The 72,089-nt window shown below is 44.3% G+C and overlaps 1 protein-coding gene and 1 non-coding gene across 2 annotated transcripts; both read left to right on the top strand.

Annotated features, from left to right (window-relative positions):
• The first annotated feature begins 1,309 nt into the window (after nucleotides 1-1,309).
• On the top strand, nucleotides 1,310-1,416 carry LOC111759429 (U6 spliceosomal RNA). Its single transcript, XR_002793415.1, has one exon. It is a non-coding gene; the product is annotated as a U6 spliceosomal RNA (small nuclear RNA).
• Nucleotides 1,417-12,591: 11,175 nt separating this feature from the next.
• LOC139438060 (matrix-remodeling-associated protein 5-like) lies at nucleotides 12,592-43,346 on the top strand. The gene is made up of 6 exons (XM_071213195.1): nucleotides 12,592-12,780; nucleotides 20,973-21,102; nucleotides 21,321-21,711; nucleotides 25,698-30,635; nucleotides 33,433-34,333; nucleotides 40,258-43,346. The coding sequence occupies exons 1-6, from the start codon at nucleotides 12,593-12,595 to the stop codon at nucleotides 42,164-42,166; spliced, it is 8,457 nt and encodes a 2,818-aa protein (XP_071069296.1). The 5' UTR covers nucleotide 12,592; the 3' UTR covers nucleotides 42,167-43,346.
• The last annotated feature ends 28,743 nt before the right edge of the window (nucleotides 43,347-72,089 follow it).

Genomic DNA, 72,089 nt, shown 5'->3' with positions numbered 1-72,089 from the left:
AGCCACATCTGCTTTCCTGATTACAGTTTTGTAATAGCAAAAAGGGTACCCCTAGAAAAAGACTCATAGAGTGAGTTCTGGGAAGGGCCCCCAACACAAATCTCCCGGGTGCATCTCCTTGCAGGTCTAGCTATGTGTTTGGCCAACCAGGGAATCTCTCCTGAGCTTCAAGGTCCAGTGATTATACTGGGGCTCCAATACGTAGGCACCATTGATTGACTGAAAGTCTATGTGGTTAACCTCCAGTTCCTCCCGTTCCCCAAATCTGTAATCACACTTTGGATATTTCTGGGACTGCCAGACCCCCACCCAGATACTACTGGAGAGCCCACCCATGTCCTGTGTCTTCTCATTAGGTTCTACCCTTAACCATTGGGTGTGGTCTGGGACTCATAAAAAACAGACAATCCGATCACGGGGAACTCAAAGGCTTAGAGGACGTCTCCAGGGCACCTGGGACAATGGCCAGCTAAATTCTTTATTATACGATAGTGGGTTAACAAGGAGTAAGATTAGAGGGGCAGCTTGCCCTTTCCAGAAGACCCTCAAGTAGGGGTCTTACTACATCCCCTTTAGATGAAGATTGACATATAGAAGACATTTTCCAATTGTCACACTGAAGCTTGTGCTTCAAGAGTTGAAGGGATTAAGCTCTCAGGCTGCTGTAAGAAATCTCCCCAAAGCTGATGGCTGAAAACAACAGAAACGTATCATCTCACCCTTTTGGAGGTACCTACCCAGCACGGTCTTACTGGGCTGAAGTTCAGGACTCTGGAGAGAATCTTGGCTCCACCAGTTTCTAGAGGTCACCTGCACTCCTGGGCTCATGGACCCTTCCTCTGTCTTCAAAGCCAGCAATGTCCACTTGGGTCCAGCTCATCCTTTTCCATTTTTAAGGAGACCCACAATTTGTTTGAGCCCACATAGATAATCCACAATAATCTCCTGGTTTAAAACTCAGATGATAACTAGCCACCGAACTTCCAACCTCTACCTTCACTCCCCTTGGCATATGAGGAAACATGTTCACAGGTTCTAGGGATGAGGGCATCTCAGCGGGAATGTGGGGTGGATTATTCTGTCAAACTCTAAGCCCGTTGAGTGAAAACTCATGAAGGGTTCTCCATGTCCTGGGGAGAAAGGATACGTGTTGAAAGAGCTCATCTTGCCAGAAACAAAAATAGAGCTGATATTTATCCCATCCCAAGAATCCTATGCCCAGCTGGCCCATCTGAGCCTTTGTCTCAAAGATTCTTCCTTAGCACCCCTCTTCTCCTACACCCCTGGGCAGTACATCTTCTGCCCTAGCATGCTCACTTCGGCAGCACGTCTACTGAAATCGGGATGACACAGGGAAGGTTAGCATGGCCCTTGCGCAAAGATGACCCGCAAATTCGTGACGTGTTCTGTATTTTTCATCAGAGTTAAGATGCAGTTTATGTATTGCGGTCTAAACGTGGTCTAAGTCTCTAAAATGTCTGTTATTGGCCAGCTTTTACCAAGAATACTTTTGCCCAGGGGTCAGCAAGCTATGCCTGCAGCCTGTTTTTGTTATGTTCCTTGGGCCGGCCATAGTTTTGAAATGTTTAAATGCTTAAAAAATATGGAAAGAAATGATGTGGGGGCATTTTCGGGACTTGGAGTTGCCCTGAATGATATTGCAGGGACAGGTGCAGGACATTGTATATCATGCCATAACCCACTGAATGGACTGGGGGAGAGTGTGAACTACAATGTAAACTCTAATTCGTGTGGTGCAGCAGTGCTCCAAAATGTATTCACCAAATGCAGTGAATGTGCCACGATGATGAAAGAGGTTGTTGATGTGGGAGGAGTGGGATGGGGTGTGGAGTACATGGGAACCTCTTATACTTTTTAATGTAACATTTTTTTGTGTGTGATCTATGTATCTTTAAAAAAAAGACAAATGAAAAATAAGAAAACAAAAATAATTTAAAAAACATCAAAAGAAGAACATTTCTATGATGTGAAAATGATAGGAAATTAAAGTTCAGTGTCCATAAGTTTTATTAGAACACACACTACAGGAGCTGCCTGCGGAAAGCCCACTACCCTTCGAAAGGAACAAGGACTCTGTGCCCCAGCTCCCATTTTTGTATCTCTGACTGTTGACCTCTTTATTGTAAATAGGCTTCTCCCAAATGACAAGAAAGATGGCGGCGCCCAGTGGTCCTCAGACCTCCTGACTCAGTTTCTCTCAAGGCGATGGAACTCCCTCTTCAGTTTAGCCATGGGTCATGACTGGCCTGTTGTGCACCACGGACCGAGCATTTGGATTGACCCATTAGATTCTGGTTTCTCATCTTTGTGCCAAAATTGTGGCCAGGCAATATGGGTCTGTAAGAACCAGGCACTTTCCATTTGAACCACATTTTTTGGAGTAAAAGAAGGGTAATTCCAAGAAAGTTTGTGTTTCTGCTCATATAAAGGATTAGGGATGTGAATCTCACAAGGAGAGAAAGAAAAAAAATAAAACACATCCATGATACATCGATTTACAATAAATCCAGCTAAAAAGAGAGTTATGCTTCCATTTCCTCTCTTGCAATACTTCCATCGCACTTACATTACTGGTGTATAAACATGGCATTTTAAGTTTGTTACAAGATTACTTACTGCTTCTATGGCAGATGTCAAAGTAACAAATGGAACTGCCTTAATGGACAGGTGGGGTGGGTGGAAGTTTGCAGGCTAATAAGAAATCATGGCCACACCACAGTTTTTCTTCAAGCTAAATATTTTCTTTGCCTTTTCCTTTGTAAGTGATTCAAAGCCGTGTTTACAAGCTTCATTTTCTCATGCATGCTTTCTATTGAGTTCGATGATTTTTGTCCTTCCACTTTGTTCATTCGTGAGTTCTGTTTACGTGTTTAAATGCCACGTTCCAAAGCATTTTGAGGTGACGCTACTCGAAGTTTAGTTTGGGTCTAGGGCAATCTCTCAACTCGGCTGCTTACAAATACTCACCTGTGTTTACAATCAGGTCAGTTTCAGAATAATGTACTCCCATGATATGCAGAAAAAGTTTGAGAACTTCTCCCCTTGTCTGTTTCTAGGATGACTTAAACATACTCCAAAAGTCACCTCTTGTTCACTAACTGAGCCCACTCTTTCCAACTCATGAAAGCAATTTCTTCCCAAGAAGTATCTCAGTGTCCTCAAAGTGTAGACAGTTTAGAAAACTACACGATATTTCCTCACCAAGAGTGGAGGATAAGATCTCCCTCAGCTTTCCGAGTGCATAAAAATAACATTTTAATGACATGCTTTTACTCTTTCTCACAAGGTTTTAGGTCAGCTTCTATACGACATCCCCTATAAACCACTTGGTTTCTATTCCAAGAGGCAGCTTGCCTACATAAAATGGAATTGGTCAGTGCAGCCCAAAAGGGATTGGAAAAAAAAAGTCTTGACAATTTAACCATATAATTTTGAACATCGTGTATAGCACTCCCCTCTAAAGTGAATATTTTCGTGTTGAAATAAGGCTCATTTGCACTTTTTATTTTGAAAAGTGAGAGGAGCCTTGGCTTTTTGTGGACTTGTCTCCCAGAGCACAGGTCTTTGAAGGCATCGACCCGCTACTGGCAGGCTCCTCTCTGCCTGCCCCTCTTTGCGTTGTGGTATGGGGGTGGGAGAGAGAGTAGAATTCCATGATCTCACCCCTCAGTTTCCTAGGACTGCCCTAACAAATTAATACAAACATGGAGACTTAAACAACAGACATTTATGCCTCTGGTTCAGGGGACCAGAATTCTGATATCAAGAATTTGGCAGGACTGTATTTCCCCCGAGGTCTATAGAAAAGATTCCTTTCTTGGCTCTTCCAGCTTCGTTTGTGGCAAACATTGGTGCTCTTTGTCTCGTGGCTGCATCACTCCAATTGCTGCCTCCTCCATGTGCATTTGGCTTCTTCTCCTGCATCTGTGTGTGCTTCTGTTCAAATTTCCTCTCCTTATACGGACACTGGACATATTGGATTAGGGTCCACCCTCATGCAGTTTGTCCTCATCTTTTTTTTTTTTTAAATACAAGCTCTTATTTATTTATTTATTTATTTATTTCTCTCCCCTTCCCCACCCCCCACCCCGGTTGTCTGTTCTCTGTGTCTATTTTCTGCGTCTTCTTTGTCCACTTCCTTTGTTGTCAGCGGCACGGGAATCTGTGTTTCTTTTTGTTGTGTCATCTTGCTGTGTCAGCTCTCCATGTGTGCAGCGCCGTTCTTGGGCAGGCTGCACTTTCTTTCGCACTGGGCGGCTCTCCTTATGGGGTGCACTCCTTGCGCATGGGGCTCCTCTACACAGGGGACACCCCTGCGTGGCAGGGCACTCCTTGTGCACATCAGCACTGCTTGTGGGTCAGCTCCACATGGGTCAAGGAGGCCCGGGGTTTGAACCACGGACCTTCCATGTGGTAGAAGGATGCTGTAACCACTGGGCCAAGTCCGCTTCCCTGTCCTTATCTTAATTAACTATATCTTCAAAGACCCTACCTCCAAACAAGTTTAAGAGACCAAAAGTCGGGCTTGCACATATGTTTGCCCCATTACGGTTGGTCTTCTGGCAAGCAGAATTTGGGGTAGAAACAATGAATGAATGCCTTCCATTTCACCCAGAAATTCCATGATGACTCTAAGCTTTTACTTTGGGTTGCTACCTGGAGCAGTTTGATATAGTTATGGATTCCAAAAATAGACACTGGATTATGTTTGTAAACTCACCTGTGCCTGGGTATGATTCAATTATGATTAGGGCTTTGATTGGGCCACGTCAGTAAGGCATTGAGTCCCTGCCCCTTGGTGGGTGGGGACTCACAGACGAAAGACGTGGCAAAGGACAGAGTTGGAGCTTTAATGTTGGAGTCTTGAGCTAGAGTCCCAGGAAGGAAGCACACAGAGGAGCTTGGTCATGAGGAAACAGAGAAGGCCCTAGGAAGAGAATCAAGCTGCTCACCTAATAATCTACAGCTGGCTTTGTGGAGAAAACAGAGTTGCTGAGCCTGGAGAGAAATGAACCCCAAGAAGAGAGGAACCCAGAAAGCCTGAACCCGGGCAGATGTCAGCAGCCATCTTGCTCCAACTTGTGGCCGCAGACTTTGGTGAGGGAAGTAACTTACACTTTTTGGCCTGGTAACTGTAAGCTCCCACCCCAAATAAATACCCTTTATAAAAATGAACCAATTTCTGGTATTTTGCATCAGCACCCTTTTGGCTGGCTAATATACTACCAAACTAGTTGGGCAGAACTTTCTCCAGACTATTTCTCAGACACAATTCAACTGAGCTGGAAAGATCTCAGTTGCTTCTCTGGCCTTCCATATTTTATTTTAAAATACATGCTGTTCTTTTTCTTCTGTTTCTTTTTAAATGCCATTGAGGGAATCTGGAAGCCTTTTAGCAAATGCAATAACACAGGAGATTTCTAATGATTATGTTGTGCATGAAAAAAAGCAAAACAAAAACATCCCTCAAATCCAGCTAGATGGCCAGTAGCCTGTCCTGGGAGTGGATTTTACATGGAACATTCTTGAAAGGCTGCTTCTGCTCAAATAAAGATACATCCTCAAGCTATTGGTGTACCCCTGGGATTTTCCGGCTATGCAAGTCCAAGAGCACTGAGAGATTTCCTGTGTAGACATTCCCCCTCCCCCCCAATCATCTCAGAGAGTCCAGGATCAGAATTTCCCCTGATTATGAAGGCTGTGAAGCAGTGGAGTATACAGGCACGTGACTCAGAAATTACTTTTACAAACCCTACTAAACAAAGAACCGTGAAACCACGTGGCATTCCACAGACGCGCTGAAAACATTAAACCCTCGCGTTGACATCTGAAGCTTTAAGAGCTTCGTCCTGCAAGAGAAAGAGCTACAAGCCTCTCCAGACATGCTGCCTTGGGCTAAAGAGTTGCCTAACAGCGTGAAACCCAAGGAGGAGAGTTACGAGAAATGGCCTTATGGCTTTCCAAATGATATTGATGAGCTTCAGATGCGGAGCAGGTGCAAGGCTCAGCTCTCTCTAGTCATGGCTGTATTCAGTTGTCCCAAGAGCTCCAAGAGGTGGGTGAACCTGTCCTCATTTCACCTAGGAGAAAGCTGATCCTTCCAGGCCACCCAGCTGGGAAATTGCAGGATGGGGGTGGCGCATTGAGCACAGCCATCTGACTCAATTACCTCTTGCTCTGTGGACAGTCAAAGTAGCTCCAAGACTCCGAGGAAGGAGAGCAGATTTGAGGGGACCTGGGATGGGACCAATAAGTTCCTTCCACAGCAAGAAGCTGCAGGGACTTTGGAGTCTCTGCCATCCCCGCAGTTTTAAGGGAATAGGAGCCCATCTTGTAAACCCGTAAAAGCGAGCAGAGGAGCCTGGGGAGCTCAATTTAAAAAGCAGACCCTTAAAGCAATGCCTTTTCCAACTACAGCCTTTTAAGAACTGCTACCCTTAGGGGCATTTGTACAGTCAGGATTTGCGGCAAAAGTGAATAGGACGATTGGGGTTGTAAAAAAAAAACCAAAAAAAACCGTTTCCAAATTCACAGATGTCTTTTTTTTTTCCTTTTGCCAAGGGTCCTTTTTTTAAAAGATGTTTTTATGTTTATTTTTTTATTCAATTGTCTTTTTAAAGGATACATAAATCACTAAAAATGTTGCATGAAAAAATATAAGAGGTTCCCATATCCCCCACGCCCCACCCCACTCCTCCCACATCAATCACCTCCTTCATCATCGTGGCATATTGATTGCATTTGGTGAATACATTTTGGAGCACTGCTGCATGCATGGATTATAACTCACATTGTAGTTCACATGCATGGATTATAGTTGCCCCAGTCCATTCAGTGGATTATGGCAGGATGTATAATGTCCAGTATCTGTCTCTGCAATATCATCACAGATGTCTTTTGTAGCTCAAAGAACACAATGGGCAAACGTTGATGATGAAGTACATATTGTTAAAATTCTGGCACAAGGAGCTGCGTTAAAGGGAAGAGTGGAGAAAGTAACAGTTAATAAAGTCACTCTGTGCATCAGGCAACAAGCTTCTTGGAATCCATCAAATTAGGTGACCTCTAGCTACTACTGTGACCCCAGACTCTTGTGAATCGTTCAGCTCCATACTATTCTTTGGCGCAACAGATGTTCCTAGGTAGAACCGTGGACCAAGGTTTCACTCATGCCTTGCCACCCTCTGCATAGTGGAATTTTTAGGGAGCAGGTGAATTTAATTTAACCAACATGTCTTAAAAAACAGTCTTTAGTCAAGGGGCTGTGTTGGCACTTTCAGAGATTCAAAAATTAATAAAACCTGGTTCCACTCATGGCGCTAACCAGCCGGAAAGCAGGCAGTGCTGGCAGGAGAAACGCCAAAACAAAAGGACTAAATACATCAAAATATTGATTTTTAGAAGTTACTGGGGAAGTGGGTGTGGCTCAAGTAATAAGTCCTCTGCCTACCATAAGGGAGGACCTGGGTTTGATCCCTGGAGCCTCCTAGTGAAAAAAGAAGAAAAGAAAGTGGGCCCACGTGGTGAGCCAGTGCCCACGTGGTGAGCCGAGTGCCCATGTGGTGAGCTAAGGGCCCAGACAAGTGCCCACATGGCGAGCTGAGTGCCCGTGTGACAAGCCGAGCCGAGTGCCCACATGGCGAGCTGAGTGCCCGTGTGGCAAACCGAGCCAAGTGCCCACAGGTGAGTGCCCATGTGGTGAGCCACTGCCTGCTGGTGAGCCAGTGCCTGCGCACGTGAGTCACGCAGCAAGATGATGACGCAACAAAAGAGAGATGAAGGAGACAGTCAAAGTGAAGCACGGCAGAAACCAGGAACTGAGGTGGTACAATTGACAGGGAACCTCTCTCCACATCAGAGATCCCCAGGATGGAATTCCATTAAATCTTAGAAGAGAAAGACGAGAAGGGATGACAAAAAAAAAGAGAAATAGATGCAGAAGAATAGACACAGCAGAGTGGGGGCAAAAAAAAAAAAGTTACTGAACCACGTTTGAGAATCGGTGATGATTTTTTTCATGCACTGGTTTTACAAAGGATGGTCTGTAACTTTTCTAATCTACACATTTATTTAAAGAATTCAAGCTCATTCATTCCTTTAGTCATCCATTAATTGAGCACCTGTTGTATACTAAACTCTGTGCTAGTTTCCAGGTCTCCAGAAACTACCTTGCAACAAGAAGAGGGTCAGAGAGTGACAACAAATGGCCATGATTGGCCACGGCTGCTACTGTTGGGAAACGCGATGAAACGTAGTGAACATTTGAGGAGATCCCCAAGCAACAGTGCCAAGAAGGAAAAGAGTGCCCCCAAACAAGGACCTGGAGATGAGAAAAGCATGGGCATTCAGCATGGAGAAAGGAAAGCCATCTGCCACCAGGTCTGGCAAGCCAGGTGCATCAGTAGATGTGACACACCTGGGATGGGCCAGGAAGAACATGGCTTGTCACACATCACCCATGGAAAGAGTTAAACTGTATCAAAGATTATGGCAGCTGTCTGGATTTTAATGAAGGAAAGAAGGAATTGTTGGAGAAAGAGGCTGAGGGAAGCTAATGCCCATACCAAGGCAGTGGAGAGAAAAAAACACCAGCCTAAAAGGGTCTTGGTTCAAATCCCCTAGTCCCCGTGACTCATTGAATAAGAGTCTGTAACAGACAGGCAGATGGCTTGAGTTTCTAGCTGGCCAGGTGGATGACACTCCATTAATGAAGATAAGGAGAAGTTCTGCAGTTTTGTTTTTTATTTTAATCAGTGGGTTTTGGACATGCTGAGAAACTGGGTACCTGAAAGCATTATTTGATGCGCACCGTTCTTAAAAAGTAAGGTTACAGAAGAAGTGACTCAACCGTTTTAAGAACCCGTGTCCATTATGATCTCTGTGGAGGCCCACCTGGACAGGTGCAGGGGGAATTTCCAGATGCAGCATTTCCTAGGTGAAACTAAGATGCCCAGACTCCATGCTTCTGAAGCAATTGATCTTGGACTCATTTCTGTTTTTTTTTTTTTCCTCTCCCTTTATTTTTTTTTAAATGTTACTTTCAAAAAATATGAGGTCCCCATATACCCCCCACTCGAATTTTCTTTTCTTAAGCCATTTTTTTCTTCTTAAATCACTGGTTTTTTCCTTTTTTATTTTTTTAAAATGTTACATTCAAAAAATATGAGGTTCCCACATACCCCCCCACCCCCCTCACCCCACTCCTCCCACATCCACAACCTCTTTCATCATCATGGCACATTCATTGCATTTGGTGAATACACTTTGGAACACTGCTGCACCACATGCATAACGGTTTACATCGTGGTTTACCCTCTCCCCCAGTCCACCCAGTGGGCCGTGGGAGGACACACAACGTCCAGCATCTGTCCCTGCAGCACCACCCACGACAACTCCAAGTCCTGAAAATGAAGAGACGTGGTGTGGGGGCATTTTCAGGACTCATTTCTTGCTGCCACTCAACAGCGCCTGGGGGAGTGTCGAGCTCTGGGCAGCTACCAAAAGGACAGCTGGAAGGGTTCCTTCCCTGAAACAGGCAGACCCTGGAGGTACTTCTCTTCACAGCAGGGATTCTCCTTTTGTCGTAGACTCCGCGCTTTTGCCCCAGGAGACCTCGGCTGGTGACCCTCTCCCCTTAATCCCTTGTTATCTTTCCCAGATCTGACTCCTTCTGGAAGACAGAGGACCTCCTCCTCCCTCCCCACCCCTGCGCAAGAGACACACTGTCTTCTTCAGCCCCCTTCCTTGCGCCCTCCCCGGGCCATCCCCACGCCTCCGGTCCACCAGGCTCCCCAAACTTCCCAGTCTGCCCTGCCCCTAGGCTCCCCCAGCAGAGGATGGAGAGCTGCTCCAACCTTCCTGGCAGTTGGATGCTGGCGGGGGAGGGAGGCGGGCTGCGGGGAACCGCAGGAGCGGCGGGAAGGCGTGGCCGCGAGTCTCAGGTTGCAGCGCGGCCCGGAGCGCGCGGGGAGCCGGCGGGGCGCAGCCGCTGCAGCCTGCACTCGGGCTCCCAGGCGCTGCCAGAGAAAAACCCTGCCTCGCAGGGAGGAGCGCAAGCCCTGTGCCTTCCCTCTGCCCTCAAAGGAAAGAAAACGTTTCCAACTCTGCTGGGAGCGGACTTTGGGCAGCCCCGACCCGCTTCTGCGTCTCCGCCGCGGGAAACCCGGGGTTTCTCAGGCGCGAAGACTTCTCCACGCCCCCAGCCGCGCGTCTGCCTTCGCTCCCCCGCACTCCTTCCAGCGCCCGTGGGAGAGAGATGCCCCGCCGGGGCGAGGCGCAATGAGGAGGCGAGACGAGGGCTGAGCGCACAGCGGCCGCGGCCAGGGTCCCTGGGCTCGGCCCGGCGCCCGTCTCCCCGGGGTGGGGCCGGGTGGGGGTGGACCGAGGCGTGGACTCGCGGAAGCCTCCGCGGCGACGGCAATAAAAGGACTCGCCGCGTCTCGCTGGGAAGCCGCGCCGCCCTGCCCCTGGCCCCGGCAAGGCATGGCCCCCGAGGATCCCCGGCGGTGACTCGCTCGCCCGGCCCTGTGGATGCTCCGGGCGCGCCGCCCCCGCTCGTCGCGGCTTCCCCAGGCCAGGTGAGAACCGGCGGCGGCCCGGGCGCGCGGGAGCCGCGGGCTCTACCTCTGCAGGGGGAGGTGGAAGGGCATTGGGGGCGCTCTAGGGAAGGACTGGGGGCGGGCGCAAGGGCAAAGAGGCACGCTGAAGTGTTTCCAGGCGCTGTTTTAAACCGCAGAGTTAAGATCCGGGAGAGAAGCTGGAGAAGGCTTGAGGGAGGGAGGCAGGAGGCTTTGAATCGGATTGAGTATTTGCAGACACCTTCCTTCTCGCCCTCGCTCGCTCTCCCCTTCCCCACGTACGTCCAGCCACCGCCTCCATCCATCTCTGGATTCTGGGGAGCTGCCAATGGGATTCCCAAGTGGAGCCGCTGCTGTCAGCGCTTGGGAAAGGCGAAAGAACAGTTGGAGCTCCTCGGCTCCCGGTTCTAAGCCGCCGCCTTCTCCTCCTGAGGCTTTCCTTGCAGAGCGGGCTGCAGGCGCGCGGAAGCTGGGAAACTCATCACGAGGAGAGACGGGGACTGGTGCCGGCCGCGGGCGGAGGGGACCGGTGGGCTACCCGAGCCGCGTTGGGGGACGCGCCTCCTTTTCCTGCGCCGCGGGTCCGGCGCGTCGGAGCGGGCCTTGGAAAGCGGCCAGGGGCGCGGGGGCCCCCAGCGGGAGAGAAGGCGGGCTGCTTCCCGGGGTTCGCGGGCTGTCCCTGGGGAATCCTTGCAGGCGCAGGCCGAGTGGCCTGGCCGGGGCGGCCTCGGGGCTGGCGTTCCCGGACGCGCATTCGCACGACCTCTGGGGACGCAGGAGGGCGAGCGAAACCCGGCTCCGGAGCAGCTGGGAAGCCTCGGCAAGGTCCACCCGTGGGCTCAGGGCCTGGAAGCCGCCCGGTTCCCCGGGTGAAGCGCGCGGGCAGGGGCGCGGAAGGCCCGGGGCCGGTGGAGAAACTCCTTGCCAACCTGCGCTCCAGGAGTGGCGCGTGAACTCGCTTTTTTGCCAAGCTGCCTGCACCGCTAGCTCTCTGTGGCCGACGGAAAGGAGAGACGCGCGCGAGTTTAAGGAAATATGTATCTCGAGGATGGAGAAGCAATGGGCGCTGGAGTCCTTCCTTTCCCAGGCTGGGCCAGCGTAGTGTTTGCCATCAGCAGTCAGCGCTTGGCCAGACCAGGGAGGAAAGAAGCGGCATGCGTCTCCGCTGTGGCGTTTGCACTTAAAATTCATTCAAGAGAGGAAAAAGTTGACCAAGGCATGGCCAATGCATGAAAACAAAACAAAAAAACACTCTAATGGATATAACCGGTGTAACCGGACGTTTATCTGAGCTTTTTGCAATCTGCCTCAACATCTTTCTTCAAACATTCCTTTAACGGTTATTTAATTAGTTAATGGCAGAGTTGACGGAAATCCCCCAAATTTGACTCCCCAATAAGCACTGATGCTGCTTCACCTTGATCCTTCGATTCCTTGCAGGTGAAAGAGAAGCCAGTAAACGAACCCACAACTAATGGAATGGATTTCTCCCTAGCGAATGTTTCTTCAAATACTTGAAGACGTTATCAGTAAATCTTCGAGGAACTCCATTACAGGAAGGAAATATTTCTAAAAATGACTTCCCCGGGAAGGGTTTAATTCAAATATATCCAATAAGTAATGGCCCAGGCTTATGGTTGAGAGAGAAACGCAACTGACTATGGGCTGTCATTGGAATCGAATCTCTTTCTCTCTCTGTGCGTGTATGTGCGCGTATGCGCCTGTGTTTAATCCACGGCTACAGCACGATAATATCAGAGGCAGCAGTTAAGGAGTCCGTCCTCTAGAAATGATTAAAGTGAATGAAGAAAGGTTAAAAAAAAAAAAAAGGTTCATATCTTTACGCAACTATTTGAAGTGTCTCCAGAATGTATCATTTGAAGCTCGACACCATAACACATACTTTCTAGGAGTTACTAAAAAGTAGTCGGTGCCACCCAGGGTAACGGCCTCACCTGTTGCGTTCTCCTTCCCCAGGTGAACCGAGCGCCAAGATGCCGGCGCAGGCGCGCTGCGGGCTTCTCTCCGTGGTGCTGATTCTGCTTTGGCGATGTCCATCAGCTGTTTTCGGCTGCCCTCACCCCTGCGCCTGCTACGTCCCCAGCGAAGTCCACTGCACCTTTCGCTCCCTGATTTCCGTTCCCGCTGGGATTTCCAAACATGTGGAAAGAATCAATTTGGGGTTTGTACCACATTCTCGCGGAACCCTTCCAATGTCCTTGCGCTTGGATGTATTGGTTTGCGTACACGTGTGTGTTCTTGTCACTTCTTATGTCTATCCTCTTTGTTGATCCATCTAGTCTAATCTGCCTCGATAAAGTCACAGTTTGCCACTGTCCTAATTACAATCCTTTGAGCTGGTTGTATCCATTAGCTGCAATCACTGTGGTTGCGTTTACTAGCAAAGACTTACGGAGGAATCAGTTGGACAAGAGGTTTTCCTGGGTGACAGGGCTCTCTAATTTGTAGATACAAATGCAGAGGACACACACACACGAGAAGATTATTTCAATGGAAACTTCAGAAAATGTTTAAGAATAATAAAAGGAATAAGTAGAGCATCCGTGATCTTTAGTCATCTAGATAATGCGATTGTGACTTTGGAGAAATACAAGTTACATCAAGTTTTGCTTATTTAAAATAATAATGTATATAAGGGTTTGGGGGGGCATTTCAGAAAAATTTTTATATTTTAATTGACTTTATGCATACATATTTTCTATACATAAATTTTCATTGATATGAATTACAGGTACTAATGGATAGTCTCAAGTGTAAACAATTACTTGTATTTCTTCAACAAACTATTTTAGCTATTATCTAACATTGCAAAATCAGCAAAATAATATATAGTTTTATGAATATCTACTGCTGGGAGGTTTTAATAAATTGAAATAACCCAAACTTTAGTCAATGAACAAATAATTGTAAGTGTGTCAAGATATTTTAGAGTCTGGATTTTTTTTTTTAAGCCTTGCACTTCTAGGATATAGTAAGATCCAGTAGTAGAATAAGACTGGATGGAAAGTTAAGACAATAAGATGAAAATCCTTCCTCACCCAAGGAAACAGACCACCACTAAATCGTTTTCTCAATAAAATCTTGAGAAGACTTACCATATGAATGCCTGGAAATCTGGCCATGAGGATGATAACTCAGTAGGGAAAACAATCTGGCTTTGCTGGAAGGGTTTCCCGTTTTACAATCGTACAGTCTGTTAGGATACCTAATTTGTCAAACGCGAGTGAAAGAATAGGAAGGCGCTAAAGCCAAGTTGGAACAAAGCTGCATGAGCTGTGCATGTCTGCACGGGGGTGGCGGAATTGAGCTTTATCTATGAATTCCCTTCTTTATTTCACTTCCTCTTATGCAAAACGGTTACTTTCAGGAATTGTCTGCACATGAACCATTTTTAACTCATTGTTCAGAAAGAGAACAGATCAGGGACATGCTGGGAATGACCAATTAATCCCTACATCCTAGCCCTTTGGCAGAGTACTCATTTGAGGGTTCTGTCAAACAGGGATTGGAAGGAAGAGGATAACTATGTCCCAGGAGTCAGCTGTGTCTGTGTTGGGTGTTGAAACAGGGGTGTCAGTTTGGAAATGGGTGCAGGGAAGTTATTGCATGCACCCTCCCAAGAGGATGCTAATTGCCTGATGGGTTTAGACTTGCAGAGAGCAAGACTATCAACTGAAGGGTTGTTTGCATTTTTATTTAATCTCTGAGATGTGTTTCTTCTTGCCCCTCTTTCAACTCAAGTGGTTTGTGGGCAGAACACCTTACTAACCTTTAAATTAGGACATAGATTCTGGTGATTTCCTTTTAAACAATTAACGACAAACACAATGATTCAAGGTACCCAAAGGCTTCACCGCTAGAATAAAAGAAAGATAACAAAAATGTGTCCTTTCTGTACTACCGTCAAAGTAGATATACTGAGATATTATAATAGTAAAGATTTAAAACTTAAGGGAATGTTCCCTATATATTTGTTCCATTTGCCTAACCTGGTAGACTGTGTTAATGAATGACTTTTTATCATTCTTATAATATCACAGTAGTATTTCTGAAAATCAGTCTCAAAGTAGATAATGAAGCTAGTATGATATATTTTGATGGGGTGTGAGAGAGAAGCAAGAGGAATATCTAAAATATAGAACTCAGAGTCTGAGCTGTTTTCTAGCACTTTGGAGAGACTATAAAACTCTCACGGAATAAGGATTTGTTGGCAGAGTCCTCATAAAACTTGCATTTGCACACAGCTGTCATTAGATTCTAGGTCAGCATTGAAAGAAAGGTCTGCTTTTCCCTATTTGGACAGTCTCAATGATTTTCCATAAATTACTTCCCAAATACTTTTGAGTAAACAGAAAAAAAATTATCTACCTGGCACCTAATTTACAGATTTTTAATAATTTTTTGGTCTTAATTAAAATACTCATTTTGATGGCATCATTGTGAAACTTCCCAAATGCCCCGATTTGTCTTTTCTATTTTAAATGCTGCTTTGTAGCTAGCATCCATGTACCTTTCTAACAGAGGTCATCTGATAGAAACATTTCTCTTAGTGTGCTAGATAGTTGGTTACTGGCAATCAACAGGCAACAAAGATGATCTGAAAAGGAGGCTGCATGACTAGTAAATTGTAGAGCTCCTTCCAAAGGTCATCTAAGTCTCTAGCCAGGCTCCCTTTCCATAGCAGCATACTAGTATCCACCATGTCTCTGCCAAATTTTAGGAGTATACAGAGAGTTCGCATCCACACCTACAGGGCTGGCAGGGAAAACAATTCCTCCCCCACTTGATTCCCAGGTGATTCTCTTGGCTTTTGTCTGTCCCAGAGAATTTTCCCTATCCTAACTCTGGTGCCAGCAGATTCTGCAGCTTTGTGATCCCTCTTAAAAAGAGGTACCAGGAAGATGGTATAGGAAGGCAGGTTCCTGAACAGATCTTCTCCCCTCCTGGACCTTTGGGAGCCCCCTGGCCGGGGGAATTTATTCAGACATGAGGAAATTTCAACCATGACATTGCTCTGTACTAGACCATCTTCCCTTCTCCAACTTTATGGAATGTAAGAGAGACTTTCAATACAGTTGGACATCAAGTCAGATCTGAGGGTCTTGCTCACGAAGGCTGCAGAAACACTTGTCACCACACTATTGCTCTCAAATAGGTTGAGGAAATCAAGCTCTTTCTGACTCATTTTAGAGAATGAGACCTACCTCCTCCTTCTGGGCCCTCCACTTTTCTCTACCTGCAGGCTCTCCTTAGGTGACATCATCCTCTTCTTGGGTTTTAAAGCATCACTCATTCTGCCTGATGTGCATCTTGAGTTTCCCTCTCAATCTCAAGCTCCAGCCTCGTCTACCTCCACCAAAATTCTTGCAAATGGAACACGGCAAAACAAAATTCTGGATCGTTTTCCCCAAGCCTATCTTTCCCATCTCAACAATCAGCACCAAAATCCACTCATTTGCTCAAATCTAAGGAGAAGTCATTCTTTCTGATCTGGTCTTCTTTCCCAAATCCACCAATTAGTAATGCCTGTTGGCTCTTCCTCTAAGCATGTCTGGGAACTTCCCATTTGCCTTCATCTCTAATGCAAAAGATCAGCATCCTCCATGGCATTCCTTTAACCATCTCTTTCCTAGTCTCCTGCTTTCTCTAGCACCCCACTCATGCCATGGTTGGAGTTGTCACTTCAGCACCTAATTCCATTTGTGTCATTCCATTCCTTAAAACCTCCCCGGGGTCTTCTCATTGCATCTGGAATAAAGAAAATAAACACCTCAATCTCTCCTCCAAGGTTCTCGATTACCTGGTCTCTGCCAAACCACACCCGTCTCACCTGGTGCCACTCTTCCTCTTCTTTGCTCTGTTTCCAGACGAAACACAGGATCAAAGAAATGGAAAATGGTTTAGAGGTTGATATCCATTCCCTTTTGTGTGCTTTCCAGTCCAGACAGATTTGTGGTAGAATTCTGAGTGAAGGCAGTCAGTTGAGGTGGCACATCTGTATAGGCTCTCTAGGGTTGGAGCATTTCTCAAACTCAGCACCATTGACGTGTGGGGCTGAATTGTTCTTTCTTATGGGGGCCATCCTGTGCATTGTAGGGTACTCAAGAACATCCCCGGATTCCACTCACTTGATGTCAAGCAGCTGCTCCCTCCCAACAGGACAACCAAAAGTATCTCCTGACATTGCCAGATGTCCCCTTACAGGCACGGTTGTCCTCCATAGAGCACCTGTAGGCTAGAGAATACAGGTAGAGAAGAGAGTCTGATGCAAAGTGTGAGCAAGCTGAACAGTTTCAAGGAACAGAAAGATAATTCCTAACCCTGAGGCAAACAGCAAAATAAGAGCATCAAACGATCACCTGCCATCGCCATTCTGCTAAAATTACATGGCCAAGCTCAAGGCGATGAGAATCAGTCATTGTAAATAAAAATGGGTATCTTGGAGCATAGATTTCAGCAACAGACTGGACTTAGCCTCATGACTGTAAAACCTAGTGGCAGACTAAAGTGCAATGGGAAATTGACACAGTACCAAAAAATATCCTTACTCTGGGGCCAAAGAGTGATGCAATGAGCTTTCCAGTGAAACGCTGCAAGTCTTTGGTTTGAATTCTCCACTGGGAGGGCTCCGTCCCAAGATGGATGGACACAGCTGCACCTTTTCTATTCTTTTTTTTTTTTAATCACTTAAGTCCTAGTTCAAATATCAGCTCCCCAGAGAATCCAGTAGGTCCATCCGTGCTCTCCATCCTGCCTCTTGTGGTTTTTCCTCACGAAATATACAACTATCTGAAATTATCTTTTCTTATTATTTCTGCTGTGTTCGGCCTTTTTGTTTTTTCTTATTTTTACTAAAAGAACTGTGAGCATGCTGTTTTTGTTGACTGCTGAATCCTCTCTGCCTAGAACTGTGTCTGGCACTGAAAACACACTCCAAGTGTGGTTGTTGACCAATTGATAGAATGACATTTAAATGGATTCCCCAGTACCATGCATCATTTAGTTCAGTTCAGGATACTTAAAACAAACAAACAAAAAACACCACCAAAGTTCTTGTTCCTTCTCTTTGTCTTGAAAATCACTGGAATTAGTTTACAGATATATATATATATTCTGCATGCTATCAAGCCTCTAGACAGCTCATCTATAAGAGGCAGTAGGCAGATGTGGAACTGGGACCCCCACTCCCCATCCAAGTGAGGCCAGCTACACTCTCTCTCCCTTCACTGGACTCTGTATACAAATACTGAGGCAGTCATTGGGCAGAATGCACCTTGTCCCTTCTTTGTCTTTTAAACTTACTCAGGGAGTAGGGAGGTCACTATCACTAATGTCATGAAGGAAGCCTCATAGTGCTAAATTTCTCACGTCTTTGTGACACGATCTTTTGGGAAGTTATCATCCCGAGGTCTTCTGCCACATCGAATACGTCTCTGTTCACATTTGCACCATGATTCCATAAATTTGAACTCATGGAGTGAGTAAAATTCAGTGGCAAGTAGGTATTTATAGCTTTTCCCCTCTCAACTCATGTCTGAACACACAGCCATGTTTTGACATCAGGAGATCTGATTTTATCCTGAGTGATGATGAATGAGATCCAGCGCCTTCTCTGAGTTTCCTCTTCTCTAAAATGTGGATGGTGCTTTTGTGGCTGTGATGGATTGAAGAACTTGTCAGCTCCCACCTTGTTTCCACAGGCCCAAAGTTCGCATGATGTAATGGAAAGAGCATAATCTTGAATATTGGATGCAGTGTCATTCAACTCCTGACTTGCCTGCTATGTAGTCTTGGAAAAGAATCTCAGTTCCTGCTCTGTAAGCTTAGTGGAACATGCCTGTCTCACAGGGTTTAGCTGATAAAGTGCAAAACCTGGTCTGCAAAGGAGCATGTTCAATTCTGGATACTCTCAGGAATTCCAATGCACAATCATAAATTACACAGTTGGTATCAGTTCTTTTTATGGTTTATCTCTCACCACTGTTGAATAGGACAAAGCTCATCTAACAAGAAGAGCAGTAGGCAGTCCATTTAATCCAGAAGAGGGAATCTTATTGCACAAGTAAAAATGCCTAGCAGGACCTATAATTGCCTTATGCAACATTTTCCCCCGTGTGCCATTTTGAATCCATGCAACATTATCTTAATAGGATGGAATGCATTGATTCCATCTGAATTTTCCTTTGCATAAAGTGGTCTTTGTTTTGGTTTCCTAGCTGCTAAAACAAATACCGTACAATGGCCTTTCACTTAACAACAGTGATTTATTGGCTCACAGTATCTGAGGCTACAAGGTTTGCCACATCCAGAGTTGGCATCATCTGGTTGACAGGCAATTATTGGTGTTTTCTGTGGTTTCTCTATCACGTGGCAATGCACAGGGTGACAGCTTTCAATCTTGGGTTTCACTGACTTCTAGCTTCTGGCTGCTCCCCATGGCTTCTCTCTCCATCTGACTTCCGCTCTACTTAGAAAAGACTCTGTTAACCTGGGATCAAAGCCCAAACTGACTCATAGTACCACACCTTAATTAAAGTAACATCTGGAAGAGATCCTATTTACACACCCACAGATCCACACCCACAGATCCAGGAGTTGGGCCCTGAACCTGCTTTTAGTGGAGGGCACTATTCAATCCCCAATAGCTTTCTATAGCAAGGCAATTATTAAAGTAATTGTTTGGGGAATTTAGGGGCATGACTTTGGTTATATTTTCAGTACTCAAGACTTTGTAGCTGAAAGGTGCTTTCTTTCTTTCTTTTTTTTTTTTTTTTGCATTTTTTTGTCTTTATTTTTTTAATATTACATTAAAAAAATATGAGGTCCCATATACCCCCCACCCCCCTCATCCCACTCCTCCCCCCATAGCAACAACCTCCTCTATCATCATTAGACACTCATTGCATTTGGTTAATACATCTCTGAGCACTGCTGCACCTTATGGTCAATGGTCCACATCATAGCCCACACTCGCCCATGTTCCACACAGTGGGCCATGGGAGGACATACAATGTCCGGTAACTGTCCCTGCAGCATCACCCAGGACAACTCCAAGTCCTGAAAACGCCTCCACATCTCGTCTCTTCTTCCCATTCCCCACCCCCAGCAGCCACCATGGCCACTTTCTCCACACCAATGCCACCTTTTCTTCGATTACTAATCACAATAGTTCCAGAATAGAATATCAGTAAGTCCACTCTAATCCATATTCTATTCCTCCATCATGTGGACCTTGGACCACTCCACATCTATATCAAGAGGGGGCTTAGATTCCAGATGGATGCTGGATGCAATCCTCCTGCTTTCAGTTGTAGGCACTCTTGGCTCCATGGTGTGGTGGTTGACCTTCTTCAACTTCATGTTAGCTGAGTGGGGTAAGTCCAATAAACCAGAGTGTAGGAGATGAAGTCTGTTGAGGCTTTCTAAGGCTGACTTGCAGGTAAATAAATACCTGGCTGGTTGTTTCTATTGACTTTGAAATTGGGGTTTGGGATTTAGGTACAAGAGAATTGGCTCTGGCAAGCATCTGCTGCACTTTGCTATCATCTGTTCACCTGCCTCCTCTACAAGTCTATTTTCTTTTATTTGGGTGATAAGGAGAAGCAATAAATAATGTCAGGCTAGATTTGTTATATCTCAGCAGAAACGTCGACCCGGGGTTACAGCTCTCAGTAAGTGTAGGATTTTCCATTCATTGTAAAATCAGTTCTCCAGGGTTTGAGTTTGAAGATTCCCATGTGCCATAACGAGTATAGCAACTAATCAACACAGCAGTATTACCAACGTTTATGCAAAAAAGGAAAGCAAACCCCAGAATGTTTACAAGTGACTTTGGTAATCCCTCGGCTATGGCAACTTGTCTCTGTGAAATAAGATGGCCAATGTTTGCATGCGATGCTCAGCCCACAGCGCTCTCATTCCTTTATGAGCTGCAAGGCTATTTCCACCGCCCTCTGCTCCTTTCTCACTCTTGGCAGCCATGTGCCATTCATGATCCCGTCTTCAGAGAGGCATTCCAACAAGGAGTTAGTTACACCAGCTGCACCTAGAGTCCTAAGTCCTATTTAGTGCCCGAAATAACCTCCCACTGCATTAGCGTATTCCATGTCAAAATTCCCAAAGAATATTCCTTAATACATTGAAGATGAATAAAAATGTATCATTTTCCTCTTTCCCGGAGAAGCAAACAAGGGCACAAGGAGGTGGACATTCTTTGGGAATATCCCAATACGACCTCAGAATTACCACTTTGCCTACTTGCTCTTGGCAGGCTGGGGCATCTTTCCCATGTGGGATTGAACAATTCATCATTTCTTCCTCTCACTCTGTGACTCTCTCTGATTGTTTTTAAAGGTTTAATAGTATACAGGCCCTCTCGGAAACCTCGTTTGTAGGACTGACTAAATTGGAGCTTCTCATGATTCACGGCAACAACATCCCAAGCATCCCCGACGGGGCTTTACGAGACCTAAGTTCTCTCCAGGTAAACTTCAGGCATTTACAAGCATCCCTAATTGCTTTATTTCCCTACAGTCAGTAAGAAAGAATGGAAACTTTCTGATGATAAAAAAAAAAATGTCTACTTTTCTACATAAAACACAAGCTTAAGGCCATCATTTTCCTGCGCTTTGTGCTGGCTTCTGATCTGGACTGGGATATTTAAAACTGTGAACACTTCATTCTTTTTCCTTGTCTTTGTAGGTTTTCAAGTTCAGTTACAATAAGTTGAGAGTGATAACAGGCCAAACCTTCCAGGGACTCTCCAACTTATTGAGGTTGCACATTGACCACAACAAAATTGAGTTTATCCACCCTCAAGCTTTCAACGGCTTAACATCCCTAAGGCTACTCCATTTAGAAGGAAACTTGCTTCAACAGCTGCACCCCAGCACCTTCTCCACGTTCACATTCCTGGACTTCTTCAGACTCTCTACCATCCGTCACCTCTATTTAGCTGAGAACATGATCAGAACTCTTCCTAATGGGATGCTTCAGAACATGCCCCTTCTAGAAAATCTTTTCCTGCACGGGAATCCATGGGCCTGTGACTGTGAGATAAAATGGCTTCTTGAATGGGATGCAAAGTCCAGAGGTAAGAAGACATGCGAGCAAACTCCCAGCTGCACACTCTCACTTCCCTTTGAGTAGTTACTCCAGTGCTGCTGTGTTGCTTAATTCATGCTCTCCTGGATGAAATCTGATGTAAGGCAGGAAACTGAGGTGTTAACATGTATACACACCATAATTCAAATGTATGCATTCCTTAGTAAAACTGTAAGATATGATCATTTATTGGTTATATATAGTTGTCAGTAGTTGTCAGAGCATGCATGGATACTTGGACTGTGATGTTCAGTCATTGGCTACGGCTAGATGTGGGAAGGGTCTGCATATCCATGTCTTATTAGTCAGCCAAAGGGGTGCTGATGCAAAGTACCAGAACTCTGTTGGCTTTTATAAGGGATATTTATTTAGGGTAGAAGTTTACAGTCACAAGGCCCTAAAGAGTCCAACTCAAGGTACCGTAAGAGGTACTTCCTCACCCAGAGTCATTGGCCACGTGTTGGCACAAGATGGCAGGTGATGTCTGCAAGGGTTCAGCCTTCCTTCTTCCACTTAAGGCTCCAAGGTCCCAGCCTCTTCCAGTATCAGTTGTAGGTTGGTATAAGTCTCGTCTTTCTCCCAAGGCTCTTTTCTCTCTGTGCTTAGCTGCTCAGTCCTCTGGTCTCTGCAGCTGCAAACTAACAGGTGAATGGCTCTTCTCACTTCCTGGGGCTGCAGGATCCTGTCTAGTGAACTGTGTCTCTTTCTCTGTTTTTCTTCTCCATGCATTTACTTCCTGGGGCTCTGGCATCGAAACTCCAACTCTTTCCTCTGCCATGTTGTTTTCTTTCAATGTCCTACTGACGCGGCTCAAGCAAAAGTGAAACCTCTGAATCTCATACAATCTAATATGCCCAGAGAAACAGGCAAGTTCACAAACATAACCCAATATCTATTTTTGGAATTCATAAATAATACCAAACTGCTACAATGTATTATGAGGAAGTATTATGGGATGCTTGGAGAAGAGAAGCTGGGAAAGTGGGTAATGAGATTATTCTTTTATAAATGAGGAAGAATGTTCTGTGTTCATCAAGTTGCAAGGAAGTGGATTTTTAATTCAAAATTGGATAGATTTTTTCCCCTTCTGTATTAGTCAGTTTTCAAAAGATAAAGAACCAATAGGAATAGATTTATTTTCAGGAATTGGCTCATGCAACTGTGGGACCTGGTAAGTCTGAAGTATGTAGAGCAGGCCGGCAGACTGGAAATTCAAACAGGAGTTGATGTTGTGTAGTCTTGAGTTCAGAATCGAAAAAAACTGAGCCTGGATTTTTGTGCTGCTGTCTTGAGGCAGAATCTCTTTTTCTCCAGGAAACCTTGTCTTTTGCTCAGAAGGCCTCCAACTGATTGGATAAGGCCCATCCACATTATCGAGAGGCATCTCCTTTACTTCAAGTGCACAGATTGTGGATGTGAATCACATCTACAAAAGACCTTCTTAGCAACACCCAAATGTGTGTTTGACCAAACAGCTGGGCACCATAGCCTGGCCAAGTTGACACAAGAAACTAATCATTACACTTTCTTTCATCCTCATCCCCAGACCCTATCTCATAATTCACCACCATCGTGTATCATATCCTGGGTTCTGTTTGCTCATCTCTGTTCTCAGTGTCAGTGGTCTTCTCCAAGACTCCTTTTGTCTTCTCTTTGGGAGGACAGTGGGCAATTCCAAGCAGGACCCCCACAGCTTTGCTTGCCTTACTTCAGTTCACCTTCTACAGAGCAGCAGCCAGAGCTATCTTTCACCCAGCAGTGCCACACCCCTGCACAAATCCTTCACAAGTCTCCCATTGCTCTTATACAAAGGGCACCCTCCTTCTCAGAAGCTCCTACACAATACTTCCTCTACCTCCTCCAGCCCCACTCCCAGTCCTTCTGCTACTCCTTTTTACCCAGGTCCAGTCACACAACTTTCCTTCCTGTTCTTTGCACCTTCAAACTAGTTTCTGAGTCAAGGCTATTGGATTTTCTTACCTTCCTGTGGGGAAATCTTTTCTGCTGATGGTATAAGGGGCCAACTTCTTTTCATCATTCAGATCCTCACTGAAACAATGAAAAATAGCCTCCACTGAGATGCCACCACTTCCCCAGGATTCTCTTTACCTTCTTCCGCCTATCCCCACCAAGACACTTTCCATCACATCCACCTTCTCTCACAATTTAATCTGAGCGTCTTTAGTTGCTAGGAGAATTTCCTCCATGGGTTGATTCAAGGACTCATGTACTTCCACCCTGTTTTAGCCTGTTAGACTGCTGAAAGCAATATAACAGAAGTGGGTTAGCTTTTACAATGGGGTCTTATCGACATGCAAGGTTAGAGTTCTGAGGCTGAGAAAAATGTCCAAATCAAGGCATCATCAGGTGATGCTTTCTCCCCAAAGACTACCTGTTGGTGATCCTGAGCGCCTCTGCCACATGGCAACACACATGGTGGCAGGTACTAGCCTCTCCTTTCTCTGGGATTCCTTGCCTTTTAGCTCCCTGCTTCTGTGGCTTTCTCTTCCTTCATCTGAATTCCATTCTTTTATTGAGGACTCTAGTAAGAGGATTCAGACCCACTCTGGGCCCTGTTTTTACTGAAGTAACCTAATCAAAGTCCCTTAACCAAAGTAACCTTATCAAAAGGTCCCACCTAAAATAGATCCACACCCACAGGAAAGGATTAACTTTAAGAACATGGCTTTCTGGGTTCCACTGAGCATCAAACCATCACACACCCTGTTGCTCCACCTTATATCATGGCATCAGTGTTGCTTATTTCAGCCAATGGATGGGGAAAGATAGAGTCTTAACATTGCCTGTGTTCCTTATAAAGTCTTTATTTTAAATTGTCCTTCTTAACAGTCTTAACCAGAAAATACACATCACCTCCACTCATGTTCCATCAGCAGAAGGTAGTCTTAGGACCCACCCTTGGGTGCAAGGGCAGTGAAAAATGCAAATAGCCAGTCCCCAGCTGCAATGCTACACTTACAAAAGTGGAACCATGACCCAACCTTTGTGGGGCAGTGTATCCATAGCCGGGAGACATGAGTGTATGTGTGTGTGTATATATTTGCATGTGTCTGTGTATAAGTGCATGCACATGTGCATCCATTTTTGTGTGTCGGTTGCATTTTGAGATGGTTACTCTGAAAGTCACGAAGAAAACCAAGAGTGTGTTTAAGGGGGAGAGCAAAAGTAAACATGATGAAACTTGTAAAGAAACTCTAAGTCAAAGATGGTGATAGTTTGTTGTGTCTACATTGGGAAAGAAAAGAAGTGGATGAATTCCAAGAAGATTGTCAATGAGGATTCCACATTTTCCCTCTTCCTCAACTGGAGAGATTGTGGCATCCTTTACTGAAATTAAAAACAGTGTGAGAAGTCTAAGTATGGTGCAGGGAGAGAACATAATTTGGGTTTGTAGAAGTCAGTTTTAGGGGCTGTTGTGTCATGCAAATAGAGATGTCAAGGGGCAAGTGGGTGTGGAATGCAATGTGTTTGGACTGGAAAGGCACATATGGGAGTCATCATTGGCTAAAAGATGATAATTGAAACCACAGATGTGGGTGAGACCATCCAGGATGAGGCAGAGAAGGAAGGAGAAGGTCTTAAGACCAAGTCAGGGAGTTCCCCATCATTAAAGAGTTAAGCAGATGAGGAAGAGGAACCAGTGGAAGAGACTAGCATTAGCCAGAGAGAAAGGAGAAAATTCAAGAGGGTTTGATATCTAATTGTGTCGTGTGTGCAAGACAAGTCTTTATTTTAAATACAAATCTTAACCAAACATTAGTACTTACTAATCATTCTTGAGTACTTCTGAAACACCGATCTGTTAGCAGGCACTGTGCAAGAACTCTGATTATGGAAATATGCTTGGGTCAGAAAGATGCAAACAAAAGCTTTATCATGTGGTCATGTGATGGTGTGCACGGCATATCATTCTTTGGTTCATGAACTTATTGTGTGTTTGCTTATTTGCTTTAGGGATTCTGAAGTGCAAAAAGGACAAGGCTTATGAAGGTGGGCAGCTGTGTGCTATGTGTTCCAGCCCCAAGAAGTTGCTTGGACAAGAGATTCACAAGCTGAAAGACATTGCCTGTGTGAAGCCCTTCATAAGGTCTCCTCTGAGACACAACACAAGTGGGATTAGTGAGGAGGAGCAAGACCCAGAAGAAGAGGGTGATACCGAGCTCACCCTGGAGGGCTTCCAATCCCCCCCTTGGAACATCTCTTTGAACATGACCGACGAGCATGGGAACACTGTAAACTTGGTCTGTGACATCAAGAAGCCCATGGATGTTTACAAAGTTCACCTGAACCAAACAGATCCTCAGGAGATTGACATAAATGCAACAGTCGCCTTGGACTTTGAGTGTCCAATGACTAGGGAAAACTATGAAAAGCTGTGGAAGTTGATAGCATATTATAGTGAAGTCCCAGTGACACTGCACCGAGAACTCATGCTTAGCAAAGACCCCAGAGCTAGCTACCAGTACAGGCAATATCTGGATGAAGATGCCCTTTACTACACAGGCGTCAGAGCCCATATCATCGCACACCCAGAATGGATCATGCAACCGTCCATCGACATCCAATTGAACCGGCGCCAGAGTATGGCAAAAAAAGTCCTGCTCTCTTATTACACACGGTATTCTCAAACAGTGTCTACCAAAGATATGAGGCGAGCTCGGAGCAGAAGCTGGGTAATGATTGAGCCGAGTGAAGCTGTACAAAAGGCTCAGACTGTCCTGGAAGGGGGACACTGCCAGCTGAGCTGCAATGTGAAGGCTTCCCAGAGTCCAGCCATCCTCTGGCTGCTTCCAGATGGTTCTGTTTTGAAAGCACCAGTGGATGAGAAAAACAGCAGGTTCTCCATCCTTAGTGGTGGCCAACTGAGGATCAACCCAGTGGAGCATGGCGACTCGGGTTTGTACCAGTGTGTTGCCCAGGTGAAGGATGAAATGGATCGAATGGTGTACAGGATCCTTGTGCAGACACCTGTCACTCAGCAACCTGATAGACACGTGGTGGTGATTGACAAGAACCCTGGTGAGACAATGTTGCTGCCTTGCACTGCATTGGCAGTACCAGAAGCCCAGCTTAGCTGGATTCTTCCAAATAAAAGGCTAATTAATGATTTGACCAATGCATCACGTGCATACATGTTTGAAAATGGAACACTTTACATCCCCAAGGTCCAAGTCAGTGACAGTGGTTACTATAGATGTGTGGCTGTCAATCAACAAGGGACAGACCATTTTACTGTGGGGGTCACAGTGAAGAAGAAAACATCCAGCAGGTCATCAAAAAGAGGCAGGCACCCAGAGGCAAAGGCTTTCTCTAGACTAAGAGGAGATGTCGTGGAGGATGAGGGGGGCTCAGGCATAGAAGATGAATATAACACTTTGAGGAAAGCTCCACATCCAAAGGACCAAGAAGTGCTGATTAAAACAAAGGACAATGTCAGCTTCGGAGGTAAAAAGCACAAGAAGGGTCGAAGAAAATTGAAACTCTGGAAGAACTCCGAGAAAGAACCAGAGACTAACATTGCAGAAGGTCGCAGAGTGTTTGAGTCCAGAAGAAGGATAAACATGACAAACAAGCAGATAAATCCACAGCACTGGGCAGATATTTTAGCCAGAGTACGGGGGAGAAGTCCCCCAAAGGGCACAGAACTACCTGAGGTCCTAGAAACCACGACTCCTTCATCTGTGAGTTTAGAAGCTACACCCCTTTTGCCTGCAGTTCCTCCACCCTCAGTGCCTCCTGCACAGGTAGCAGCCAGTGCAGAAGAATCCTCAGCAGACGTGTCTCTATTCAGTGAGGAAGAGCAGGCTTTGAGTACTGGTTCCTCAACGAAGATCACACAAGAACAGGGCCATAACAGAGCGAGTTTTGCTGCACCCAAAGTAACAAGTGAGCAACTGGATGAAGTTATTGATCATGAGTTTTCTGAGATAACTGAGGCTACAACTCCCACAGGAGCTGATCTGAAGTGGGCTGCAGACACAACTGTGACATCTTTGCCTTATGAGTCTTCTCCTATGCTACAGACCCTGGACATGCCTTATGAGGAGCCCACCAATGAAGAGATAGCAGCACAGGGACTGTCTAGAGTAGTAGATGTTGAATCTGTGTCATGGCTACCATCAAAAGAGGGCGAACCTCCATTAGATGACTTGCCTTTGGTTGAGTCTGAGATACAACCAGGTGAGGATAAAATGAAAGAGCTGACCTCTACACACTTCACCCCACACTCCACAGTGTGGGCTGCAGAGCTTGAAACATCTGAGTCAGTTGAAGGTCCCATGTTAGGGGAGCCAGATGTTCCAGCCCAAACACATCTACAGGGACAAACAGACCATACCCAACCTATGAAAGGGGGGTTGAGCACTGAAGGCAACCCTTCAATTAAAAAGGGCATGGAGGAGAACTCTCAGATATCATGGGAAAGAGATACTCTGGAGAGGGATCTCATAAGCCCCAGAAGTCCTGAGAATGAGGGGGCAAGCATTGAAGCTGGTACCCTCACAGCCTCTACCCTGGGAGTGCTGACCAGCTTTGCTTCATATAAACAGCTTGAGGAAACCACACAGGGCACGCCATCAAACAAGGATACTTCCACTGTAGCAGCAAGGATGATGCCAACCCAAAAGACCACCTCACTACCTGCTCTGACCATTCACCCTTCACGAAGGAGGCCCAATGGCAGGAGAAGATTAAGACCCCACAGATTTCGCCAACAACATAAACAAACTATACCAGCTACTTTGGCCCCAACGGAGACTTTTTCTACTCAACCAGCTCAAGCACCTGAACTGAAGACGCCAAACAAAGTGGAGAGTTTACTTGTTCCTACATCATGGGTTGATAACACCATTGATATCCCAACACGATTGGACATGGGGAAGCTTGCAGAACCAGGATCCAGAGGAAACTCACGAAGGAAACACTTGAAGAAGTCAAGCAAACATCGGCATACCACTTCCACAGGGAAATCAAGAGCTGCTGTGTCCAAGCCCACCATCTCCCCAGAAAATAAGCATAAAAAGATTATTACTCCCAGTTCAGAAACTCTACTTTCACCTGGAACTGTTCTTCTGAAAACTTTGGACCCACTTGAGAGAACTAGAATAGAAGATGATGTGACAACTACCACAAAAATGCATTTATCTCAATATAACATCCAAGAGACAATTGCAGTCACACAGAAACCTGTACCAGATGGAAAAGAGATTGAGAAGGATAATGGTGTCACAAATGCCAATGCCTATAAAACTAGCACTTTAGTCCCTGGTGAGTCAGTTATTGATATTGTATCACATCCTGTGGAAGACTTTAAGGAAGAAGCCCTTTCTTTAGAGTTTCCAGTCACTCTGAGCAGGAATCCTCCAAGGACAGCTTCACCTGGCAGGCTGCCAACAGGTGAATCTGCTACCAGTTCTTGGGAAACCACAGAAACCACAGATCCACCCTTTTTGAAAGAGTTGGAGAATCTGCATTTTCCTTCTGAGTTTTCACCTTCCATTGCAATCTCTACGCTATCTCAACAGGAAGAGGTTGCTGCCTCTGCTACTCTCTCAAACGTAAAAGTAGAATCTTCTTCAAGTCAGGTAGTAACCACCACCAGTCATCAGTATCAATATAAAACCACCTTTGCTACTACCCATTCTAAAATCAAACCACAGAATCATGTCTCTACTTCTGCCCCACTGGAGCAAACATCATCCCCATTCTCATCCACGACTCTTGCATCTTTGGCACAAACCTCCACAAAACCTACACCACTTCCTTCCAGCAAATCTCATACAGAGCCCAACGAAAACATTTCATTTATTTACATGAGAATCCCAGAAACCAAACCACCCTCAATGAAAAATGAGAGAACTGGGCATATATGGAAGCCAAGTGAGTTATTCACCCCCTCTTCCAGCCAGAACAAAATTGATGTATCTCAAAAGCAGGAGTTACAAAGAGAGACATTTGATAGTAAGACCCAAAACAGTCTACCACAAGACCTGGGTACACATCATCAGGATGTTGGGGCACAAGTGTTTCACCAGCCGGCTTCAGTTCCTGCCAAAGCTATCCCCCCGATGGGGCCAGCTATACCATTGCCTGTGGCCACACAAAGTTCCTTTGGTTATTTTGCGACTTCCCAGCCACCTCATCACTTGACCAACAAACTAGAAATAACTACGTATCCTTCAAGAGTTTTGCCAGAGAACAAGCACTCTGTGACTCCAAAATTAACCACTACCATGTCTCCTGTTTCATTACACAGACCCAAACCCAGCATGCCTAGTAAATTTGGTGACCAAGGAGCTGACAGATTCAATGCCAGAGTGTTTGGAAATAACAACATTCCCGATCAAAGAAGTCCAGTTGGAAAGCCACCAAGTTCAAGAATTCCTCAGTATTCCAATGGCAGAGTCCCTTTACTCTTTAACAGGACCTTTGCATTCCCACAGTTAGGAGTCACGCTGAAGCCACAGACACCCACAACTCCTGTGTCAGTGACAGGAGAGAGAAAAGTTAATCCGGGTCCCTATAATAGAATACATTCCCAAAGCATCATCCACGTGGACTTTGGACCACCAGCTCCTCCATTACCTCAGCCTCCCAAGGCCAACACACTACCCTCAACTCATCTACAGAATATTCCCCCCATCTATTCCACCCGCAGCTCCATCCCTTTTGTGACATCTGCTGGCCAGTCTTCCAGAAACTACCAGACCAATTCAAAGCTCATAACAATTGGAGGACCCCCTGCATCCAAATTCTGGATATTTGGGGAAAAGCCCCAAATTATCACCAAATCCCCACAGGTTGTATCTGTCACTGCAGAGACAGACGTGGCCTTTCCATGTGAGGCAACTGGGAAACCCAAGCCTTTCATTACCTGGACAAAGGTTTCCACAGGTAGGGTATTTAATCATCTGCATTTTAACCAGGGCTACTATAGGGTAGGGTTGCTCAAGTCTGGTACTCTAGGCAGAATTTAGAAATTTTGGGGGTGGGAAAAGGTGTTGGAGACATTAGATCTAGGCCTATTTTCTTTACAGACATGTAGAGTAAGGAACTAGGAGGGAAGCGAGATTTTAATGGAGTCATGGAAACTGAGCATAGATCCTTTGGATAAAGAGTAACATAAAATTTAGAATATTCCATAGGGAGTTCCATGTTTTCTCCAAGATGAGCCTAATACAAAAGCCACCCATTGTAAGGATGGTGTGAGGATGAAGAGTAGTCTGATCATTTCCCTTATCCTTCTACTGACTTGCCAAGGCAAACCAAACTGGTCTAAGCCAGGTAGTTGGACTTTAATTTGAACCTAAAGATGTGATCTATACATTGAATTCCAAGATGCCCAAAGAGCACTTACTACATAAATTAACCAACTGCTTTGTCTGAAAGACAAAGCAATTTCTAGGTAATGCCAGGGAGTAAAAGCTGGTATTTTTAATTCATGAAAGCTTCCCGCCCTACCTTGTTTCCCTTTCTTTCTTTCTCAACATGGCTGCATCCTTCAGCCTTGGTCTCCTATCTGATGATTTTTTGCTTTGGTTTAGTCTCCATGTGGATAATATAGGAGTGATTTATGCTGACAGCACTTGGGAAAGCTGTACGTTCTTCACTCAATTTTATCTCACAAATGATCCAAGTGTGCCAAAGGTTAGCAGAAACTCTGTTCCTGAGGCTATCATCTACTTCTTTGATCAGCTCGCTTTGCAAACCTGTATGCTTTCAAAATTATTTATTAACAGATTTTGCCTAAAGTAGGAAGAGGAGGATCATTAGGTTTTTCATTTTAAAAGGATTATATCTTTGCAGGAACTCATTCCCAAGAAATCCCATTTGTGCTAATTCTTAGGGTCTTACACATCCCCTGCTATTTCAAAGGAATGCACCTCACCAGGACCCGTCAGGGACAAATGTCTTGGTAGATTCTTCTTGAACATCTCCAGGAGTCAGCTTCTACTACTGGCTGTTCCTTTGTGTGCCAGCTCTAGCTTTTAGGAAGTTTCTTCTCATTTGTGCCCCAGGGACACTCTCACATCCACCCATTGCTTATAGTTTGGTAGCATGGAGCTATATGATGCCTCTATTTTATGGAGCCTTAGTTGATCATTCATAACGCTAACTGCCCCAGCCTAACAGCTTGAGACTTCTCCACTCTTCCAAAGCAAATGAAAGGGATAACCCATTTTGCAATCTCTGCATCATAAACTGCCTCCTCTAGGAGGTGGGTTTCCTTCAGTGAGAAGCAGCAGGTGTCTGAGCCCTTCTGTCTCCTGTCACGTGCTAGTTCAGCTTACATTCAAAGCAGGTCTTGTTTGTTGCTTTGTGTGTGACCAGCAGGCTGGTAAGACCCCCTACACACCCTACCTGACTTTGGAAGGGGGAACATCTGCTGAAATAACCAGAGAAGCAACCCTATTTTAGCAGGGATTCCATACTAGACTCTCCCACCCATGGTGGAGGTGAACAAGCAGTATCTTGACCAGAGGCATGAGCCAGCTGGGAAGTTGAGGAGTGGCCAGAGCTTCCAGGGTCCATCCTAAAGCAGGACTCTTGATCTCAGAGAAAATTTTTAGCAAATGAAGCAAAAGCATTGGAGAGGACAAAAACGATGGCCCAGAAAGCATTGAAGAGAAGGGAGAACTCAAAGTTTGGAGATGCCAGGGTTCCCTCAAATGTGCCAGAGACCTAGGTGTGGGATGGGGGAAACATGGGGGAGGGGAGAACAGGAATAAACATGCCCTCCAGCTCTTGGGTGGAATGTCACAGGCTGTCTGGAAGCATGAGTTTGGACTCCACTCAAGAAGGCTGGGGAGAGAAGCAACAGACAAAACTGTCTTCCTGAGAACTTTTTAAAAAAAATCATGTATCAAGCTTTGCATACTTCTTTTTTAAAGGTTTATTTATTTATTTATTTCTCTCCCCTTCCCCCCCACCCCGGTTGTCTGTTCTATGTGTCTATTTGCTGCATCCTCTTTGTCCGCTTCTGTTGTTGTTAGCGGCAGGGGAATCTGTTTCCCTTTGCTGCGTCATCTTGTTGTGTCATTTTCTCCGTGTGGGTGGCGCCATTCTTAGGCAGGGTGCATTTTCTTTGGCGCTGGGCGGCTCTCCTTATGGGGCGCACTCCTTGCGCGTGGGGCTCCCCTACACAGGGGACACCCCTGCGTGGCACGGCACTCCCAGCGCACATCAGCACTGCGCATGGGCCAGCTCCACATGGGTCAAGGAGGCCCGGGGTTTGAACCACGGACCTCCCATGTGGTAGACAGACGCCCTAATCACTGGGCCAAGTCCGCTTCCCACCCTGAGAACTTAGGAGGCTGTTTGGGTGGGAAAGGACTATGGTGCAGGCTGGGGCTTCTGTGGAGTTAGCCCAAGGGCCTCCAGAGGACAGAGGCCATCAGGGGCTGAGTGGACGGTGGCTGCGTCATCTCCAGTAAACAAAGCCACCTTGCCATCCTTCCAGCTTCTCTACCAAACCCATGACAGCTGCCCTTTGCTTGACAGTGGCATATTTCCTATGCCAAAAACTAGTGAAAACTACAAGAGGGGTGAAACAGACCTTTCCACATTTTGGTTTTTGTTATTTTGTACATCAAGAAGGGAATTCAGCTAATCAATCAAGAAGACACATCTGGTCATTAATGGAGAGGCGCCATTTATGTGGAATCTAATTCTCTTCACTTTTTATCCCCAGGGGCCCTCATGACGCCTAATACGAAGATCCAGCGTTTTGAAGTTCTGAAGAACGGGACCTTCCTCATCCGAAATGTCCAGGTCCAAGACCGAGGGCAGTACCTGTGCACGGCCAAGAATTTGCATGGAGTGGACCAGACCGCAGTCCTGTTATCAGTGACGGTGCAGCAGCCCCAAATCCTCACTTCCCATTATCAGGATGTCACCGTTTACCTGGGAGACACCATCGCCATGGAGTGTCTGGCCAAGGGCACCCCAGTCCCCCAGATTTCCTGGATTTTCCCAGACAGGACGGTGTGGCAGGACGTGTCCCCCGTGGAGGGCCGGGTCACACTACACCCAAACCGAACCCTGTCCATCAAGGACGCGTCCTTTTCCGACAGAGGTGTGTACAAGTGCGTGGCGAGCAATGCAGCGGGCGCGGACAGCCTGGCCATCCGCCTGCACGTGGCTGCGCTGCCTCCGGTCATCCAGCAGGAGCGGCGGGAGAACATCTCGCTGCCTCCTGGGCTCAGCATCCACATCCACTGCAGCGCCAAAGCCGCGCCCCTGCCAAGTATCCGCTGGGTGCTCTGGGATGGCACCCACATCCTGCCCTCACAGTTCCTCCGCGGGAATCTGTTCGTCTTCCCCAACGGCACGCTCTACATCCGCAACCTCGCGCCGAAGGACAGTGGCCGCTACGAGTGCGTGGCCGCCAACCTGGTGGGCTCGGCCCGCAGGACCGTGCAACTGACCGTGCAGCGCGCAGCTGCCAATGCGCGCATCACCGGCACCTCCCCACGGCGCACAGACGTCAGGTACGGCGGGCTCCTGCGCCTGGACTGCAGTGCGGCTGGGGACCCTTGGCCACGCATCCTCTGGAGGCTGCCCTCCAAGCGCATGATGGACGCGCTTTTCAGGTACCCTAGACCCAACCCTGACCTGACCCTAACCCTAACCCTAACCTAACCCTAACCCTCCAAGCACATGATGGACCCGCTTTTCAGGTATCCTAGACCTGACCCTGACCCTAACCCTAACACTGACCCTGACTCTGAACCTGACCCTATTCCTAAACCTAACCCTAACACTGACCCCAACCCTAAACCTAACACTGACCCTGACCCTGAAACTAAACCCAACCCTCCAAGCACATGATAGACGCGCTTTTCAGGTACCCTAGACCCGACCTGGACCCTAACCCTAACCCTAACACTGACCCTCCAAGCGCATGATGGACACACTTTTCAGGTACCCTAGACCCAACCCTGACCCTGACCCTAACCCTAACACTAACCCTGACTGTGACTCTGACTCTGTTCCTAACCCTAACCCTAACACTGACCCTGACCCTAAACCTAACCCTGACCCTGACCCTAACATTAAACCTGACCCTGACTCTGACCCTAACCCTGACCCTAAACCTAACCCTGACCCTGATCCTAAACCCAACCCTCCAAGTGCATGATGGACATGCTCTTCAGGTACCCTAATCTTGACCCAGACCCTGACTGTGACCCTGACCCTGATCCTAACCCTGACATTGACCCTGACCCTAACCCTAACACTGACCCTGACTCTGAAACTGACCCTGTTCCTAAACCTAACCCTAACACTGACCCTGACCCTAAACCTAACCCTGACCCTGACCCTAACATTAAACCTGACCCTGACTCTGACCCTAACCCTGATCCTAAACCTAACCCTGACCCTGACCCTAAACCCAACCCTCCAAGTGCATGATGGACATGCTCTTCAGGTACCCTAATCTTGACCCAGACCCTGACTGTGACCCTGACCCTGATCCTAACCCTAAACCTAACCCTGACATTGACCCTGACCCTAACCCTAACACTGACCCTGACCCTAAACCTAACCCTGACCCTGACCCTAAACCCAACCCTCCAAGTGCATGATGGACACGCTCTTCGGGTATCCTAAACCTGACCCAGACCCTGACAGTGACCCTGACCCTGACCCTAACCCTAAACCTAACCCTGACACTGACTCTGACCCTAAACTTAACCCTTACACTGACCCTAGCCCTAACCCTAATCCTCCAAGCACATGATGGATGTCTCTTCAGGTACCTAAACCTGACCCTGACCCTAAACCTATCTCTAACCCTGACCCTGACCCTAAACCTAACCCTGACACTGACCCTGACTCTGACCCTCCCCTGACCCTAACCCTGACTTTGACTCTCACATTGACCCTGAAACCAGTCCCAAACCTGGCCTTGACCCTAAACTAACCCTAACATTAAACCTGACCCTGATTCTGACCCTAACCCTGATCCTAAACCTAACCCTGACCCTGACCCTGATCCTAAACCCAACCCTCCAAGTGCATGATGGACATGCTCTTCAGGTACCCTAATCTTGACCCAGACCCTGACTGTGACCCTAACCCTGATCCTAACCCTACCTAACCCTGACACTGACCTTGACCCTAAACCTAACCCTTACACTGACCCTAACCCTAACCCTAATCCTCCAAACACATGATGGATGTCTCCTCAGGTACCTAAACCTGACCCTGACCCTAAACCTATCCCTAACCCTGACCCTGACCCTAAACCTAACCCTGACACTGACCCTGACTCTGACCCTCCCCCAACCCTGATCCTAACCCTGACTTTGACTCTCACATTGACCCTGAAACCAGTCCTAAACCTGGCCTTGACCCTAAACCTCACCCTGACACTGACCTTGACTCTGAACCTGACCCTCACCTTAACCCTAACCCTAATGCTCACCCTAACCCTGACTCTGACCTTAAACCTGACTCTAACACTGACCCTGACCCTGAACCTAACCCCAAACCTGACTCTCCCCCCCTGAATCTGACCCTAAACCTAACCCTGACCCTAACCCTAACTTTGACTCTCACCCTGACCCTAACTCTTAACCTGACCCTGACCCTGACATTGACCCTGAACCTGACCCTAATCCCAACACGTCTCTACTCCTGACCCTAGCCCTAACCCTAACTCTAACCCTAGCCTTATCCTTCAGGTGGACCAGTTTATTAGATGTCCCCATTTACCTGGGAGACCTAGCAGTTGTTCTAGTAACACAAATCAGGTGACATTCAATCCTAGGTAGACTTTGTTTTATCCTTTCTCCTTTGATCTCAGACATAGTTCTAGAAATGCCATTGGAATTACATGATGTTTACTAAATAGTTAGAGGTTAGAAAATCAAGGATCCTCAAATGCCACCATAATAATCTGTGTGTCATAGCGATTTTCAATCTGGATCCTTTTGAAGTCAGAATCTCCCACACCTTTTCAGAACATGACGTCCAGATGACTAAAGGACACACCAATATGATAAAAATGTCACATCCATTCTGAAGACATATAATTATTTCCCGTGCTAGTTCCCATTTAACTGGAAATCTTTCATAAATGTTAACTCAGAGGGCTCTGGGTTTAGGGCTAACTTTTTGTCATTTCAAGTGTAGCCCCCACCCCCACGTTGGGAAAAACAAACAAACTTGATCACTCCTCTGTGTGTGCCAGATGGTGAATTTTTCTTCACACAGTAAAAATCTTATGTTTGTAAACTGAGATCCAGAACAAATTCTGTGCCCCCTCCCTCTCCTCTCCCCCAAAAGATAAGAAACCAAATAACTTGTTTTAATAATGATATTTCAACATTTATCCTAAAATGATAATGTTAGATGAAACAGTTTAGGTTACCTTCTGTGTCCCTTATCAAATTTCTATACAATGCATAGAACTTTCGGACCTTATTCAAAAATTGCATTTGCATTAGAATGAAAGTGTGAAAACAATGCCAAGGTGTTATTATAGCACCAGGATAAATTATAAAAATGCATTTTGCTTATGAAAAAAAGTCAATTCTAATCAAGTCCTTCTGTGCCCACATAGAAGGGTCTTTGTGCCCCCCCCGCCCCGCCCCCTGCCCAAGAAGACACTTGGTAAATTCAGAGCCAATTTTGCTTGTCACAAATGGTGAAGAGGCTACTTCTGGCATCTAATGGGTGGAGGCCAGGGCAGCTGCTAAGCATCGTACCATGTACAGAATATTTCCTCCCATCATCAAAGAATTGTCCAGCCCCAATGTCAATAGTCCTGAGGTATGGGAAATGGACTTGGCCCAGTGGTTAGGGCATCCGTCTACTACATGGGAGGTCTGTGGTTCAAACCCCGGGCCTCCTTGTCCCGTGTGGAGCTGGCCCGTGCGCAGTGCTGATGTGCACAAGGAGTGCCCTGCCAAGCAGGGGTGTCCCCCGTGTAGGGGAGCCCCACGCGCAAGGAGTGCGCCCCGTAAGGAGAGCTGTCCAGTGCAAAAGAAAGTGCAGCCTGCCCAGGAATGGCGCCGCCCACACTTCCCGTGCCGCTGATGACAGCAGAAGCGGACAAAGAAACAAGACACAGCAAATAGACACAGAGAACAGACAACCGGGGGAGGGGGGGAATTAAATAAATAAATAAATCTTAAAAAAAAAAAAAGTCCTTAGGTAGACTATTATCTACATGGTTTCATGCATTTATTCAGTTACTCAAAAATGTTTCATAAGCACCTACTGAGGGATGTAGGCACAGCTCTAGCTGCTGGGATATGGCAGTAAAAATGAAGAAGAAGGGTCCATGATGAATGGTTAAGTATGTGGAGACATAGATATAGATTTTACCAGGGGGGATTCTTCCTCCCAGTAGACACAGGGCAATGTCTGGAGACAATTTTAGTTGTCATAACTGGGGGAAGAGTGCTAGTGGCATCTACTGAGTGGAGGCCAGAGATGCTGGCCAACATCTTACACTGGACAGGATGGAATCCACCACAGAGAACCACATTCTGTCCCAAATATCAGGAGTGTCCAGGTAACGAAACTCTGGACTAGACCCAGAAGATCCAACACTTCCTTAATAAGTGCTTCAAAAACTAGAGGAAGGAGACAATGATTGAGAAAATGTAGTCAATGGATGTCATCTTGCTGTGGGTGAGAAACCCTGGCTTAGTGGTGTGTCTTCAGCATCCATGACCCTGGACCTCAGAGAGGGATGTGTCTCCACTCTTGAAACAAGCCTCCCAGAACCTTTATGATGCAGACAAACAGCCAAGGTGTTTCCCAAGCATGCATTTGCACTTTAAATACCTAGATTATGTCTACAGGACCTTGATTAATCAATCCAGAATACCTCATGCTCAAATTACCCCTAAGATCTCCCTCATCAGCAGGCCTGCTGCCATTTTGAGAACTGTTTCCCATAGACATTGGCTTGGCTGATAGGGTGCTGAATGCACCAGAGGAAAAGAATGTGCTTCCATGGTGGATTTTAGCCATCACATTAGCATCTCCACATAAATCATAAATGCTTCCATTACGAGCTCCGTCGCTTCATTCTTACTAAATCAGGACCAACTAAATGATTAACAAAGTATAATTAAAGAACTCATGTAAGTTTTATAAAAAGTGGGCTCTTCTTTCCAGTCCACATTGAGGCTATTTATAAAGACACAAATTTTGGAGCTCTGCTTTCTGAAACCTCATCCCAAGAGATATCCAGGCATGTATGCTTTTCAGAGCTGCTCAATTGTTTCTCATTACATGGACGTTTAAGAATCACTGCTGCAGAAGTTTCACAATGTTTACAGACACATGCTATTATAGTAAATGTTGAATTGAAAACCCAAGGCACATTAAAATTTCTTTGCCTGCTCTACAAGTATCTAATTCTCTAGCGAGTTATTTTGTCCCAACTCTCATGCATGGCCAACAAAAGAGTTTGTTTTGTCCCTATTAGGTGTTGCTTTTGTGAAAATATTGTGTTAAATCATAGGTAAGCTTTCACCCCCTTGGATCTACAACAACACAGTTTTAGAAATGCCATCCAAATAACATAGTGTTTAGGAAATATTTGGGGATTAAAAATCAAGGCTCATCAAATGCCACCACTAATTTGTGTGTGATAGAAATTTTCAATCTGGACAGTTCTGAAGTTAGAACTTTTCAAATCTTTTCACAATGTAACCCAAAACATTAACTGCACATGACTCTAGGACACAGCAGTATTTATAAAAATGTCACCTATCTCCTGAAGATCTTCCTTTCATTCTCTCCGTGTTGTTCCTTTAACTGAAAACTTCTCAAAAAATTAACTCAGAGGGCCCTGGACTGAGGTTTGACTTCTATCATTTTGAGTGGGGAATGGAAAGCCAGTTTTGGGGTTTTAGCTGATAAGCGTCTTTTAGCTTGAGTTAGATTTTAGGAAAGAAACCTCCATACCAATGATGCCAACTTCTGAGAAAGTCAATTTTAGCACTGAAAATCTGGGCATAAGCTTCAATAGTCCAGCTAATACTATAGCTGCTTTGATGCCTTTTGCCTTATAATGGGATACAGCATCATTAAAAATTTGTCATGAATAAAAATGCTATTTAAATTAATTTTATACAAAAAGAACATAAACGCTTCATGAGATTAACTCAGATTCATTCTCTCCATGACCGTGGTATTTTACCTGATTTTACCGTTATACAAAAAGTTGAATGTACACTGTCACATCAAATGATCAGTGTACTCACTCTCTTACAACCAGTGCTGACATCTCTGATTGCATTTCAACTCCTTAATTCCACAGCTAGACCCAGCCAAAAGTTGGACTCCACCAGAGAGTTCTTATTTGTGGTAAATCATTTTAGCGTTTGGGCACGATTCCCTTCAGGCTGAAAAATCCATTTGACATTCAGCAGTAGCAGTAGCGCCTGCTGGTACTTCTCAGAGCCACATGTTTTCATTTTGTTCCAGGGACCTGCAGCCAGAGTGCTTGCGAGACTGACATCTTATTCCTTTTATTTTTCTCCATTAGCTTTGATCCCAGAATCAAGGTGTTCGCCAATGGGACCCTGGTGGTGTGGTCGGTCACAGACAAAGATGCGGGGGATTATCTGTGTGTTGCCCGGAATAAAATTGGGGATGACTATGTCGTACTGAAGGTGAATGTGGTGATGAAACCAGCCAAGATTGAACACAAGGAGGAGAATGACCACAGAGTCTTCTACGGGGGTGACCTGAAAGTGGACTGCGTGGCTTCGGGACTGCCCAACCCTGAAATCTCCTGGAGCCTCCCAGATGGAAGTCTGGTCAACCCCTTCATGCAGTCAGATGACAGTGGTGGGCGCACCAAACGGTATGTGGTTTTCAACAATGGCACGCTCTACTTTAATGAAGTGGGAATGAGAGAAGAAGGGGACTATACCTGCTTTGCTGAAAACCAGGTTGGGAAAGACGAAATGAGAGTACGTGTGAAGGTAGTGACAGAGCCGACGGCCATCCGGAACAAGACGTACTCTGTTGTCCAAGTCCCCTATGGAGACGTGGTCACTGTGGCATGTGAGGCCAAAGGGGAGCCCAGACCAAGGGTCACTTGGCTTTCTCCAACCAACAGGCTGATCCCCACCTCCTCTGACAAGTACCAAGTCTACCAGGATGGTACGCTCCTGATTCAAAAGGCTCAGAGGTCTGACAGTGGCAACTACACCTGTGTGGTCAAAAACAGCGCAGGGGAGGACAGAAAAATTGTCTGGATCCATGTCAACATCCAGGCACCCACGATCAATGGGCACCCCAATGCTATCACCACGGTGCAGGAGATAGCTGCCGGAGGAAGTCGGAAACTCATTGACTGCAGAGCAGAAGGCATCCCAATGCCAAGGGTGTTATGGGCTTTTCCAGAAGGCGTGGTTCTCCCAGCCCCCTACTATGGAAATCGGATTACTGTCCATCGTAATGGCACGCTGGACATCAGGAACCTGAAAAAGAGTGACTCGGTACAGCTGGTGTGCATTGGGCGTAATGAAGGAGGTGAAGCCAGGCTGATTGTCCAACTCACTGTCTTGGATCCGGTGGAGAAACCTGTCTTCCATGACCCAGTCAGTGAAAAGATCACCGCCATGGCAGGTCATACCATCAATCTCAACTGCTCAGCCTCGGGGTCCCCGGCTCCCACCCTATCGTGGATTCTTCCCAATGGCACGGAGCTCCAGAGTGGTAAGCAGCTCCAGAGATTCTACCATAAGAAAGACGGTATGCTGCACATCAGCAGCCTGTCCTCTGCAGATGCAGGGGCTTACCGGTGCGTGGCCCGCAACTCCGCCGGCTACTCGGACAGGCTGGTGTCTCTGAAGGTCGGGCTGAAGCCTGAGATGAGCAACAAGTATAATAACTTGGTGAGCATCATCAACGGTGAGACGTTGCAGCTCCATTGTGTCATTCCAGGTGGTCAGCAGGCACGTTTCTCTTGGACGCTCCCCAATGGTATGGTTTTGGAGAGTTCCCGGGCTGTCGGACGCTTTTCCCTTTTGGACAACGGTACCCTCATCGTGCGTGAGGCTTCGGTGTTTGACAGGGGGACCTACACGTGCAAACTGGAGACAGATTATGGTCCTTCTGTAACAAGTATCCCTGTAATCGTGATAGCGTACCCTCCACGCATCACGAGCGAGCCAATGCCAGTTGTTTACACTAGGTCCGGAACCACGGTGAAAATGAACTGCATGGTGATGGGCATTCCTAAACCGGACATAACGTGGGAGCTGCCCGACAGATCACATTTGACCACAGGAGCTCAGGCGCGACTCTATGGAAACAAATTCCTGCACCCGCAGGGATCATTAACCATTCAGCATGTCTCGCTGAGAGACGCCGGCTTCTACAAGTGCACAGCAAAAAACATCCTGGGCAGTGACTCAAAAACAACATACATTCACGTCTTCTGAAATGCCTGCTGGAGAATGTGAACTCCAGAGTCACTGCTTAGGAAGAGAGAACAAAGTGTCATTTGTAAGGAAAGCCAGGACTGGGAATCAAGAGCTCTAAACTGATTTGTCAAGGGTCACGGAGAGCCCCATGGGTGGGTTTCAAGTTACACTTGAACTTGACCTTTGTTTCTTGACACAAAAGGAAGTGCTTGAGACATAATAGCAAGGGGTCTGCTCTCTGGGAACTTCTTTACATGTTTACAGGATGTAATATGCTCTCATCTGGCATTTCACGGTACCTAAGACTCAAAACTGCAAATTCTCTTTAAAAGTGCTACTCCACTGCCTTGTTGAGTATTATCAGGGCATTTAAGAAGCATTCACAGAAAATGTATAATTGAGATTAAAAGTGCCTTGCAACCACATGGCAGTTGCTTCACCTAGTTAACTCGCTGCTGTTTTAATACACTAGAATGCCCTAGAATGAGTACTAATCTTTCAGTTATTCCCTCTGTCACTTCAGAACTCCAGTTTATCACAGAAGGGTTTAGAACCAGAGTGGTCAATTTTTTAAAATGCAATGCACAGTTTCCTACATCATGCCCACCCCATTAAATGAAAGAACTTTTCACCCTAGAACTCACTTTTTTATATACTGTTATATATATATATATATATTTTTTTCTTCCTAATCAGACTATGAGACTGGAAAGGGTAAGACATACTCTCTGTCTCATTAAAAATAATAAATTATTGGTCTTTACAAGACTTGGATACATTACAGCAGACATGGAAATACTTTTTTAAAAATTTCCTCCCCACCAACTTCTAATTTAGTAACCACTATTATATTACCTTTCCCAAAAGCAGGGGAGGCTGAGATGATGGATTTGCTTGTGTATAAAGTTTATTTTGGAAGCTGTGGTAAGGGTGGAGGACAGGAAGAGAAGCAGAAAACTGAAGCTTGACCATGCAAGAATGGAAGCCAGAACCTCCTGGATCAGTCTGCAATCTTTCTCTGCAGCATCCAACCTGGTCATCTGGTCTACTCCAGTCCTCTGTGGCAGCCCCCTTCCCCTGCCAAAGTTCACTCTCTTGTCATAGATGGTAGGAGACCAGTTATTTCTAGGATGGCTTTACTGTATTTTTAAGGTCAATAGACTGTACATTTGATAATAAAATAATATTTTCCAAATAACATAGCAGTGATGACAAGGATTTTTAAAGTGCAAAAGAAATTCCAATGAATCTGGGTTTAATTCAGGGTGCTTGAAAAATTGCTTTTCTTCACATTTCAATGATTCCATTATCTACAATTTTTAAAAATAGTTAAAGAAATTGAGTCAAAGGCAGTAGTTCTAAGTGGCTACTTATAATTAATAGGAAGGAAGTGTCTGCATCTTAGTCTAAGTATGGTGACAATTTCATTATTAAGCAAGAAAATTGAAAAATTGAAAAGCATGGCCACAGGAAATCCTTTAGGAAATTTTCATTGGCAAAGAGACATTTGAGAGTGCATGTACTAGCTTTCTTCAATGCAAAACTGCCATTCTTTTACTTCCCCTGAGAGGAAGACAAAAAGCAAAGTTAAGATAAATATTTGGGAAGAACACGATTGCCAGCTTTACAGTAAATACAGGAACGGTCATGAAAGAATGCAGTCTCACTGAAACAAAAAGAATGCTTGCTTTTTCTCAACTCTGTGGGAAGCACAGAGTCTCTGTCATTCATTAATCCATGTGTTTGCTTAACAATGTCTGCACAGCCCTTGCTATGTTTTGGGCACCAGGAGAGGTCCTTGGAGTACAAAGATATATTGAAAACAGGTCCTGCTTGGGGAGCTCTAGCTCAGCACACAAGACCTTAGCTGGACCAGGGTTTCTCAACCAAGGCACTATTGTCATTTGGTGCTGGATGGTTCTTTGTAGTTGGCGGCTGTCTTGGGCATTACATTAATGGGATTGTGAGTAGCATCCCTGGACTTCACCCACTAGATAACAGCATCTCCTCCTCCAGGTGTGACAACAAAAAAAAAATGTGTTCGGGCATCATCACATGTTCACTCGGGAGCAGAATTACCCCCAGCTGAAAACACTGCCATGGATAGATAAAAAGACACAGATATTGAGGTAGATAGTTATGTACGTACATGGGTCAATGGATAGATGGAAGATAGATGAATGGATAGATGGATAATAGATAGATGATGAATGACAGATTGAAAGATATAGTTTGATGACAGGGATGAAGAAATAGATTAGAGATAGATGAAATAGATAATAGATGAATAGATAGACATACATCTAGCAGATAGAGTCCCTCATGCTACTACAATGTTCTTCAAACTTTGTACAATTGACAATTGGGACAGTATAATTCTCTATGGAGGAGGGGTGTCCTGTGCATTGTAGGATGTTGAGCAGTATCTCTGGACTCCACCCACTAGAGCCACTAGCACCCACCCCTCTTATTTGTGACACCCAAGAGTGCCAAGTGTCTCCTGGAGGGCAGAGTGGGCACTGGTTGGTTATCGTGCTAGATAAATAAATTCATGGAGGACTTACATAAATAAGCTCATTTAAACTGCCTGCCTCAATGTGCAGCTGGGGAAACTGAGGCTCAGGAAGGTAACGTGACCTCAATGTACAGAGATCCTCTGCTAGACATGCCTCAGTGCACTTTTACCTGGAAAAAACCTGGTGAAACATTGCATTGAGTCATCGTTCTGTGCTCACACAAGGTGGTAAATGGAGAACACACTTTCCTGCATGGACTCAGCAAGTTTTTGCACATGTGCCTTGACCCGCTATAGCCACAGTAGGATGCAGATAGGCATGTGGTCTTCAGTCAAAGTCTTCAAAACGAATGTCAAAGAAATATAGGTGGAAAGTTAATAAAAGGCTGAGACACTGAGTAGCATTAAAGGTGTTTCAGAGAACCTTGAGGTTTCAGGGGACTCAAAGAATACATTTCAGTGGTAGATTAAAGGCTATTTATGACCGAAATGGAATCTTGGCTGGGCCATGAAAAGTGGACAGCTAGGCAGAGAGATGGGTAGAAGACAGAGATGATAGTCCTGGCCAAATAAAAAAAATCCTAAAAAAAGCAGCATTGCAAGCAAGGAGACCCAATGTCTAGTGACAGATAAAAGTGGTAGGTTTATTTGAACTAGAGTTTAAAATGTGTTTCATTTTTGGTGGAAAATGCTAAAATATTTAAAATTTCCTAATAAGGGAAGTCATGAGCAGAGAGAAACCCTAAGTAGTTTATGACTAATTAAACTCAAAGACATTTAAAAAGATTGCCCAGAGTAGAGGGGCATGTGGGATTTGAACCAACTATTCGTTGGAATCACAGTTGGTTCTAGCATGACTGTAAACACATTTGCTAACTAAAAGATATAAATCTTTTTCCAAATGGCTAACTTCCAACATTTGACATATGTGCTTGTAAATTTGTGTAGACAAGGAAATTCCTTGGCTAAAAGTCATTTGTCTCTATTTGATTGCCCCTATGTCCTCACTGGAAGACAAAACCAAAACCAAACCCAAACCAGGATATTCACTTTAAACTCCCCCTCCTACCCATCTCTCTCTGCCCAGCTGTCCACTTTTCATGATCCATCAGTGTAACTCTAATCCCAACACTGGACTAGATGTTAGATGTGGTGTGTGAGATCTCAATGTGCTACTGAATTGAGCCTGCAAGATGCCAGTCCCTGAGGTAGCTTTTCCTGCCCTTTTATCATTAAGACTCAAGCTTCCTGCATGTGGGAACACCAGAATAGATTCAAAATGGAACTGGCCCTCAGAGACACGGAGCATTCCCCAGTGGCTAGCAGGAGCTGACCCTCTGAAGGGACAGCCCAAGGGTCAATTCTACCTCTTGAGAGGTTGCCTCTTCAGTCTCCTGGAAAATAGAGTTGTCTTCACTTTGGCTGTGGAATACAATCCATGTAATGGTCCTCCCTCTTGGCAATTACCTGGAGAGATTTAAAAACCACAATGCCTACGTGTATTCATTGCCTGAGCCTGCTGTGACAAATTACTACAAACTTCATGGCTTAAAATAAGAAAAATTTACTGTCCCATAGTTCTGGAGACCAGAAGTCTGAAATCAAGCTATCTGTAGGACCATGTTCCCCTCCAAAGGCTCTATGGGAGAATCATTTCTGGCCTCTTTCAGCTTCTGGTTGCTCTAGGCATTCCTTGGCTTCCAGCAACATTATTTCAATTTCTGTCTCCATGTTCACCTGGCCTTCTCCTATGTCTCCATGTCCTTCCTCTTCTGGCTCTTATAAGGTCACTTATCATTGGATTTAGTACCCACCCAGGAGGATCTCATCTCAATTTCCTTAACTTAGCAACATCTGCAAAGACCCCATATTTTTTTTTTTTAAAGATTTATTATTTTATTTAATTTCCGCCCCCCCTCCCCTGGTTGTCTGTTCTTGGTGTCTATTTGCTGCGTCTTGTTTCTTTGTCCGCTTCTGTTGTCGTCAGCGGCACGGGAAGTGTGGGCGGCGCCATTCCTGGGCAGGCTGCTCTTTCTTTTCACGCTGGGCGGCTCTCCTTACGGGGCGCACTCCTTGCGCGTGGGGCTCTCACGCGGGGGACACCCTTGCGTGGCACGGCACTCCTTGCGCGCATCAGCACTGCGCATGGCCAGCTCCACACGGGTCAAGGAGGCCCGGGGTTTGAACCGCGGACCTCCCATATGGTAGACGGACGCCCTAACCACTGGGCCAAAGTCCGTTTCCCTGCAAAGACCCCATATTAAGGTTCTCCAGAGAAATGGGTCTGACAGGAGAGGTAGATGATAGGTAGATAGACAGACAGTTTAGATAGATGGATGGATGGATAGATAGATGGATGGATGGATGGATGGATGGATGAATAATAAGTAGATAGATGATGTAAGTCTGGTGATTTATTATAGGAATTAGCTCACATGACTGTGGATATTGACAACTGTGAATTTGAAATTCCACTGAAGATTTCGATGAATTCCCCAGAAGCTGGCTGGCTGAAATAGAGATGGAAATTCTCTCTTCTGGCTGCTGAAATCATTAGGTCTTTCTTTAAAGCCTTCAACTGATTGGATGAGACTTTTCTCATTGCTGGAGGCAATTTCCTTTGTTGATCATAGGTATAATTAGTCACAAATGCAATCAACTGATAATTTAGATCCACAAATACCTTCTTGGTAACCATTAGGCCAGTTCTTGCTTGACCAAAAAACTGGACACCATGACCTAGCCAAGCTGACACATGAGATTAACCATCACAGACCCTTTTTCTAAATAAGATCCCATTCACAGGCTCTGAGGATTAAGACGTGGACATATCTTTATGAGACATCACCATTCAACATAGTATGCCAGGCTGTATCTCTAAATCAGAACCTCACAACACAAGAACTAAATGATTACAATCTGCAGCAAAGTTGAGATGAGAACATGGAGTCTTCAGCTTTGAGATTCACTCCCAAGTAGTTTGATCATCTATACCTTGATCCACTCTTTACTTACCATTTAATGCTCTGTGAGGCAATCTAATGTACAATTTCCACCAGATAGCAGGGAATCTCCCCATACACACCTCAGAACCGTGGCAATTTGTTCAACCTCTCCATGCTTCTGTTTCCTGACCTATGAGGAGGAAATTTATTGCACATCCACGTCATAGGGCTGTTGTCAGGAAAGAAAATAAGATGCTGAGAAGGGAGTCTGTCCCGTTGCAGTAACTTAGTATGAAGTGGCTATTTCTGTACTTATTCCTATTATTTTACCATCTGTTTGAATACGGATGTTTCCAAAAACACTTTTAGATTTGATTCAACTTAAGGTTCACAAATCTGGAAGAGATCTTAGACATGACATGGTCTAATCCTCCACGACCCAACTGTGTGATTTGCCCATGCTAAGCCATGCAGGAGACCCAGAATCAAAACCAGAACCAACTTGTGCTCTATCATTCTGCCACACCTTGATGACTAATAAGAACGTGGCAGACCAATATGACTTTGATTACAGGAGAGGTGGGGTTGAATTTAGGTCCTGTCATTCCTGTGGGAATGTAGATGTCACCAATATGAGCTTCAGTTTCTGTGTATGTCAAATGTGCTTGATGCCCCTCATTTAACGGGGCTGTTAGGGAAACCACTGAGATAACAAATAGATCGTCGACAAAAGTCAAATGTCCGACTTAAAAAGCCATGCAGCTGTGTTCATCCTCTAGTAGGATACCATCAACCATTTGAGAGAAATATAATTTTCTGTTTTAGAAAGCTCTTTTTGATCACAGAAGAGGAGGGGCTTTCCAAGCCTGAAATGCCAAAAAGATGTTGAGATAAGAGGGCAGAAAGAGTCAGGTCTGTATAACAGAGCAGCCAGTGTCTTTTCAACAGAGGCAAATCTCTGCAAGGTGTCAGTACTTGGGCAGTGAGCATCTCAGAGTTTTAACTGCAGGGAAATGATGAGGCAGCCCCTGCTGAGCCACTGCTCCACAGGCTGCGATAGGAGGAGCTAAACCTGCCCTTCCTTCCTTCCACCTCTCCTCCAAACTCCTGCCTCCCAGCCCATTGCCCAGCCAAGCCAGAAGGCAGCTGATAGGTGTCCCTCCTGGGACATCCTTCCTTGTGATACATGGCTGAGCTGAGGGCACACAGAAATTGATAAACAACGTGGTCGAGGGTGTGCAGGCATAGAAAAGAACCCTTATCGTAAGTCCAGTGAGAGGATATTCATCTAGTTTGTTCACCTCTGTGTCTGCAGAGCCTAGACCTATACCTGGCACAGGGTAATTACTAAAAAATTATCTAGAATGGCCATAGCTTCTCTTTTCAACCATAATGACAGCATTTCCTAGAGCTCTTTCTTTAGCTTGAGTTCCAGAATGTGACCTATATGGAGATGAAATACAGCAGATCTCAACTGAGCCATAGCTGACCAGCAGCTTTTTTTTTAAATAACAGGAGCACATTTGTTGCAAATTTATTTTGCAATTGAAGTTATTTGCTACTCCAGCAGAAACTAACCCAAATGTCATCTTTCTTCCAGATTTGCTATTCTTCCTCTTTACAGTTCTGTTAATGTTGACACCAGCTTTTCAGGCTCCCAAGCTCAAACCTAGGATACATTTTTTGATGCCTACTCTCCCTTGCATTACTCTCAATCATTTGCCAAATTATGTTGAAATATTTTTTGTAAAGCTGACTTTACCTATCCAGTTCTCCCTATTCCCAGCCTACCACTGTCCTGATTCCGAAGTAAAATTCTAGACGTCAACTGCATTTTTGCCATTGCTCAGTATGGGAATCTTCTTGGTAAAATACCAGGAGCACAATGCAGTTAAGCTAGACTTCCAATCATACCACTTTCCCACTCAAAATCCTCGTGTTGGCACTCAAACTTTCAGAACCAAGTCCACGACTTTAGTCTAGTAAAACAGGGTATCTACTACCTTCCAAAACTTTTCTTTCATTATTTACTCCACATATTTAAGCAAAAGGGATTCCTATTGTCACCCAAACATGTATGACTCGACTCTAGCAAAGACTGCTCACCAGTTTCCATGCCTACATTATCCTTTATGAACTCAGAAGTGAGGTGCCTGGTGAGTAGACTGTCTGAACTCAACTTTATGAACTCAGAGGTCAGGTGTGGTGAATAGATTAGACTTTCCTTTCTGAATGCAAAGGTGACTTGTATGGACAGTCTTGTGGAACAGAAGGTTTGTGTCTGGATTCCTCCATCCATATGAGATGGGACAAGTCACTAACATTTGGGATCTTTTCTTTTCTACAGTGAGCAAACCAGGTGAATTTAGAATCCATATGTGACACAATTATCACCAAAGTCTAACCAACTTGTGGATTAAATGAGAGACTCGATTTGTGGACCCACTTTGTCAATGTATTCTAGCTTTTGGATGCCTCATGAATAAGTCTAGGCTGCCCCTATCCTGTCCATCATACCTGCCCTCCACCTTGCCTGACCCTTACTGTTCAATGTAGGTCTTTGTCCCCACGAAGTGCCATCCTAGCTTGCCTTTCTACCAGCTTAGGCAGCTTGAGGTCACCTCCACATCACTAGGTAGGCTGGGACCTCTGCCCTCACCATGACCAGGGGTGCTTCTATTCACCTCCTTATGCCACTGTATGAGTTTCCACCTGCTATTGCAACAAAGTGCCACAGGTTTAGTAGATTAAAACAGCCCACATTTATTATAGTATAGTTCTTGAAGTTAGAAATATGAAATGGGTCTCACTGGGCTAAAATCAAGGTGTTGGCAGGGATGGTTTCTACTGGAGGCTCTAGGGGAAAATGTATTCCCTTGTTTTTTCCAGGTTCTAGAGGATGCTCACATTTCTTGGCTTATGAACCTTTCTATATTCACTGACCCTCCTTCCTCCTTGTTGTAAGGACTTTTATAAGGTGTCCACCCAGATAATCCAGGATGATCTCCCCATCTCAAGATCCTTAATTTAATCACTTTAATAAATTCTCTTTTGTCATAAAAGGCAGCATCATCACAGGTTCAGAAAATTAGGGCCTGGAGGTCCCTGGGGAGAAGGACTTTATTTGTCTACCACAACAGCTATTAAACAACCTAAAATTTCATAAATCTTTGCCTTCACTGTTCTAAATAATGACAATGATGGAAACAAAAGCTTCTCATCATATCATTACATTACTGTGGTGGCCCCACACTGGTTGTCTGAGCAGTGACAAATGAGAAGAAAAGCCCCTTCCTTGATGTTTTGGCAGATGGGAGGACTCGCACTGCAGCATTGCCAGGATTTCTAAATTATACAGAATTCCTTCAGGCACAACTCATGGCCCTTTACCTCCCTGTTAGCAGGATAGCTGGGTAGCTAGGTAAGAGGGATTCAAGTGCCCAGCAGATCTCTGTCATCAAGTCTTTTCATTGGATTGGGAAGATCATCATGGACACATTCTAGCTTTTGGTGAATTTTCTCTTACAGGTTCAGCCATTCTTCTCTGTGTCTGAGTGTTTTCCTTTAAGTTGCTCCTGCTTCCCATCTTCCAGCTTGTTAGAATTGCTACAAATGTCTAAACTTTAACAAATGTCTAAACTTTCACTTTTTGTTTTCTGTGAGGAAATTCCCTCTAATAAAATTACCATATAAATCAGTGAATAAAAAAGTTATTTTGATGGATTTTTTTGCATCCTCCAAAATCTCAAGACCATTTACATCTCAGATATAGCCCAGTAGGGCTCTGAAATGCATGTGTTATAATACTAAGTTAATGTAAATGCCCATGTTGATTCAGGTTGCAATTATCACCAGCATCATCACCACCAACACCATCACCACGATCATAATCACCATTGTCATTGCCATCACCACTATCATCATCTCCATCATCCCACCATCAGCACCATCATAATCACCATTGTCATTGCCGTCATCACTACCATCATCTCCATCATCCCACGATCACCACCATCATAATCTCCATTGTTGTTGCCATCATCACTACCATCATCTCCATCACCACCACCATCATAATCACCGTTGTCATTGCCATCACCACTATCATCATCTCCATCATCCCACCATCAGCACCATCGTAATCACCATTGTCATTGCCGTCATCACTACCATCATCTCCATCATCCTACGATCACCACCATCATAATCACCATTGTTGTTGCCATCATCACTACCATCATCTCCATCACCACCACCATCATAATCACCGTTGTCATTGCCATCACCACTAACATCATCTCCATCATCCCACCATCAGCACCATCATAATCACCATTGTCATTGCCATCACCACTATTATCATCTCCATCATCCCACCATCAGCACCATCGTAATCACCATTGCCATTGCCGTCATCACTACCATCATCTCCATCATCCCACCATCAGCACCATCGTAATCACCATTGTCATCGCCGTCATCACTACCATCATCTCCATCATCCCACGATCACCACCATCATAGTCACCATTGTCATTGCCATCACCACTACCATCATCTCCATCATCCCACCATCAGCACCATCATAATCACCATTGTCATCACCGTCATCACTACCATCATCTCCATCATCCCACGATCACCACCATCATAGTCACCATTGTCATTGCCATCACCACTACCATCATCTCCATCATCCCACCATCAGCACCATCATAATCACCATTGTCATTGCCATCACCACTATCATCATCTCCATCATCCCACCATCAGCACCATCATAATCACCATTGTCATTGCCGTCATCACTACCGTCATCTCCATCACCATCACCATCACCACCATCGTAATCACCATTGTCATTGCCGTCATCACTACCATCATCTCCATCATCCCACGATCACCACCATCATAATCACCATTGTTGTTGCCATCATCACTACCATCATCTCCATCACCACCACCATCATAATCACCGTTGTCATTGCCATCATCACTATCATCATCTCCATCATCCCACCATCAGCACCATCATAATCACCATTGTCATTGCCGTCATCACTACCATCATCTCCATCACCACCATCTTAATCACCATTGTCATTGTTGTCATTACTACCATTATCTCCATCATCCCACCATCAACATCATCATAATCTCCATTGTCATTGCCATCACCACTACCATCATCTCCATCGTCCCATGATCACCACTGTCATTGCCATCATCACTACCGTCATCTCCATCATCCCACCATCACCACCACCATAACCATCATCACCATCAACATGGCCTCATCATCATCATCATTATCACCATCACCATCAACAACATCTGTATCACCTGTGAGGGCCACACTTCTCACTTCTCCTGCCCTTTATCTGTCACTAAGATTCTGCCATGCCTTCAGGTCATGTGAACCTAGACTGGACATCAAGGTGTCTAGATTTTGGCAAAGGAACCTCTTTTAAAATGGAGCTTCATCACTTTGAAACACTTCTAATGACCTGGAGAAGAAAAGAGATCAGCACCAAAAGATCTAAGCACATGTGCAAACAATTAGCTAAGAATTATCAGTTGTTAATAAATTTGTCTACAAAAGTGGGAGTTTGTTTCCTTTCTTTTAAAAAAATATTATACTGGTTATTATTATTAATGTTCTATTCATTTTTTAAGGAAACCAACTGTGGGAAGAGTTTTCTAGGCATGACAACATCAAGTGTTTGAGACTCTGGGGCTCATTCATTTGTTCGTTTTGTCTGTCTCATATCTTTGTACCTTCACAAATTTATATTTGACTTGTTTTTCTGATGTCTTTTAAAATATTTCCCCTCCTTCTTTACTCTCACTGGCTCTTAAGCTCTTGAGAATGACATTTGATCTTTGTGTACATCACCAAATGCCTTTGAACACTCCTTTCTGAGTAATGATGCCAACCTTTACTTAAATAATCCAGTGAAATAATTTAGGTCCCACACCAGAGAACTCTGGAAAATCCAGTACTCACTTTGTTTTCTCAGAGATGTTTCAATGGGAGGAAAGTGGGGAAATGTACTTGTATACCCCTAGTTTCAGTTTATCTTCTCTTGTTCTAATCTTCTGCTTCTGGCAAAATTATCCATCACCTCCACCTGTCTAGGTATGGCTCTGTGAGGCTCCTGTTCCAATAACTGGATAACTTTGTTCCAATCCTGGATGCAACTCTTCTCCTTCATTTTCAAAGATCAACGCTAACAGTACTCGACAACAATTCATCAAGCATTAACTGCCTTGACATCTTTCCATATATTACTCATTTAATTTATATGCACCCCCATAAGTTCAGTTGGTGACAATATCACCATACTCATTTTTCAGATTTGGAATTTGTTACATAATGACATCTAGCAGCTTGCCGGAGGTCCTTCAATTTTAAGTTGGTGGTGGTGGGATTCAAAAGTATGAGGTCCGGACTCCAGCTTCCACTCTCTTAATCTCTATTCAACCCTATCCCATTAGCACAAAGTTCTTGTGTCCAAAACACTGTGCTCAGGACACTCACAGGTTAACTACCAGGAAGGACTAGAGAATGGTAAAAATTCCAACATCTCTGCTAATATTGGAAGTAATGGAAATTCCAAACCCCAATTGAGTTTTCTCATTTGTGGTTCTCAGACTTGGCTGCATTTTGATATCATCCAGGGAATTTAAGAAATGCAATTGCCTGGAATCCACTCCCCCACCCCTGCTCCTAGCAATTCTGATTTAATTAGTCTAGGGTGTGGCATGGGCATTGGGAGTTTTACAAAATGTCCAGGTGATTCTAATATTCAGTCAAGGCTCAAAACTGCCATTCTAACTTTCCTCTCTGTAGCCTTCAGTCTGTCTCCCCAACTTTTTATAGTAATTATAGTTCTAATTGTACTCAAAGACCTAACCTGTTATTTGGTACCAGCATACCCTCCAATTTCTAATACTTTGCCAAGTTGAGCCATCTAAATTCTCTCTTTGTTCCATACTCTCATGTAAACCATCTGTCCCCCTTCACAAAGTCAAAAATGCCAATGATATTTTGTTTTTCTCCCCCTAAAAAAACTTTCTTCCTAAATGGAATTCTCCAGTCCTGTTTTTAATAGCATTTTCTCTCCAAAAGAAAATGAGCCTCAGAATGTAATTGTTATTTGAGCCACAGATTCCAGGACTCTTTTTAGAGCTTACTATTGAATCACTTTTAAAACAGTTCGCTGAAGCCTTTTCTTTACAAAATACTCATCCAAATCTTATACTCCATTTACCAAACTGCCTGGCAGAACCTGGCCCAAACAATCAAAGCGTCATGCTCTGTCACTCTTCAGAGCCCATCTGCCCCAGCAAAATGAGCTCAACCAAGCAAAAAAACCCTATTTATAAAAAGCTTTCTGTCCATAAAAGAGAATGCCACAATTTTGAATATTATCCAGCTTTTTTCTCACATCTTAATGTTATTTATATTTATATATATGATGATATTTCATATTTTAAAACTCTTTTCTTTTTCTCTTTGGAAGCTATGGTAATCACAGCTGGAGAAATGAACAGATGGAATTCCAAGTGTAGATTTGGCTAATCCAAAAGGTCACACCTACAAGGGAAAACATAACTTGGAGAAAATCTCCACCCGGAAAAAAAAAAACAAATAAAAAAATATCTTGGTTATTTTTAATTCGGCCACAAGTGTCACATTTCAAAATATGAGCAAACGTATTTTAAAAGAACAATTCTGCCACAGTCTATATCCGGCCCAGTTTTGGGGGCTTTTGGTTCCTTCATCTGCTGAGATGTGGATGCTAATGGAACTTACCTGTGGCAGAGATGGATGGCTGTTCCCCGAGCTCCGTATTTCAGAATTGATTCTGGGCTGTGTCTTCCCAGGCAAGGACTACATTTCCCAGGCTCCTTTGCAGTGAACGGAATCATGTGACCAGTTCTTACCAATCACGAGTGTCCCTTCTTGGTCCAGGGGATTAAGAAGTAGGGAGGCATTTTTCACTCTCCCTTTCCCACCTCCCATGAATTCAGAGATTATAAGGCAATTGAAGAAGATGGTGGAATCACAAGATGAGAAGAGCCCTGATCACCTCAGACCTGGAACACCTGAAACGGGCTGTCACTTGAATCTTTTTTGGGGGGCAACTATTCCCATTCTTGTTTTCCTTCACTGCTGCTAGAGCTCTTGAAAGTAAAAATCGATGCCTGTTGTGTCAGTCCTCACAATCCCATGCATATGACCGCACAATTCCTAGAACCATTGTCATGTGTAAATGAGGCAGTGCAAGTGAGGGGTGTCCCATGGGCAAGGGAAGTGATAAATAAACCCAAGCTGTTATTGTTATTATCTACTCCTTGATGGAATGATAGCATAACACAAATTTGTACCATGCATTGTAATTTCACATATCCTGCCGCTTTAAACCGACGACAGCACTTCAAGCTAAGTGTTATTTCTATATTCTAGGTCAGGAGCTAGGGCTGATGGGATTCAATAGACACGCTAAGTTCTGCAGTAAGACAGTCTCCAGCTCAGGTCAGTGCTCCTGGCATATTTCAGGCAGATTTTTTAACCTGGCACATGTTAAAATTTTCTACAAGGCAGCAGGCACAATGTCTACATTCTTTATGATTTAAGAGGTAGTAAAAGTAAAACATATTTCAATTTTTTAAAAAGCCATAAAGAAGTTTGGGAGTCGTGATGCATTGCTAGTGAAAACTCAGTTCAATTTTCCATTCTGAAAAGGATATGTAGACCATGCTACTTTTGGAAGGGAAAAGGTAAGAATATTTTCTGTAAATGTCAAGTCATATGAATTTACACACGATAATAAAACAAAAGAAAAACTAAGATATTCCATGCATAATGTGTAAGTCCACGTGGTCCGTTTTTCTTATTCTATATGTTATATAAGATTTCGTGAAAACATATCAAAATAATCTAGGTATACATTTTCTGGAGCTGAATCAGGATGGGAAATTTTAGTTCCGCTTAGGTTTTGGCTCTTAATAATTATAAAAATAGAATATATAATAAAGCTGTTTTTTTTCTTGCTAGATAATGGTAGGAGACAGAGGGTCATTTCAGTTTTTTAAAAAAAGGAATACAAAGTAATTTTTCAAGGACCAGATTAGAATCACTGAACTCTTCCATTCATTAACTAATGTTTTGTTTTCTTATTGTTGATTTTGGAAAGTGAGACTTTTGTGAAGTCAGGCTTTAACTAACAAAAAATAATGACTGAGAGTTCTTTCTACAGAAAACACTGTTTTTAGTACATTCAAAATGGAGAAAAATAATCTGTTTTAACATCCTCTCCGCAGAAAGCAGACAGTGTGCCGGTGGCCACCCACCACGGCACACATTTCCTTCAGGGTTGTTGGGGAGGAACCCAAAAATGAGGATTCAGCCAGGGGAAATAGGGAGACAGCTGCCAATGTCTGAACACACATATATTATACCAATTTTTATACCAATTTCTTTGTATTCATGTCATAAAATAACATGATATAGCAATAGAAAAAAAAACATGAATAAATAAAATTTGCAACCCCATGATTCTGAACATGTTAACACTTTCGTGTGTGTGCAAACAGGCATAATTATGTAAATTACATATAATTTGAATTTTCTTTACAAAGTCTATATTTTTTCAAATGTCAGTATATGATTTGCATCATCCAGTGTCACTAACACTCTAATACTCACTTGTATGGATGTGTCGTATTGTCTTTAATCCTATGTTGAAGAGCCTCTAGATTCTTTCACATTTTGGTCTTTCCTGTAAAGAATCTTCCTATTTATAAATCTATGGAATTCTAAGAGGCAGAATTACTGAATTACTACAGTGAAGGATGTCACTACATTTTAGGCACTTGCAAAACATTTACAAATGCCCTCTAAAATGTTTTTCCACCTTGTGTGACTACCATACTGGTGTATGAGAATTCTGTCTCCCACATGTTATACCTAAGAATTTTAACAGTTCCTAATTTAATACCCAGAAAGTTCTATGTCCTTTTTGTTTCATCTTTCATTTTGTTTAAAAAATTAACCATATATATATATATATATAGGCATTAACACATCTTAAATATAACCAATACATTTTAAGGCATTAACACTTGTCCTAGGTAAGCAGACTTGGCCCAGTGGTTAGGGCATCTGTCTACCACATGGGAGGTCCATGGTCAAACCCCCGACCTCCTTGACCCATGTGGAGCTGGCCCATGCGCAAGGAGTGTGCCCCGTAAGGAGAGCCGCCCAGCGCGAAAGAAAGTGCAGCCTGCCCAGGAGTGGCGCCGCACACACGGAGAGCTGACACAACAAGATGATGCAACAAAAAGAAACACAGATGCCCGTGCTGCTGACAACAACAGAAGCGGACAAAGAAAGAACATGCAGCAAATAGACACAGAGAACAGACAACTGGGGCAGAAGGGAAGGGGAGAGAAATAAATAAATAAATCTTTAAAAAAAGAACACTTGTCCTAAATATAACAAACACTTTTTTTTACAGTCATAATTTTTCTTTTAATTTTGTTTACAGAACTGCATTTTTAGAAGATTTTTGTAGCTGAATCTCTCAATCGTTCCTTTTTGAAAACCCTTTTCTTATGTTTAGAAAACCCTTCCTTTTCAAGAAGTTAGATATTTACTTACGTTCTTTGGTAATTTTTTTTTCAGTTTTTAATATTTAGATGTTAAAGTACTTGGAACTTACTTGGGTATATGGTATGAGATGAAGATTTAATTTTATTTTGACCATTTGCTCCATGCATTAGGTAATTATTTCCCCAGGGATCAGAAATTCCACAAGTGTTATATACTGGTGTGGGCTTTTGGTCTATATTCCACGGTAGGCTGTTTTATAACGTATTTTAATAGAACATTTCAAGACTTGAAAAAAATTTCCAAATTGTCAGTCATATTCTTACCCATTATTGCCTCTAGGTCAACATGACTTACTACATTTCTAAACAAAAAGTCATATTGGAATTTTAAAAAATTAATTTTGCAACATTTTATATTTTGTAATATTGTTCAATGTGATCTATCTTCCCACATTTTCAAGCGTCCTTATCTGTCTACCGGAAGTGTTGTGATATTTTCTTCATAGAGATCTTGAACACTTTAATTAAAATGCTTTAATTAAAGATTTAATCACTGAGGTCTTTTCTTATCCACATCATTTTTAGCTGAGCTACCTAATTGATGATATAGTCCATGGCATTTTCATTCTACTGGCTATACATTTCAAAGCAGTCTTGGCAATGTTTCTGCTTCTTATGGAAAGAAATTGATTCTGGAGGAGTATGTCCTAAAAGGTGCTCAAAAGCCTGGTTCTGGTAAATATTATTAAAAGAAATGGGCTTCTCTAGTCAAGGAAATCTTCTCTAGTCAAGGCAGCCTCAAGCAAACATTCATCACATTTAAAAAAAAAATCTTTATATTTATATTTCTGTGGCCTCTTCTCTTTTTTTTAAATTTTATTTTATTTATTCATTTTTAAAAAAAATATTACATTCAAAAAATATGAGGTCCCATTCACCCCCACCGCCCCCACCCCACCACTCCCCCCACACTAACACTCTCCCCTATCATCATGACACATCCATTGCATCTGGTGAGTACATCTCTGGGCATTGCTGCTCCCCATGGCCTGTGGTCCACACCATAGCCCACACTCTCCCATGTTCCATCCAGTGGGCCATGGGAGGACATACAGTGTCCAGCCATTGTCCCTGCAGCACCACCCAGGATAACTCCAAGTCCCAAAAATGCCTCCACATCTCATCTCTTCCTCCCATTCCCCACACCCAGCAGCCTTCTGTGGCCTCTTTTGTTGAGAAAATGTGTTGAAATGTATCACAGGGTTGTGGATGAGCAGTGAGCTGGAGTCAGTTCCTTATGGCTCTTGAGAGTCAACTGCTGAACATCCAGGAATTTTGTGACCCAGTTGTTCAACCATTGGGCGTTTGAAATGAACCACAGTAGGATAATTTACATCATGGACATTGGCACACTCTATAAATCAGGGTGTTTGGCTTTTCTTTAAGGACTGCTTTGCTACCTCTCCACCCATTTATAGAGATTATTTCATTCATTCCATCCATACAATCAATTCATATTTTTGAGCATGTTCATTGTGAAAAGAACATAACAACAAGCATGGAAGCAAATGTTAAAGAAATAATTATATAGATAATCAAATAATGACAATCTCAGTTGTGATAAGTTCTAGGAAAAAAAGGACAAGATGCTATCAGAGTTTGCAAAATAGATATGCAGACCATATTAGTCTGTCAAAGAAGTGCTGATGCAAAGTACCAGAACTCTGTTGGCTTTTAGAAAGGGTGTTCATTTGAGGGAAAAGCTCACAGTTTCAAGGTCCGAAAGAGTCCAACTTAAGGTTGCTTTCTCACCAAAGTCAGTTGCCATGTGTCAAAACAAATGGTCGCTGATCTTGGTGAGGGCTCAGCCTTCCCCTCTGGACTTCCTCTCTCTCAGCTGCACCTGGCACAGGGCTTATCTTTCAGGGCTTCCTCTCTCCTGACATAGGGGTCATTTTTTTTCTAGACCTTCTATATCATTCTTGGCTCTCTTTCCAAGGCCAGCTGCAAACTATCAGGTGAATGGCTCATCTCTCCCCAGGACTGTAGCTGTTTGAGTCTTCTCCTTTCTGTCACACGGCAGGATCAAAATGACAAAATTCTCTCCTCTTTCATGTCTCTTCTTGAGTGAGTATCCACTTATATAACCCACCAAGGGGGCGGGTACTCAACTTGAGTGACACCCTACTGATGTAGTTGAATCAAAGCCCTAATCTTAACAGATAATTTAATGGAAGGTCCCTCAACTGAATCCGATATATCAAAGGTTATCAAACCCAGAAGAATAAATTCATTTACAAACATAATCTTTCCCTTTTGGGGATTCATAAAATAATCTCAGTCTCCCACATAGCCCAATCTGCAGGTTCTGAGAAAATTATCCCAAGGAAATGATGCATAAGCTCCTTTATCATCGAAGGACTCACAATCTACCCCATAAATAAAGAGTTGTTTCTGAACGGGAGTTACTGAGAGTGAATACAGAGAAGCTCCATGGTTTACAACAGCTTACCTCAATAAATAGAACCCACATTTGATCTTCAAATGGAATAATGATTCACTTATATGAGGGAATCTCAGATATAGAAAGATAGGGCAGAGCGTCTGTAGCAGGATCTATAGAAGAGACTCAAAACCAAACATCTCTTCTGAAATATTCTCCTTGCTGTGGCTTCCCAGGTTCACTGTCTCACAAGTAAATCTACCACCAATTCTTGTCCTTTTGGTTTCCAGATAATTCTATCTTGTGAAGCACAGTGCTCCATGGAAAAAACAACTAATGAATTTTACATGGTTTGAAAATAAATATAATAAAAGCATCACTTGAAATAATTCATATTCTCTAGCTTCCCACCCAAATTCTGCACATGTGGGTCTGTTTAGCTACTTGGAAATTATTTTTATCTGCCTTTGTGCCTTGCATTTGTGGGCAGCCCAGGGTAGCAAACAGGTTTTACTCTATCAAGTGTTGTGTTGGCTTTACATAACAGCAATGCCATTTTTACTGCATTTGCTATTAAAATAGCTCAGGAAATATCCGGCCAACATTTTTATGATTCTGACTCTCTTTAATTGAGATCTCACCTTTATTCTTAGCCACATAGTTCCAAGGATGGTCAGTCTTGCCTGGAGTTCTTAATATAGAGACATGGGATAATTCAATGTTGTTATTTATCCATCACTTTCATTCACTGACATCTTCCACAATATCTAGCCAATATCTGCTATTGTAACTAATTCACAATCTTTTGGGAAATAGACTGTATTAGTCAGTCAAAGGGGTGCTGCTGCAAAGTACCAGAAATCTGTTGGTTTTTATAAAGGGTGTTTATTTGGGGTAGAAGCTTACAGTTAATGGGCTATAAAGTATAAGTTACTTCCCTCACCGAAGTCTGCTGCCATGTATTGGAGCAAGATGGCAGCAATGCCTGCAAGGGTTCAGCCTTCCTCTTCCTCTTAAGGCTCCATGGTCCTCGCTTCTTCTAATCTTAGCAGTAGGCTGGGATAAGGCTCCTCTCTCTCCCAGGGCTTGTTTCTCTCTGGGCTTACCTGCTTTAGTTTCTTCACAAGGTCAGCTGTAGCCTATCAGGAGAATGGCTCGTGTCTCTTCCCAGGGCCTTTGCCTCATGGCCAAGCTCTTCCGTGTGCTGAATTCCTGGGCTCCAGGATCAAAACTCCAACCTTCTTTCTCTGCAGTGCAGTTTCTCTGTGATTTCCCACTCCAAGGGGATGGGGACTCAATGTCCTACTGACTTGGTCTAATCAAAGCCTCAGTCATTATTTAATCATGTAAAGGTGAAACCTCTGCCGCCGATATAATCTAATATACCCAGAGGAACAGATCAGTTTACAAATATAATCCAATATCAATTTTTGGAATTCATAAACAATATCAAACTGCCACACAGACTGTTTGAAACTCTAGACTATTTACTATATAACATCACTGGAGGGAATTGAGGGACTTCACAAGAGGGAGTGAAATTGGAGAAGTGGAGTGTTCTTGGAAGAATGGTCATTGGACGATGCTTATGACTTGGGCAAGCACAGATGTCAGGGGAGCATCCTGCCAGAACATCAGCTTAGCAAGACCCAGGGAGATGGCATCCTGGAGAATGTGTGGGCAACCAAGGGTCTCAGTTGAGCTGAAAGGCAAGTCCCATCAGCACAGGGTGGCAAAGAGATCTGGAGATGCACATTGCTCTGTGTTGTGAAATGTGCATGTTTGGATGAGCTCGATAGTCTATGTGAAGTGGCTGATTATTTTGTAACCACGTACCATGGAGTCTGTGACCAAGAATGAATTTCAAGATAATGAATGGGTAGATGGCAAGTTGGATTAATTCCAGTGGTGAAAAAATGAATTGATTGGTAATGGTTAGTAGCACAACATAAAAAAATAATTTAGCTTTTAAATTATTAGTTAGGAGATTTAGTGAAGGGTTGAATTAAACTAATATGAGAGAATGTAGGAAGAAGGAAAGATACTTTATAAGTAAGAGAGAGAGATTCTCTAGGATTTGGCGATTTGCATGTAAAAGAGGAAAGAGGAAAAACTTTTGAACCTGAATCACTAAGGTTAAAGTGTCTAATTCAATACCGTTGGAGAAGTTGAAAAGTAAAGAGTCTTTTTCTAGATGGTGAATTGATAGAATCAGGCAAATAGAAACAGCTATTTGAGAAGTCCTTCAATATTAACAGGTGCACAAAGATTATGTAAAAATATATGCTAGCTTTAAAAATTTTAGCATTTTAAACTGTCACTTTTATTAGGATGATCTAAGCAAACATATATGTAAGAAGGAGTTAGGCATATCAGGTAAAAAATAAAAACATAGCTTCCCCCTCCCCCCCCCCCCCCAGAGAGAATATGGAATTACAGGGCGATGAATAGAAGAAAGTACTCTGAGAATTTTGATTTGTACTCAAAGATCACATCACCGTAACCCCAAGCCTGTAGTGGTCAAGGCTTGGTAAAAAAGTTTATTAGCCCCCTATAAAACCTGCATTACTTGGTCAAAGTTGAGGCAGTAGAACTCCAAATGAGAAAAACCACAGTTTTTGCAATAGACCCCTAAAATCTGCTCAGGCAAAGCTCCAACAGCCTGTCAAGCCCCGTCCACACTCCTGGATATCAAGGAACTGCAGTGATATGTATCACAGGGGGTCTCCCACTGCTCAGGGGCATCACTGCCCACCACAACTGTGCTTGGAAACCTCCCACCCCCAGTGTTTGCAAGAAAGAGCTGGAGAGGTCTGAAGGCAAACTCAAGAGACAGATTTCGCTGTCTGCTCAGGAGAGTGACTCAACCGCCCTTCGGCTGTTGTGCATTACAGGATCTTGCAAGAGGAAGATGAGGGGGGAGGGGGAAAATCACATGTTTCTTTTGCCAGACTAAGAGCAGTGGGCGAGGGAGGGAAGACGCTGTGTGTATGGTTTGAATCATCATAAATTATCTGTGGTCTATGAGAAGACTGGAATACTCATAAGTTTAAAAGTCTAATTGATCTTGATATAATCAACACGCCAACAACGCAACGATTGACTTTCATCCTATTTGCCAGTATAAATAAAGCAAGACTTGGTGAATGGCTCCAATGCTGGGGTGGGGTGCATGAAATCTTTGCCTTTCTACCAAAAGCTCACTAAAGCTCTTTCCACATACCTATGGAATGAATCACCCTGGAGCTAAACTGGCAATAAACGCACTAGCAGAGTAAGGGAATAGTTGAATTATCCTTGTATGCACTTGCAGTCTGCCTGACTTATATTTTTGTGATGGTAACCATAGTCGCATGAAATAAGTATAAGGCAGACTAAGAAGTACTGCCATACGTTTTAGAGAACCCTGCATTATAATTTTCTTATTTTATGATGATGGTAAAATGATGTGTAATCGTGCAGTTCACACATTCCAGGGGTATAGAGACATTTAAACAGCTTGTCTCTTCATCCTCATGCCAGTTTTCCATGGAAGGTCTTGAATTTTTTTCCATTGCTGAAAATGATGGAAATATCCTTCTTCGATACCTGCCGTAAGTCTTCCTTCTAAGCTAAATGCCCCCTGTTGTTATTCCTTCTTATTATTTCTGACCTTTGCACCAGCTCGTATTCTCAAAATGTCATCCATGGACCTGCAGCTTCACCCTTCCCTGCATCAGCACCTGAATTTTCAGTTTTCCAGAAGGAGTCCTGTGTATGCCAAGCTCCCTGACACAGCAGCCTGGGGGCATGGACCAATCTGGGGAGTCTTCTCACAGTCCAGTCTTCTGAAGGAAGAGGTTCCACACTACATGGACCAAATCAGGCTCCTCCAGGAGATTGTTTCTTTGAATGTACTAAACACTAACTTTTTATAAACTTGAAACATGGTTACCATACTTTCAAGATATCATTTTGGGCAGGTAAGAGTGGTGATTTCCTCATGAAATAATGACAAGCTGCATTCATGAGCCCACTCCTCAGTTGTTCATCGTATCTTGTCCCCACCTTGGAATCCATCATTTCAGGGCATCTCTCTGAAAGATAAAATTTCAAGTTCTTTCCAATTTGTTAATATACTCCTCCCTCCCTCTTCTTCTTCCCTCTCTCTTTCCATCTCTTCCTTCCATAGATGTTTCTACCAAGCAACTTGGTGATCAGTCCATAAACCAGGTTCTGTGGATCCACAAACACATAATACATCACACAGTGATTTGGACCTGTGATGTGGCTTTGAGTAACTGATTGCCTAGCTTCATTTTTAGAAGGAAGTTTCTCTTGAAACTGCTTTTCCAAACCTTTATCCGCTCTATGGTCTGCATGAGAATAATTCCTGCTTTTCTCACATATTCTGGAGTCTGCAACTTCAAACACCAACGCACATGATCCAAAACACCTGCCACTAGATAGGCCTTCAAAGCCCTGATTATCTGTGCAAAAAGATCCAGGGATGGGAAGCCTGAAGGATTATTTCCTTAGCTACGGATGAGTTGTCTCAGTAATAATCCCATTTGACCTTGTTCAGTCTCAACCAGTGGTTTTCAAAATGAGTTCCCTGGAAGCAAGTTAGCAGCAGCACCTGATTGCTGGCTGGAAATGCAAATTCTTGAGCCCCACCCAAGACCTCCTGAATCAGAAACTCTGTGGATGGGGCCCAGCACACTGTGGTTTTTATTTTTAGGACATACCAGGGATAGAACCCAGGACCTTGTACATGAGAAGCAGGTTCTCAACCACTGAGCTACAATCACTGCGCTCCAGCCTACTGTGCTTTCACAAGTCCTACAGGGGAGTCTCATGCACACTCAAAATTGAGAAGCCTTGATTTAGATTCCACACGTTCCCCCCAAATTTCATTGAGTTCATGACCAAAATAAGCAAGGAAGGCGCCCTCACCCTTGGTTCTAGACTACCATTTTCCTTGATTTAGACAAAGCTTCCGTAGACTTCAACTCACTAAATGAATAGAACTATGAAGGGGGCAGAGAGCACATGATGACACTATGAGGGTTTCAAGAATTATGATGTTGCAAATTGAATCCATCAGGGGGGCTTGCGAAATTTAAACTTGACGATTTGAGATGCAGGGATCAAACGTTTACAGCCTCTCAGAAGATCTAAGCAAATGGGAAGTAGGGGATCAGAGCATGGCCGGAGAAAGATCTGAGTATATAAAGAAGAAGGGGTGGTGGACAAGACTGCTTATGTTCAAATCATGCCTTGACCCTTTCTAGCAACCTGGATAGATGATTTAGGAAACCAGGTACCTCCCTCCATTCAACAAATTACAACTAAGAAGATGCATCGGTGTTTTGTAAAAGCATGCTCCATTGCCTAAATAAAATCCACTGAGGGTGAAGGCACTCATGCACATAATTTTAAAGAATCTATCTGAGATCCTCATTGCGAAATGGAGAGAAAACAGGCAAAGAGACTAGTCTTTAAAAATAACATGCATTTCAATAGGAAAATGCTTAGGGACAGTGGCACTAGATCAGCATATGACATTTCCATGGGATTGCTCTGCATGGACTCATGGAAATCATAGAAATCAGCACACCTTCTCCCTAGGTCTGCCAACAGAAAAATTACCACAAACTTGGTGGTGTAAAAAACAGAAATATTTTCTCCCAAAATTCTGGAAGCTAGGAGCCCAAAACCAAGGCGTGAGAACGGCTGTGGTCCCACTAAAGGTTCTAGAGGAGGATGCTTCCTTCCTTTCCCAGTTTCTGGTGGCTTCAGATGTCCCTTGGCTTGTGCCACATCATTCCAATTCTGCTTCTGTCTTCACATGGCTTCCTCCACTGTATATGTCACTGTGTCTTCAAATCTTCTCTCCTTATAAAGACACCAGTCATTAGAATTAAGACCCATCCTAAAACAATGTAACTCCATCTTAGCTGATCTCCAAACAAGGTCACGTTTACAGTTCCCAGGGCTAGGGCTTGGCTATATCTTTTGGGGGGTCACAAAAGAAAAGTGGATGTAGTAGTCATCCACTACAATCTCCATAAATGTCTGGCGTGCTTTGAGAATCCTTGGGTTTGGGAAGCGGATGTGGCTCAAGTGACTGAGCTCCCATTCACCACATGGGAGGTCCATGGTTTGGTTCCTGGTGCCTCCTCAAGAGGACTGCAAGCTGGCATGATGGGTAGGCATGGCAAGCCGATGCAACAAGATGACAGAACAAGCAACACAAGAAGAGAACCATAAGGAGAGACACCACAAAGCAGAGAACAGAGGTGGCTCAAGTGATTGGTTGCCTCCCTCCCACATCGGTCCCAGGTTCAGTTCCCAGTGCCTCCTAAAGAAACATGGAAGACGACAGACACAGCAAGGGCAAACAACAAGGGGATGGGGAGAAATACATAAATAAACTCCATCTTAATTGTGGGCGGCTCCCAACAGTCCATGCATCAGTAAAAACTTCCACACACATTGCCAAACTCCCACACATGGGGAGAATTGCTGTCTCCTTAGAAAAATGGCCACCCACAGTTATATCCATTAATTTGAGTGATTCAGACTCACAAATGTATTTAGATGCGGGGTCATTGGGCAAACTCATGTTCTGTGGTGAGCAAGAGCATGCCGTTTAGGAGTGGACCATAAAGCCAGTGAATAAATACTTGTATTCTTAATCGAATTGAATCGTAGTGTAAGTTCTGACTTAGTTGACACAGTTATACAATATTTTTTATGAGCAACCACATACCACGCAATGTTTGGACTGTGACAACATTCTTGTTTTCCTCCAGTCAAGATGAAATTGATCACATATCCTCACAGCTTTCCAGCTCCTTCCAGGAGTGAAAAAAAAGGTGACCACTTAGACTTTCTGCTCCAAGTTGGGGCATCTCCTCTGGAGCCAGCGATTTTCTTTCCTTCGTGGTTCCCTGCAAAGGAAGGGGGTATTGAATGGCTGGCCAACATCAGCCATATTCTTTTGCTCCTGGACCCTCCCACAGTAATGGGATGGCAATAATGAGTGACATGCATACACAAGGAAGTGGATGACACCACTGCACGGCCACACGCTGCTGAGGACTCAGTAACAACAGGAGGGAGAACTGGTTCCCAGCTCCCCAATACAAGTTCTTAGGTGCTGGTCTGTTCCTTTGCAAAGGGGCATATCTGCAGGCAGAGAAAGAATATGGAAAAGACCAAGAACACATGGGGTTTCCATTGTACTTTCTTAAGGTGTAGGCAAAGAGAAACCCCAATAGCAGCATTGAGGTCATGAAGGGGAGTTCTATGACATTCCTTCCTGATCCATGTTTCCAAAAGCTCTAGAACCGTGCAGTCAGCATATCCATTGCCAACTTTCTATATTCCTCAGACCACCTAGAGTCCCTAATAACTCACGAATGTCTCAGTCCTCCTCAAAAGTGCCGAGCAGAGAAAGTCTAAGAAACTATCACAGCCGAGAAGAGCCTAAGGATACACCATGAACGATGGTTGGGATCCTAGGGCAGGAAAAGAGCATGAAGAGGAAACTGAGAAAATAGGAATAATGCGTGCACTTTAGTTAGTAATAATGAATCCATTGTTGGTTCCTTTTTTTCTATTTGATTTTTTTTATTAGAGATGTCATGAACTTACAAAACAATCATGCATAAGGTGCAGAATTCCCATCCATCACCCTTCCACCAACACCTTATATTTTTGTGGAACATGTTCTACAGATTATGAAAGATGTGTTGGTTCCTTAATTGGAAGCAATGTCCCCTAACATAGGATGTTAATAATAGGGAAAACAGGGTGTGAGGAATACAGAACTCTCTGTACTTTCTGTAAATATAGAACTCTTCTAAAATGAAAACTTTGCTGAATAAAAAACACCAGTCGCCACCCCTTCTCTTTCCTCTTCCTTGCCAAAGTTTCCTGTTCTACAGGTCTGGAGATGGGGACCGCAATTTGAATTTCCAACAGGTTCCCTGAGATGCTGCTGCTGCTGACCCTGGAACCTCACTTTGAGAACCAAGGAGCTTGAAGCTAGCAGTCAAAATCTGGGAAACTCAATGGCTCAGGCATGGAGCAGCAGCACACGGAAGGCAGCGAAAGGAAACCATTCTTGCATTCCTACTCAAGAACTAAAATCACTGGCTTCAAATCGCAGTTCCAGATGTCACTGCTTTTTTGGTTAAAACTTTAGGATGAGGTCCAGGATAGAATTCCCCACCTCTGACAAGGAGAAGGGCAGGGATGCATGACAATGGGGTCCCTATGTCCACTTACCCCAGTTGATGCTTTCCTTTTCTGGGCACAGATTTTCCGTGTGCTCCAAATTGGTTACACAGCTGTGGGTGGAAAGCTTGAAGTCAACCTGACAGCACATGGCGAATCTGCCTCTGCTGTGCATGTAGGACTTGAATGACACCAGATGAGGATTGATTTCCTCCTCGATCACTTGTTTTAATGAAGCCACTCAATCAGTCCATGCGGCCAAATGACTGTAGGGGAGCCACTCTTAATTCCACCTGAGAATGCACCATCCCAATCCTCTTCAGGTAGACCCCCGATGCCACTTGAAGATACGATGTCCTTAAAATTCCTATCAAGGTAATTCTGTAGCAGCCAGTCTTACCCCAGGTTTTGACATTTGTCATCTCAGTGGGGTGAAGATCTTCCCCATTCCACCTGTGCTTGGAAGAAGAAAGCCAGAATTTGGCTCACTACCTGGGAAAGAAAGCTGTAGCATCTTACAAATGAGACAGTTATCTTGGGCACCCTTTGGTATAAATAATCTTCCAACTTGCAATTGCATTTCCTGGTTTCAAAGGGTTGCAGCCTCCTCAGCCTTACCCTATTCTTCAGTGGCCTTTGATCCTTGGCTTTATGTCAACTGTGGATCATGGGGTCAAAATAGGGTCAAAATATAATAGCAGAGAAGTGGATGTGGCTCAAGTGATAGAGTTTCTGCTTACCATATCAGAGGCTCTGGGTTCGATCCCTAGGGCCTCCTGGTGAAAAAGAAGGAGATAAAGAATGCCTGTGTGGTGAACCAGTGCCCATGCGAGTGCTTTCATGGTGAGCCCGTGAGCTGGTGAGTGCAAGTGCCTGCATGGTGAGCCAGTGCCCGTGCAAGTGAGTCACACAGCAAGATGATGACACAACAAAAGAGAGACAAGGGGAGAGTCAAGGTGAAGCACAGCAGAGAGCAGGAACTGAGGGGGCGCAATTGACAGGGAACCTCTCTCCACATCAGAGGTCCCCAGGATTGAATCCCAGTGAATCCTGGAGGAGAGAAAATAAGAAGAGAAGACAATACAGACAGCAAAAACAGCAGGGCAGGAGGAGGGGAAGGGGGAAAATAAATAAATAAATCTTTTAAAAATACAGTAACAACTATTTGCAAAGTATGGAGATGGGATGGAGTAGAGAAATTGAGTCTCTACAAAGGTGATCTTGGAGGAAAGCCATGGATCATTCCACTTTGTTTTTTTCAGCTACTAAGGACTCCTTCTTTTCTAGGGAGGTGGCATTGTGTGTGTCAGTGTTTGTGCACGCATGGTAAGGATTTATACTCCTAAAATGTCATCCCGCGTTCTCATAGCTGCTCCACTTCCTGCCCACCCATAGTGCCATTAATTGTGGAAAATATGCCTGTTGCTGAAACACTTACCAGCAGTCTTGCAGAGCCATAAAAATCTCTTAAAAATACTCAGACTTCACCTCCCATCCCCAGGGTCTCCTTTTATATAGAAGTAGTAGGGTGAGTCCCATGATTCACTGATTTTGCAGGTTCCCACATGTGAACTCATTCTGAGATTTATTTGCAGCATCCAATTTAACCTCTTCTTCCACTCAAAATATAAACACAAGCCTGCTTTTAAGAGATGGTGGAGATGGCAGGCTTCAACATGCCATGCTGTCAGGGGAAGTTCAGAGGCTGATTCTATTTAAGTAAACTTTGGGTGGTGCAATGGCTAGGAGATGGTGTGTGGATGCCCCTTGGGAATGAAAATCCCTGCAGGGACCAGCTGGTAACCACACATGGGGAAGGAGCATCAACAGGTGCAAGGAGTCTAGATTCTGTCTATGCCAGGCTGCCTTTTGACCCACCATCAAGCGCCATTTCGAACAATGGAATTGTCAAGCTTGGCATGCCTTTATTTATTTTTTTTTTTTGGTTCTTTAAAATTTAACTTATTTATTTTTCTTTTATTTTTTGTCTTTTTTTTAAATGTTACATTAAAAAAATATGAGGTCACCGTATACCCCCTGCCCCCCTCGACCCCACTCCTCCTCCCATAACAATAACCTTCTCCATCATCATTTATTGCACTGGGTGAATACATCTCTGAGCACCGCTGCACCTTATGGTCAATGGTCCACATCATAGCCCACACTCTCTCACAGTCCACCCAGTGGGCCATGGCAGGACATACAATGTCCGGTAACTGTCCTGCAGCACCACCCAGGACAACTCCAAGTCCTGAAAATGCCCCCATATCTCATCTCTTCCTCCCATTCCCTACCTCCAGCAGCCACCATGGCCACTTTCTCCACACCAATGCCACATTTTCTTTGATTACTAATCACAATAGTTCATGAATAGAATATCAGTAAGTCCACTCTGATCCATACTCTATTCCTCCATCCTATGGACTTTGGAACTGTTGTGTCCACTCCACATCTTTAACAAGAGGGGGCTTAGATTCCTCATGGATGCTGGATGCAATTCTCCTGCTTTCAGTTGTAGGCACTCTTGGCTCCCTGGTGTGGTGGTTGACCTTCTTCACCTCCATGTTAGCTGGGTGGAGTAAGTCCAATAAACCAGAGTGTAGGAGTTGCAAGTGTGTTGAGGCTTAAGGCCTGGCAATCACATGGTCAGTCCAGAGATTCAGGTCCCCTGGATATACATTAAACCCTAGCACCAACTACAGATCTGGTCAAAATAACAGTAGAGGCTTGTGTATATATGGCTATGAGTCTCCAAAAAGAGCCGGGAGGTTATCAGAGGGGTTGCCCTTATGCACACCTCAGCAGAGTCCCAGAGACAGACAAAGTAGATACAACCTCAGTTATTGGTTCTCCTGAGGGCTACAGAGACCCACTGTTTCTATGGTCATGGCAGATAGACTTTAGTGCCATGTCAGTTGGCCCTACTTTGGAGTTTGTGTTTCTTGGCATGCCTTTAACATCATGCTAGCTGGAAGAACTCAATGCTCCACTAGCTTGGCAGAGGAACAGTAAATTAAAGACACTGCCCCAAAGATGGGATTGCAAGAAAAAACAAATCTACCAATGTGAGGAATATCTGGGGAGAAAACTCTAACGTTGCCAGCCTCCCATGCCCTCCCACTAGCCCAGGAAAGCCAACATAGTCTTGTTATTGGATGTGTAATTTATCTTGGGGATTTACTGTCTTACTCA

Source organism: Dasypus novemcinctus, chromosome X (genome assembly GCF_030445035.2).
Source record: "Dasypus novemcinctus isolate mDasNov1 chromosome X, mDasNov1.1.hap2, whole genome shotgun sequence".
NCBI lineage: Eukaryota > Metazoa > Chordata > Mammalia > Cingulata > Dasypodidae > Dasypus > Dasypus novemcinctus.
The sequence above is the reverse complement of the archived record's forward strand: the minus strand, read 5'-3'. Positions and strand labels throughout refer to the sequence as shown.

Bases quoted from the DNA above. Each gene is read 5' to 3' on its own strand.
- LOC139438060 (XM_071213195.1), top strand. From the start codon at position 12,593: ATGCCGGCGCAGGCGCGCTGCGGGCTTCTCTCCGTGGTGCTGATTCTG. The intron at 21,712-25,697 runs GTAAGAAGACAT...TATTTGCTTTAG, and splicing joins ATGGGATGCAAAGTCCAGAG to GGATTCTGAAGTGCAAAAAG. The intron at 34,334-40,257 runs GTACCCTAGACC...TTTCTCCATTAG, and splicing joins ATGATGGACGCGCTTTTCAG to CTTTGATCCCAGAATCAAGG.